Below are 71807 nucleotides of genomic sequence, written 5' to 3' on the forward strand. Positions count from 1 at the left end.
CACTCTGGTTAGGTTGGCATCGAAAAAAACGCTCTCGGGTGCTTTAGAGTGCCGAGTTTATTACTGCGCATTAAGAAATGACCACCTCCAACGTTTGGTTTATGTTTTATAAGCATTTTTAATTTTATTGCTTAAATCGCATTTTCTCGGCGAGCTGAGCGCTTTTTCTGAATTGTGCCGCTCCCGTCACTCTGGTTAGGTTGGCATCGAAAAAAACGCTCTCGGGTGCTTTAGAGTGCCGAGTTATTCACTGCGCATGAAGAAATGACCGCCTCCAACGTTTGGTTTATGTTTAATAAGCATTTTTAATTTTATTGCTTAAATCGCATTTTCTCGGCGAGCTGAGCACTTTTTCTGAATTGTGCCGCTCCCGTCACTCTGGTTAGGTTGGCATCGAAAAAAACGCTCTCGGGTGCTTTAGAGTGCCGAGTTTATTACTGCGCATTAAGAAATGACCACCTCCAACGTTCTGTTTATGTTTTATAAGCATTTTTAATTTTATTGCTTAAATCGCATTTTCTCGGCGAGCTGAGCGCTTTTTCTGAATTGTGCCGCTCCCGTCACTCTGGTTAGGTTGGCATCGAAAAAAACGCTCTCGGGTGCTTTAGAGTGCCGAGTTATTCACTGCGCATGAAGAAATGACCACCTCCAACGTTTGGTTTATGTTTTATAAGCATTTTTAATTTTATTGCTTAAATCGCATTTTCTCGGCGAGCTGAGCACTTTTTCTGAATTGTGCCGCTCCCGTCACTCTGGTTAGGTTGGCATCGAAAAAAACGCTCTCGGGTGCTTTAGAGTGCCGAGTTTATTACTGCGCATTAAGAAATGACCACCTCCAACGTTTGGTTTATGTTTTATAAGCATTTTTAATTTTATTGCTTAAATCGCATTTTCTCGGCGAGCTGAGCACTTTTTCTGAATTGTGCCGCTCCCGTCACTCTGGTTAGGTTGGCATCGAAAAAAACGCTCTCGGGTGCTTTAGAGTGCCGAGTTATTCACTGCGCATGAAGAAATGACCACCTCCAACGTTTGGTTTATGTTTTATAAGCATTTTTAATTTTATTGCTTAAATCGCATTTTCTCGGCGAGCTGAGCGCTTTTTCTGAATTGTGCCGCTCCCGTAACTCTGGTTAGGTTGGCATCGAAAAAAACGCTCTCGGGTGCTTTAGAGTGCCGAGTTTATTACTGCGCATTAAGAAATGACCACCTCCAACGTTTGGTTTATGTTTTATAAGCATTTTTAATTTTATTGCTTAAATCGCATTTTCTCGGCGAGCTGAGCACTTTTTCTGAATTGTGCCGCTCCCGTCACTCTGGTTAGGTTGGCATCGAAAAAAACGCTCTCGGGTGCTTTAGAGTGCCGAGTTTATTACTGCGCATTAAGAAATGACCACCTCCAACGTTTGGTTTATGTTTTATAAGCATTTTTAATTTTATTGCTTAAATCGCATTTTCTCGGCGAGCTGAGCACTTTTTCTGAATTGTGCCGCTCCCGTCACTCTGGTTAGGTTGGCATCGAAAAAAACGCTATCGGGTGCTTTAGAGTGCCGAGTTATTCACTGCGCATGAAGAAATGACCACCTCCAACGTTTGGTTTATGTTTAATAAGCATTTTTAATTTTATTGCTTAAATCGCATTTTCTCGGCGAGCTGAGCACTTTTTCTGAATTGTGCCACTCCCGTCACTCTGGTTAGGTTGGCATCGAAAAAAACGCTCTCGGGTGCTTTAGAGTGCCGAGTTTATTACTGCGCATTAAGAAATGACCACCTCCAACGTTTGGTTTATGTTTTATAAGCATTTTTAATTTTATTGCTTAAATCGCATTTTCTCGGCGAGCTGAGCACTTTTTCTGAATTGTGCCGCTCCCGTCACTCTGGTTAGGTTGGCATCGAAAAAAACGCTCTCGGGTGCTTTAGAGTGCCGAGTTTATTACTGCGCATTAAGAAATGACCACCTCCAACGTTTGGTTTATGTTTTATAAGCATTTTTAATTTTATTGCTTAAATCGCATTTTCTCGGCGAGCTGAGCACTTTTTCTGAATTGTGCCGCTCCCGTCACTTGGCATCGAAAAAAACGCTCTCGGGTGCTTTAGAGTGCCGAGTTATTCACTGCGCATGAAGAAATGACCACCTCCAACGTTTGGTTTATGTTTTATAAGCATTTTTAATTTTATTGCTTAAATCGCATTTTCTCGGCGAGCTGAGCGCTTTTTCTGAATTGTGCCGCTCCCGTCACTCTGGTTAGGTTGGCATCGAAAAAAACGCTCTCGGGTGCTTTAGAGTGCCGAGTTATTCACTGCGCATGAAGAAATGACCACCTCCAACGTTTGGTTTATGTTTAATAAGCATTTTTAATTTTATTGCTTAAATCGCATTTTCTCGGCGAGCTGAGCACTTTTTCTGAATTGTGCCGCTCCCGTCACTCTGGTTAGGTTGGCATCGAAAAAAACGCTCTCGGGTGCTTTAGAGTGCCGAGTTTATTACTGCGCATTAAGAAATGACCACCTCCAACGTTTGGTTTATGTTTAATAAGCATTTTTAATTTTATTGCTTAAATCGCATTTTCTCGGCGAGCTGAGCGCATTTTCTGAATTGTGCCGCTCCCGTCACTCTGGTTAGGTTGGCATCGAAAAAAACGCTCTCGGGTGCTTTAGAGTGCCGAGTTATTCACTGCGCATGAAGAAATGACCACCTCCAACGTTTGGTTTATGTTTAATAAGCATTTTTAATTTTATTGCTAAAATCGCATTTTCTCGGCGAGCTGAGCGCTTTTTCTGAATTGTGCCGCTCCCGTAACTCTGGTTAGGTTGGCATCGAAAAAAACGCTCTCGGGTGCTTTAGAGTGCCGAGTTTATCACTGCGCATGAAGAAATGACCACTTCCAACGTTTGGTTTATGTTTTATAAGCATTTTTAATTTTATTGCTTAAATCGCATTTTCTCGGCGAGCTGAGCACTTTTTCTGAATTGTGCCGCTCCCGTCACTCTGGTTAGGTTGGCATCGAAAAAAACGCTCTCGGGTGCTTTAGAGTGCCGAGTTTATTACTGCGCATGAAGAAATGACCACCTCCAACGTTTGGTTTATGTTTTATAAGCATTTTTAATTTTATTGCTTAAATCGCATTTTCTCGGCGAGCTGAGCACTTTTTCTGAATTGTGCCGCTCCCGTCACTCTGGTTAGGTTGGCATCGAAAAAAACGCTCTCGGGTGCTTTAGAGTGCCGAGTTTATCACTGCGCATGAAGAAATGACCACCTCCAACGTTTGGTTTATGTTTTATAAGCATTTTTAATTTTATTGCTTAAATCGCATTTTCTCGGCGAGCTGAGCGCTTTTTCTGAATTGTGCCGCTCCCGTCACTCTGGTTAGGTTGGCATCGAAAAAAACGCTCTCGGGTGCTTTAGAGTGCCGAGTTATTCACTGCGCATGAAGAAATGACCACCTCCAATGTTTGGTTTATGTTTAATAAGCATTTTTAATTTTATTGCTTAAATCGCATTTTCTCGGCGAGCTGAGCGCTTTTTCTGAATTGTGCCGCTCCCGTCACTCTGGTTAGGTTGGCATCGAAAAAAACGCTCTCGGGTGCTTTAGAGTGCCGAGTTATTCACTGCGCATGAAGAAATGACCACCTCCAACGTTTGGTTTATGTTTAATAAGCATTTTTAATTTTATTGCTTAAATCGCATTTTCTCGGCGAGCTGAGCACTTATTCTGAATTGTGCCGCTCCCGTCACTCTGGTTAGGTTGGCATCGAAAAAAACGCTCTCGGGTACTTTAGAGTAACGAGTTTATTACTGCGCATTAAGAAATGACCACCTCCAACGTTTGGTTTATGTTTTATAAGCATTTTTAATTTTATTGCTTAAATCGCATTTTCTCGGCGAGCTGAGCACTTTTTCTGAATTGTGCCGCTCCCGTCACTCTGGTTAGGTTGGCATCGAAAAAAACGCTCTCGGGTGCTTTAGAGTGCCGAGTTTATCACTGCGCATGAAGAAATGACCACCTCCAACGTTTGGTTTATGTTTTATAAGCATTTTTAATTTTATTGCTTAAATCGCATTTTCTCGGCGAGCTGAGCGCTTTTTCTGAATTGTGCCGCTCCCGTCACTCTGGTTAGGTTGGCATCGAAGAAAACGCTCTCGGGTGCTTTAGAGTGCCGAGTTTATCACTGCGCATGAAGAAATGACCACCTCCAACGTTTGGTTTATGTTTTATAAGCATTTTTAATTTTATTGCTTAAATCGCATTTTCTCGGCGAGCTGAGCGCTTTTTCTGAATTGTGCCGCTCCCGTAACTCTGGTTAGGTTGGCATCGAAAAAAACGCTCTCGGGTGCTTTAGAGTGCCGAGTTTATCACTGCGCATGAAGAAATGACCACTTCCAACGTTTGGTTTATGTTTTATAAGCATTTTTAATTTTATTGCTTAAATCGCATTTTCTCGGCGAGCTGAGCACTTTTTCTGAATTGTGCCGCTCCCGTCACTCTGGTTAGGTTGGCATCGAAAAAAACGCTCTCGGGTGCTCTAGAGTGCCGAGTTTATTACTGCGCATTAAGAAATGACCACCTCCAACGTTTGGTTTATGTTTTATAAGCATTTTTAATTTTATTGCTTAAATCGCATTTTCTCGGCGAGCTGAGCACTTTTTCTGAATTGTGCCGCTCCCGTCACTCTGGTTAGGTTGGCATCGAAAAAAACGCTCTCGGGTGCTTTAGAGTGCCGAGTTTATTACTGCGCATGAAGAAATGACCACCTCCAATGTTTGGTTTATGTTTAATAAGCATTTTTAATTTTATTGCTTAAATCGCATTTTCTCGGCGAGCTGAGCGCTTTTTCTGAATTGTGCCGCTCCCGTTACTCTGGTTAGGTTGGCATCGAAAAAAACGCTCTCGGGTGCTTTAGAGTGCCGAGTTATTCACTGCGCATGAAGAAATGACCACCTCCAACGTTTGGTTTATGTTTAATAAGCATTTTTAATTTTATTGCTTAAATCGCATTTTCTCGGCGAGCTGAGCACTTTTTCTGAATTGTGCCGCTCCCGTCACTCTGGTTAGGTTGGCATCGAAAAAAACGCTCTCGGGTGCTTTAGAGTGCCGAGTTTATTACTGCGCATTAGGAAATGACCACCTCCAACGTTTGGTTTATGTTTTATAAGCATTTTTATTTTTATTGCTTAAATCGCATTTTCTCGGCGAGCTTAGCGCTTTTTCTGAATTGTGCCGCTCCCGTCACTCTGGTTAGGTTGGCATCGAAAAAAACGCTCTCGGGTGCTTTAGAGTGCCGAGTTTATTACTGCGCATTAAGAAATGACCACCTCCAACGTTTGGTTTATGTTTTATAAGGATTTTTAATTTTATTGCTTAAATCGCATTTTCTCGGCGAGCTGAGCACTTTTTCTGAATTGTGCCGCTCCCGTCACTCTGGTTAGGTTGGCATCGAAAAAAACGCTCTCGGGTGCTTTAGAGTGCCGAGTTTATTACTGCGCATTGAGAAATGACCACCTCCAACGTTTGGTTTATGTTTTATAAGCATTTTTAATTTTATTGCTTAAATCGCATTTTCTCGGCGAGCTGAGCACTTTTTCTGAATTGTGCCGCTCCCGTCACTCTGGTTAGGTTGGCATCGAAAAAAACGCTCTCGGGTGCTTTAGAGTGCCGAGTTTATTACTGCGCATTAAGAAATGACCACCTCCAACGTTTGGTTTATGTTTTATGAGCATTTTTAATTTTATTGCTTAAATCGCATTTTCTCGGCGAGCTGAGCGCTTTTTCTGAATTGTGCCGCTCCCGTCACTCTGGTTAGGTTGGCATCGAAAAAAACGCTCTCGGGTGCTTTAGAGTGCCGAGTTTATCACTGCGCATGAAGAAATGACCACCTCCAACGTTTGGTTTATGTTTTATAAGCATTTTTAATTTTATTGCTTAAATCGCATTTTCTCGGCGAGCTGAGCGCTTTTTCTGAATTGTGCCTGTCCCGTCACTCTGGTTAGGTTGGCATCGAAAAAAACGCTCTCGGGTGCTTTAGAGTGCCGAGTTATTCACTGCGCATGAAGAAATGACCACCTCCAACGTTTGGTTTATGTTTAATAAGCATTTTTAATTTTATTGCTTAAATCGCATTTTCTCGGCGAGCTGAGCGCTTTTTCTGAATTGTGCCTGTCCCGTCACTCTGGTTAGGTTGGCATCGAAAAAAACGCTCTCGGGTGCTTTAGAGTGCCGAGTTATTCACTGCGCATGAAGAAATGACCACCTCCAACGTTTGGTTTGTTTAATAAGTTTTTTTAATTTTATTGCTTAAATCGCATTTTCTCGGCGAGCTGAGCGCTTTTTCTGAATTGTGCCGCTCCCGTCACTCTGGTTAGGTTGGCATCGAAAAAAACGCTCTCGGGTGCTTTAGAGTGCCGAGTTTATTACTGCGCATTAAGAAATGACCACCTCCAACGTTTGGTTTATGTTTTATAAGCATTTTTAATTTTATTTCTTAAATCGCATTTTCTCGGCGAGCTGAGCGCTTTTTCTGAATTGTGCCGCTCCCGTCACTCTGGTTAGGTTGGCATCGAAAAAAACGCTCTCGGGTGCTTTAGAGTGCCGAGTTTATTACTGCGCATTAAGAAATGACCACCTCCAACGTTTGGTTTATGTTTTATAAGCATTTTTAATTTTATTGCTTAAATCGCATTTTCTCGGCGAGCTGAGCACTTTTTCTGAATTGTGCCGCTCCCGTCACTCTGGTTAGGTTGGCATCGAAAAAAACGCTCTCGGGTGCTTTAGAGTGCCGAGTTTATTACTGCGCATTAAGAAATGACCACCTCCAACGTTTGGTTTATGTTTTATAAGCATTTTTAATTTTATTGCTTAAATCGCATTTTCTCGGCGAGCTGAGCACTTTTTCTGAATTGTGCCGCTCCCGTCACTCTGGTTAGGTTGGCATCGAAAAAAACGCTCTCGGGTGCTTTAGAGTGCCGAGTTATTCACTGCGCATGAAGAAATGACCACCTCCAACGTTTGGTTTATGTTTTATAAGCATTTTTAATTTTATTGCTTAAATCGCATTTTCTCGGCGAGCTGAGCGCTTTTTCTGAATTGTGCCGCTCCCGTCACTCTGGTTAGGTTGGCATCGAAAAAAACGCTCTCGGGTGCTTTAGAGTGCCGAGTTATTCACTGCGCATGAAGAAATGACCACCTCCAATGTTTGGTTTATGTTTAATAAGCATTTTTAATTGTATTGCTTAAATCGCATTTTCTCGGCGAGCTGAGCGCTTTTTCTGAATTGTGCCGCTCCCGTCACTCTGGTTAGGTTGGCATCGAAAAAAACGCTCTCGGGTGCTTTAGAGTGCCGAGTTATTCACTGCGCATGAAGTAATGACCACCTCCAACGTTTGGTTTATGTTTAATAAGCATTTTTAATTTTATTGCTTAAATCGCATTTTCTCGGCGAGCTGAGCACTTTTTCTGAATTGTGCCGCTCCCGTCACTCTGGTTAGGTTGGCATCGAAAAAAACGCTCTCGGGTGCTTTAGAGTGCCGAGTTTATTACTGCGCATTAGGAAATGACCACCTCCAACGTTTGGTTTATGTTTTATAAGCATTTTTAATTTTATTGCTTAAATCGCATTTTCTCGGCGAGCTGAGCGCTTTTTCTGAATTGTGCCGCTCCCGTCACTCTGGTTAGGTTGGCATCGAAAAAAACGCTCTCGGGTGCTTTAGAGTGCCGAGTTTATTACTGCGCATTAAGAAATGACCACCTCCAACGTTTGGTCTATGTTTTATAAGCATTTTTAATTTTATTGCTTAAATCGCATTTTCTCGGCGAGCTGAGCACTTTTTCTGAATTGTGCCGCTCCCGTCACTCTGGTTAGGTTGGCATCGAAAAAAACGCTCTCGGGTGCTTTAGAGTGCCGAGTTTATTACTGCGCATTAAGAAATGACCACCTCCAACGTTTGGTTTATGTTTTATAAGCATTTTTAATTTTATTGCTTAAATCGCATTTTCTCGGCGAGCTGAGCACTTTTTCTGAATTGTGCCGCTCCCGTCACTCTGGTTAGGTTGGCATCGAAAAAAACGCTCTCGGGTGCTTTAGAGTGCCGAGTTTATTACTGCGCATTAAGAAATGACCACCTCCAACGTTTGGTTTATGTTTTATAAGCATTTTTAATTTTATTGCTTAAATCGCATTTTCTCGGCGAGCTGAGCACTTTTTCTGAATAGTGCCGCTCCCGTCACTCTGGTTAGGTTGGCATCGAAAAAAACGCTATCGGGTGCTTTAGAGTGCCGAGTTATTCACTGCGCATGAAGAAATGACCACCTCCAACGTTTGGTTTATGTTTAATAAGCATTTTTAATTTTATTGCTTGAATCGCATTTTCTCGGCGAGCTGAGCACTTTTTCTGAATTGTGCCGCTCCCGTCACTCTGGTTAGGTTGGCATCGAAAAAAACGCTCTCGGGTGCTTTAGAGTGCCGAGTTTATCACTGCGCATGAAGAAATGACCACCTCCAACGTTTGGTTTATGTTTTATAAGCATTTTTAATTTTATTGCTTAAATCGCATTTTCTCGGCGAGCTGAGCGCTTTTTCTGAATTGTGCCGCTCCCGTCACTCTGGTTAGGTTGGCATCGAAAAAAACGCTCTCGGGTGCTTTAGAGTGCCGAGTTTATCACTGCGCATGAAGAAATGACCACCTCCAACGTTTGGTTTATGTTTTATAAGCATTTTTAATTTTATTGCTTAAATCGCATTTTCTCGGCGAGCTGAGCGCTTTTTCTGAATTGTGCCGCTCCCGTCACTCTGGTTAGGTTGGCATCGAAAAAAACGCTCTCGGGTGCTCTAGAGTGCCGAGTTTATTACTGCGCATTAAGAAATGACCACCTCCAACGTTTGGTTTATGTTTTATAAGCATTTTTAATTTTATTGCTTAAATCGCATTTTCTCGGCGAGCTGAGCACTTTTTCTGAATTGTGCCGCTCCCGTCACTCTGGTTAGGTTGGCATCGAAAAAAACGCTCTCGGGTGCTTTAGAGTGCCGAGTTATTCACTGCGCATGAAGAAATGACCACCTCCAACGTTTGGTTTATGTTTTATAAGCATTTTTAATTTTATTGCTTAAATCGCATTTTCTCGGCGAGCTGAGCACTTTTTCTGAATTGTGCCGCTCCCGTCACTCTGGTTAGGTTGGCATCGAAAAAAACGCTCTCGGGTGCTTTAGAGTGCCGAGTTTATCACTGCGCATGAAGAAATGACCACCTCCAACGTTTGGTTTATGTTTTATAAGCATTTTTAATTTTATTGCTTTAATCGCATTTTCTCGGCGAGCTGAGCGCTTTTTCTGAATTGTGCCGCTCCCGTCACTCTGGTTAGGTTGGCATCGAAAAAAACGCTCTCGGGTGCTTTAGAGTGCCGAGTTATTCACTGCGCATGAAGAAATGACCACCTCCAACGTTTGGTTTATGTTTAATAAGCATTTTTAATTTTATTGCTTAAATCGCATTTTCTCGGCGAGCTGAGCGCTTTTTCTGAATTGTGCCGCTCCCGTCACTCTGGTTAGGTTGGCATCGAAAAAAACGCTCTCGGGTGCTTTAGAGTGCCGAGTTATTCACTGCGCATGAAGAAATGACCACCTCCACCGTTTGGTTTATGTTTAATAAGCATTTTTAATTTTATTGCTTAAATCGCATTTTCTCGGCGAGCTGAGCACTTTTTCTGAATTGTGCCGCTCCCGTCACTCTGGTTAGGTTGGCATCGAAAAAAACGCTCTCGGGTGCTTTAGAGTGCCGAGTTTATTACTGCGCATTAAGAAATGACCACCTCCAACGTTTGGTTTATGTTTTATAAGCATTTTTAATTTTATTGCTTAAATCGCATTTTCTCGGCGAGCTGAGCACTTTTTCTGAATTGTGCCGCTCCCGTCACTCTGGTTAGGTTGGCATCGAAAAAAACGCTCTCGGGTGCTTTAGAGTGCCGAGTTATTCACTGCGCACGAAGAAATGACCACCTCCAACGTTTGGTTTATGTTTTATAAGCATTTTTAATTTTATTGCTTAAATCGCATTTTCTCGGCGAGCTGAGCGCTTTTTCTGAATTGTGCCGCTCCCGTCACTCTGGTTAGGTTGGCATCGAAAAAAACGCTCTCGGGTGCTTTAGAGTGCCGAGTTTATTACTGCGCATTAAGAAATGACCACCTCCAACGTTTGGTTTATGTTTAATAAGCATTTTTAATTTTATTGCTTAAATCGCATTTTCTCGGCGAGCTGAGCACTTTTTCTGAATTGTGCCGCTCCCGTCACTCTGGTTAGGTTGGCATCGAAAAAAACGCTCTCGGGTGCTTTAGAGTGCCGAGTTTATTACTGTGCATTAAGAAATGACCACCTCCAACGTTTGGTTTATGTTTTATAAGCACTTTTAATTTTATTGCTTAAATCGCATTTTCTCGGCGAGCTGAGCACTTTTTCTGAATTGTGCCGCTCCCGTCACTCTGGTTAGGTTGGCATCGAAAAAAACGCTATCGGGTGCTTTAGAGTGCCGAGTTATTCACTGCGCATGAAGAAATGACCACCTCCAACGTTTGGTTTATGTTTAATAAGCATTTTTAATTTTATTGCTTAAATCGCATTTTCTCGGCGAGCTGAGCACTTTTTCTGAATTGTGCCGCTCCCGTCACTCTGGTTAGGTTGGCATCGAAAAAAACGCTCTCGGGTGCTTTAGAGTGCCGAGTTTATTACTGCGCATTAAGAAATGACCACCTCCAACGTTTGGTTTATGTTTTATAAGCATTTTTAATTTTATTGCTTAAATCGCATTTTCTCGGCGAGCTGAGCACTTTTTCTGAATTGTGCCGCTCCCGTCACTCTGGTTAGGTTGGCATCGAAAAAAACGCTCTCGGGTGCTTTAGAGTGCCGAGTTTATTACTGCGCATTAAGAAATGACCACCTCCAACGTTTGGTTTATGTTTTATAAGCATTTTTAATTTTATTGCTTAAATCGCATTTTCTCGGCGAGCTGAGCGCTTTTTCTGAATTGTGCCGCTCCCGTCACTCTGGTTAGGTTGGCATCGAAAAAAACGCTCTCGGGTGCTTTAGAGTGCCGAGTTATTCACTGCGCATGAAGAAATGACCGCCTCCAACGTTTGGTTTATGTTTAATAAGCATTTTTAATTTTATTGCTTAAATCGCATTTTCTCGGCGAGCTGAGCACTTTTTCTGATTTGTGCCGCTCCCGTCACTCTGGTTAGGTTGGCATCGAAAAAAACGCTCTCGGGTGCTTTAGAGTGCCGAGTTTATTACTGCGCATTAAGAAATGACCACCTCCAACGTTCTGTTTATGTTTTATAAGCATTTTTAATTTTATTGCTTAAATCGCATTTTCTCGGCGAGCTGAGCGCTTTTTCTGAATTGTGCCGCTCCCGTCACTCTGGTTAGGTTGGCATCGAAAAAAACGCTCTCGGGTGCTTTAGAGTGCCGAGTTATTCACTGCGCATGAAGAAATGACCACCTCCAACGTTTGGTTTATGTTTTATAAGCATTTTTAATTTTATTGCTTAAATCGCATTTTCTCGGCGAGCTGAGCACTTTTTCTGAATTGTGCCGCTCCCGTCACTCTGGTTAGGTTGGCATCGAAAAAAACGCTCTCGGGTGCTTTAGAGTGCCGAGTTTATTACTGCGCATTAAGAAATGACCACCTCCAACGTTTGGTTTATGTTTTATAAGCATTTTTAATTTTATTGCTTAAATCGCATTTTCTCGGCGAGCTGAGCACTTTTTCTGAATTGTGCCGCTCCCGTCACTCTGGTTAGGTTGGCATCGAAAAAAACGCTCTCGGGTGCTTTAGAGTGCCGAGTTATTCACTGCGCATGAAGAAATGACCACCTCCAACGTTTGGTTTATGTTTTATAAGCATTTTTAATTTTATTGCTTAAATCGCATTTTCTCGGCGAGCTGAGCGCTTTTTCTGAATTGTGCCGCTCCCGTAACTCTGGTTAGGTTGGCATCGAAAAAAACGCTCTCGGGTGCTTTAGAGTGCCGAGTTTATTACTGCGCATTAAGAAATGACCACCTCCAACGTTTGGTTTATGTTTTATAAGCATTTTTAATTTTATTGCTTAAATCGCATTTTCTCGGCGAGCTGAGCACTTTTTCTGAATTGTGCCGCTCCCGTCACTCTGGTTAGGTTGGCATCGAAAAAAACGCTCTCGGGTGCTTTAGAGTGCCGAGTTTATTACTGCGCATTAAGAAATGACCACCTCCAACGTTTGGTTTATGTTTTATAAGCATTTTTAATTTTATTGCTTAAATCGCATTTTCTCGGCGAGCTGAGCACTTTTTCTGAATTGTGCCGCTCCCGTCACTCTGGTTAGGTTGGCATCGAAAAAAACGCTATCGGGTGCTTTAGAGTGCCGAGTTATTCACTGCGCATGAAGAAATGACCACCTCCAACGTTTGGTTTATGTTTAATAAGCATTTTTAATTTTATTGCTTAAATCGCATTTTCTCGGCGAGCTGAGCACTTTTTCTGAATTGTGCCACTCCCGTCACTCTGGTTAGGTTGGCATCGAAAAAAACGCTCTCGGGTGCTTTAGAGTGCCGAGTTTATTACTGCGCATTAAGAAATGACCACCTCCAACGTTTGGTTTATGTTTTATAAGCATTTTTAATTTTATTGCTTAAATCGCATTTTCTCGGCGAGCTGAGCACTTTTTCTGAATTGTGCCGCTCCCGTCACTCTGGTTAGGTTGGCATCGAAAAAAACGCTCTCGGGTGCTTTAGAGTGCCGAGTTTATTACTGCGCATTAAGAAATGACCACCTCCAACGTTTGGTTTATGTTTTATAAGCATTTTTAATTTTATTGCTTAAATCGCATTTTCTCGGCGAGCTGAGCACTTTTTCTGAATTGTGCCGCTCCCGTCACTTGGCATCGAAAAAAACGCTCTCGGGTGCTTTAGAGTGCCGAGTTATTCACTGCGCATGAAGAAATGACCACCTCCAACGTTTGGTTTATGTTTTATAAGCATTTTTAATTTTATTGCTTAAATCGCATTTTCTCGGCGAGCTGAGCGCTTTTTCTGAATTGTGCCGCTCCCGTCACTCTGGTTAGGTTGGCATCGAAAAAAACGCTCTCGGGTGCTTTAGAGTGCCGAGTTATTCACTGCGCATGAAGAAATGACCACCTCCAACGTTTGGTTTATGTTTAATAAGCATTTTTAATTTTATTGCTTAAATCGCATTTTCTCGGCGAGCTGAGCACTTTTTATGAATTGTGCCGCTCCCGTCACTCTGGTTAGGTTGGCATCGAAAAAAACGCTCTCGGGTGCTTTAGAGTGCCGAGTTTATTACTGCGCATTAAGAAATGACCACCTCCAACGTTTGGTTTATGTTTAATAAGCATTTTTAATTTTATTGCTTAAATCGCATTTTCTCGGCGAGCTGAGCGCTTTTTCTGAATTGTGCCGCTCCCGTCACTCTGGTTAGGTTGGCATCGAAAAAAACGCTCTCGGGTGCTTTAGAGTGCCGAGTTATTCACTGCGCATGAAGAAATGACCACCTCCAACGTTTGGTTTATGTTTAATAAGCATTTTTAATTTTATTGCTAAAATCGCATTTTCTCGGCGAGCTGAGCGCTTTTTCTGAATTGTGCCGCTCCCGTAACTCTGGTTAGGTTGGCATCGAAAAAAACGCTCTCGGGTGCTTTAGAGTGCCGAGTTTATCACTGCGCATGAAGAAATGACCACTTCCAACGTTTGGTTTATGTTTTATAAGCATTTTTAATTTTATTGCTTAAATCGCATTTTCTCGGCGAGCTGAGCACTTTTTCTGAATTGTGCCGCTCCCGTCACTCTGGTTAGGTTGGCATCGAAAAAAACGCTCTCGGGTGCTTTAGAGTGCCGAGTTTATTACTGCGCATGAAGAAATGACCAACTCCAACGTTTGGTTTATGTTTTATAAGCATTTTTAATTTTATTGCTTAAATCGCATTTTCTCGGCGAGCTGAGCACTTTTTCTGAATTGTGCCGCTCCCGTCACTCTGGTTAGGTTGGCATCGAAAAAAACGCTCTCGGGTGCTTTAGAGTGCCGAGTTTATCACTGCGCATGAAGAAATGACCACCTCCAACGTTTGGTTTATGTTTTATAAGCATTTTTAATTTTATTGCTTAAATCGCATTTTCTCGGCGAGCTGAGCGCTTTTTCTGAATTGTGCCGCTCCCGTCACTCTGGTTAGGTTGGCATCGAAAAAAACGCTCTCGGGTGCTTTAGAGTGCCGAGTTATTCACTGCGCATGAAGAAATGACCACCTCCAATGTTTGGTTTATGTTTAATAAGCATTTTTAATTTTATTGCTTAAATCGCATTTTCTCGGCGAGCTGAGCGCTTTTTCTGAATTGTGCCGCTCCCGTCACTCTGGTTAGGTTGGCATCGAAAAAAACGCTCTCGGGTGCTTTAGAGTGCCGAGTTATTCACTGCGCATGAAGAAATGACCACCTCCAACGTTTGGTTTATGTTTAATAAGCATTTTTAATTTTATTGCTTAAATCGCATTTTCTCGGCGAGCTGAGCACTTATTCTGAATTGTGCCGCTCCCGTCACTCTGGTTAGGTTGGCATCGAAAAAAACGCTCTCGGGTACTTTAGAGTAACGAGTTTATTACTGCGCATTAAGAAATGACCACCTCCAACGTTTGGTTTATGTTTTATAAGCATTTTTAATTTTATTGCTTAAATCGCATTTTCTCGGCGAGCTGAGCACTTTTTCTGAATTGTGCCGCTCCCGTCACTCTGGTTAGGTTGGCATCGAAAAAAACGCTCTCGGGTGCTTTAGAGTGCCGAGTTTATTACTGCGCATTAAGAAATGACCACCTCCAACGTTTGGTTTATGTTTTATAAGCATTTTTAATTTTATTGCTTAAATCGCATTTTCTCGGCGAGCTGAGCACTTTTTCTGAATTGTGCCGCTCCCGTCACTCTGGTTAGGTTGGCATCGAAAAAAACGCTCTCGGGTGCTTTAGAGTGCCGAGTTTATCACTGCGCATGAAGAAATGACCACCTCCAACGTTTGGTTTATGTTTTATAAGCATTTTTAATTTTATTGCTTAAATCGCATTTTCTCGGCGAGCTGAGCGCTTTTTCTGAATTGTGCCGCTCCCGTCACTCTGGTTAGGTTGGCATCGAAGAAAACGCTCTCGGGTGCTTTAGAGTGCCGAGTTTATCACTGCGCATGAAGAAATGACCACCTCCAACGTTTGGTTTATGTTTTATAAGCATTTTTAATTTTATTGCTTAAATCGCATTTTCTCGGCGAGCTGAGCGCTTTTTCTGAATTGTGCCGCTCCCGTAACTCTGGTTAGGTTGGCATCGAAAAAAACGCTCTCGGGTGCTTTAGAGTGCCGAGTTTATCACTGCGCATGAAGAAATGACCACTTCCAACGTTTGGTTTATGTTTTATAAGCATTTTTAATTTTATTGCTTAAATCGCATTTTCTCGGCGAGCTGAGCACTTTTTCTGAATTGTGCCGCTCCCGTCACTCTGGTTAGGTTGGCATCGAAAAAAACGCTCTCGGGTGCTCTAGAGTGCCGAGTTTATTACTGCGCATTAAGAAATGACCACCTCCAACGTTTGGTTTATGTTTTATAAGCATTTTTAATTTTATTGCTTAAATCGCATTTTCTCGGCGAGCTGAGCACTTTTTCTGAATTGTGCCGCTCCCGTCACTCTGGTTAGGTTGGCATCGAAAAAAACGCTCTCGGGTGCTTTAGAGTGCCGAGTTTATTACTGCGCATGAAGAAATGACCACCTCCAATGTTTGGTTTATGTTTAATAAGCATTTTTAATTTTATTGCTTAAATCGCATTTTCTCGGCGAGCTGAGCGCTTTTTCTGAATTGTGCCGCTCCCGTCACTCTGGTTAGGTTGGCATCGAAAAAAACGCTCTCGGGTGCTTTAGAGTGCCGAGTTATTCACTGCGCATGAAGAAATGACCACCTCCAACGTTTGGTTTATGTTTAATAAGCATTTTTAATTTTATTGCTTAAATCGCATTTTCTCGGCGAGCTGAGCACTTTTTCTGAATTGTGCCGCTCCCGTCACTCTGGTTAGGTTGGCATCGAAAAAAACGCTCTCGGGTGCTTTAGAGTGCCGAGTTTATTACTGCGCATTAGGAAATGACCACCTCCAACGTTTGGTTTATGTTTTATAAGCATTTTTATTTTTATTGCTTAAATCGCATTTTCTCGGCGAGCTTAGCGCTTTTTCTGAATTGTGCCGCTCCCGTCACTCTGGTTAGGTTGGCATCGAAAAAAACGCTCTCGGGTGCTTTAGAGTGCCGAGTTTATTACTGCGCATTAAGAAATGACCACCTCCAACGTTTGGTTTATGTTTTATAAGGATTTTTAATTTTATTGCTTAAATCGCATTTTCTCGGCGAGCTGAGCACTTTTTCTGAATTGTGCCGCTCCCGTCACTCTGGTTAGGTTGGCATCGAAAAAAACGCTCTCGGGTGCTTTAGAGTGCCGAGTTTATTACTGCGCATTGAGAAATGACCACCTCCAACGTTTGGTTTATGTTTTATAAGCATTTTTAATTTTATTGCTTAAATCGCATTTTCTCGGCGAGCTGAGCACTTTTTCTGAATTGTGCCGCTCCCGTCACTCTGGTTAGGTTGGCATCGAAAAAAACGCTCTCGGGTGCTTTAGAGTGCCGAGTTTATTACTGCGCATTAAGAAATGACCACCTCCAACGTTTGGTTTATGTTTTATGAGCATTTTTAATTTTATTGCTTAAATCGCATTTTCTCGGCGAGCTGAGCGCTTTTTCTGAATTGTGCCGCTCCCGTCACTCTGGTTAGGTTGGCATCGAAAAAAACGCTCTCGGGTGCTTTAGAGTGCCGAGTTTATCACTGCGCATGAAGAAATGACCACCTCCAACGTTTGGTTTATGTTTTATAAGCATTTTTAATTTTATTGCTTAAATCGCATTTTCTCGGCGAGCTGAGCGCTTTTTCTGAATTGTGCCGCTCCCGTAACTCTGGTTAGGTTGGCATCGAAAAAAACGCTCTCGGGTGCTTTAGAGTGCCGAGTTTATCACTGCGCATGAAGAAATGACCACTTCCAACGTTTGGTTTATGTTTTATAAGCATTTTTAATTTTATTGCTTAAATCGCATTTTCTCGGCGAGCTGAGCACTTTTTCTGAATTGTGCCGCTCCCGTCACTCTGGTTAGGTTGGCATCGAAAAAAACGCTCTCGGGTGCTCTAGAGTGCCGAGTTTATTACTGCGCATTAAGAAATGACCACCTCCAACGTTTGGTTTATGTTTTATAAGCATTTTTAATTTTATTGCTTAAATCGCATTTTCTCGGCGAGCTGAGCACTTTTTCTGAATTGTGCCGCTCCCGTCACTCTGGTTAGGTTGGCATCGAAAAAAACGCTCTCGGGTGCTTTAGAGTGCCGAGTTATTCACTGCGCATGAAGAAATGACCACCTCCAACGTTTGGTTTATGTTTTATAAGCATTTTTAATTTTATTGCTTAAATCGCATTTTCTCGGCGAGCTGAGCACTTTTTCTGAATTGTGCCGCTCCCGTCACTCTGGTTAGGTTGGCATCGAAAAAAACGCTCTCGGGTGCTTTAGAGTGCCGAGTTTATCACTGCGCATGAAGAAATGACCACCTCCAACGTTTGGTTTATGTTTTATAAGCATTTTTAATTTTATTGCTTAAATCGCATTTTCTCGGCGAGCTGAGCGCTTTTTCTGAATTGTGCCGCTCCCGTCACTCTGGTTAGGTTGGCATCGAAAAAAACGCTCTCGGGTGCTTTAGAGTGCCGAGTTATTCACTGCGCATGAAGAAATGACCACCTCCAATGTTTGGTTTATGTTTAATAAGCATTTTTAATTTTATTGCTTAAATCGCATTTTCTCGGCGAGCTGAGCGCTTTTTCTGAATGGTGCCGCTCCCGTCACTCTGGTTAGGTTGGCATCGAAAAAAACGCTCTCGGGTGCTTTAGAGTGCCGAGTTATTCACTGCGCATGAAGAAATGACCACCTCCAACGTTTGGTTTATGTTTAATAAGCATTTTTAATTTTATTGCTTAAATCGCATTTTCTCGGCGAGCTGAGCACTTTTTCTGAATTGTGCCGCTCCCGTCACTCTGGTTAGGTTGGCATCGAAAAAAACGCTCTCGGGTGCTTTAGAGTGCCGAGTTTATTACTGCGCATTAGGAAATGACCACCTCCAACGTTTGGTTTATGTTTTATAAGCATTTTTAATTTTATTGCTTAAATCGCATTTTCTCGGCGAGCTGAGCGCTTTTTCTGAATTGTGCCGCTCCCGTCACTCTGGTTAGGTTGGCATCGAAAAAAACGCTCTCGGGTGCTTTAGAGTGCCGAGTTTATTACTGCGCATTAAGAAATGACCACCTCCAACGTTTGGTTTATGTTTTATAAGCATTTTTAATTTTATTGCTTAAATCGCATTTTCTCGGCGAGCTGAGCACTTTTTCTGAATTGTGCCGCTCCCGTCACTCTGGTTAGGTTGGCATCGAAAAAAACGCTCTCGGGTGCTTTAGAGTGCCGAGTTTATTACTGCGCATTAGGAAATGACCACCTCCAACGTTTGGTTTATGTTTTATAAGCATTTTTAATTTTATTGCTTAAATCGCATTTTCTCGGCGAGCTGAGCGCTTTTTCTGAATTGTGCCGCTCCCGTCACTCTGGTTAGGTTGGCATCGAAAAAAACGCTCTCGGGTGCTTTAGAGTGCCGAGTTTATTACTGCGCATTAAGAAATGACCACCTCCAACGTTTGGTTTATGTTTTATAAGGATTTTTAATTTTATTGCTTAAATCGCATTTTCTCGGCGAGCTGAGCACTTTTTCTGAATTGTGCCGCTCCCGTCACTCTGGTTAGGTTGGCATCGAAAAAAACGCTCTCGGGTGCTTTAGAGTGCCGAGTTTATTACTGCGCATTGAGAAATGACCACCTCCAACGTTTGGTTTATGTTTTATAAGCATTTTTAATTTTATTGCTTAAATCGCATTTTCTCGGCGAGCTGAGCACTTTTTCTGAATTGTGCCGCTCCCGTCACTCTGGTTAGGTTGGCATCGAAAAAAACGCTCTCGGGTGCTTTAGAGTGCCGAGTTTATACTGCGCATTAAGAAATGACCACCTCCAACGTTTGGTTTATGTTTTATAAGCATTTTTAATTTTATTGCTTAAATCGCATTTTCTCGGCGAGCTGAGCGCTTTTTCTGAATTGTGCCGCTCCCGTCACTCTGGTTAGGTTGGCATCGAAAAAAACGCTCTCGGGTGCTTTAGAGTGCCGAGTTTATCACTGCGCATGAAGAAATGACCACCTCCAACGTTTGGTTTATGTTTTATAAGCATTTTTAATTGTATTGCTTAAATCGCATTTTCTCGGCGAGCTGAGCGCTTTTTCTGAATTGTGCCGCTCCCGTAACTCTGGTTAGGTTGGCATCGAAAAAAACGCTCTCGGGTGCTTTAGAGTGCCGAGTTTATCACTGCGCATGAAGAAATGACCACTTCCAACGTTTGGTTTATGTTTTATAAGCATTTTTAATTTTATTGCTTAAATCGCATTTTCTCGGCGAGCTGAGCACTTTTTCTGAATTGTGCCGCTCCCGTCACTCTGGTTAGGTTGGCATCGAAAAAAACGCTCTCGGGTGCTCTAGAGTGCCGAGTTTATTACTGCGCATTAAGAAATGACCACCTCCAACGTTTGGTTTATGTTTTATAAGCATTTTTAATTTTATTGCTTAAATCGCATTTTCTCGGCGAGCTGAGCACTTTTTCTGAATTGTGCCGCTCCCGTCACTCTGGTTAGGTTGGCATCGAAAAAAACGCTCTCGGGTGCTTTAGAGTGCCGAGTTATTCACTGCGCATGAAGAAATGACCACCTCCAACGTTTGGTTTATGTTTTATAAGCATTTTTAATTTTATTGCTTAAATCGCATTTTCTCGGCGAGCTGAGCACTTTTTCTGAATTGTGCCGCTCCCGTCTGGTTAGGTTGGCATCGAAAAAAACGCTCTCGGGTGCTTTAGAGTGCCGAGTTTATCACTGCGCATGAAGAAATGACCACCTCCAACGTTTGGTTTATGTTTTATAAGCATTTTTAATTTTATTGCTTAAATCGCATTTTCTCGGCGAGCTGAGCGCTTTTTCTGAATTGTGCCGCTCCCGTCACTCTGGTTAGGTTGGCATCGAAAAAAACGCTCTCGGGTGCTTTAGAGTGCCGAGTTATTCACTGCGCATGAAGAAATGACCACCTCCAATGTTTGGTTTATGTTTAATAAGCATTTTTAATTTTATTGCTTAAATCGCATTTTCTCGGCGAGCTGAGCGCTTTTTCTGAATTGTGCCGCTCCCGTCACTCTGGTTAGGTTGGCATCGAAAAAAACGCTCTCGGGTGCTTTAGAGTGCCGAGTTATTCACTGCGCATGAAGAAATGACCACCTCCAACGTTTGGTTTATGTTTAATAAGCATTTTTAATTTTATTGCTTAAATCGCATTTTCTCGGCGAGCTGAGCACTTTTTCTGAATTGTGCCGCTCCCGTCACTCTGGTTAGGTTGGCATCGAAAAAAACGCTCTCGGGTGCTTTAGAGTGCCGAGTTTATTACTGCGCATTAGGAAATGACCACCTCCAACGTTTGGTTTATGTTTTATAAGCATTTTTAATTTTATTGCTTAAATCGCATTTTCTCGGCGAGCTGAGCGCTTTTTCTGAATTGTGCCGCTCCCGTCCCTCTGGTTAGGTTGGCATCGAAAAAAACGCTCTCGGGTGCTTTAGAGTGCCGAGTTTATTACTGCGCATTAAGAAATGACCACCTCCAACGTTTGGTTTATGTTTTATAAGCATTTTTAATTTTATTGCTTAAATCGCATTTTCTCGGCGAGCTGAGCACTTTTTCTGAATTGTGCCGCTCCCGTCACTCTGGTTAGGTTGGCATCGAAAAAAACGCTCTCGGGTGCTTTAGAGTGCCGAGTTTATTACTGCGCATTAAGAAATGACCACCTCCAACGTTTGGTTTATGTTTTATAAGCATTTTTAATTTTATTGCTTAAATCGCATTTTCTCGGCGAGCTGAGCACTTTTTCTGAATTGTGCCGCTCCCGTCACTCTGGTTAGGTTGGCATCGAAAAAAACGCTCTCGGGTGCTTTAGAGTGCCGAGTTTATCACTGCGCATGAAGAAATGACCACTTCCAACGTTTGGTTTATGTTTTATAAGCATTTTTAATTTTATTGCTTAAATCGCATTTTCTCGGCGAGCTGAGCACTTTTTCTGAATTGTGCCGCTCCCGTCACTCTGGTTAGGTTGGCATCGAAAAAAACGCTCTCGGGTGCTCTAGAGTGCCGAGTTTATTACTGCGCATTAAGAAATGACCACCTCCAACGTTTGGTTTATGTTTTATAAGCATTTTTAATTTTATTGCTTAAATCGCATTTTCTCGGCGAGCTGAGCACTTTTTCTGAATTGTGCCGCTCCCGTCACTCTGGTTAGGTTGGCATCGAAAAAAACGCTCTCGGGTGCTTTAGAGTGCCGAGTTTATTACTGCGCATTAAGAAATGACCACCTCCAACGTTTGGTTTATGTTTTATAAGCATTTTTAATTTTATTGCTTAAATCGCATTTTCTCGGCGAGCTGAGCACTTTTTCTGAATTGTGCCGCTCCCGTCACTCTGGTTAGGTTGGCATCGAAAAAAACGCTCTCGGGTGCTTTAGAGTGCCGAGTTATTCACTGCGCATGAAGAAATGACCACCTCCAACGTTTGGTTTATGTTTTATAAGCATTTTTAATTTTATTGCTTAAATCGCATTTTCTCGGCGAGCTGAGCACTTTTTCTGAATTGTGCCGCTCCCGTCACTCTGGTTAGGTTGGCATCGAAAAAAACGCTCTCGGGTGCTTTAGAGTGCCGAGTTTATCACTGCGCATGAAGAAATGACCACCTCCAACGTTTGGTTTATGTTTTATAAGAATTTTTAATTTTATTGCTTAAATCGCATTTTCTCGGCGAGCTGAGCGCTTTTTCTGAATTGTGCCGCTCCCGTCACTCTGGTTAGGTTGGCATCGAAAAAAACGCTCTCGGGTGCTTTAGAGTGCCGAGTTATTCACTGCGCATGAAGAAATGACCACCTCCAATGTTTGGTTTATGTTTAATAAGCATTTTTAATTTTATTGCTTAAATCGCATTTTCTCGGCGAGCTGAGCGCTTTTTCTGAATTGTGCCGCTCCCGTCACTCTGGTTAGGTTGGCATCGAAAAAAACGCTCTCGGGTGCTTTAGAGTGCCGAGTTATTCACTGCGCATGAAGAAATGACCACCTCCAACGTTTGGTTTATGTTTAATAAGCATTTTTAATTTTATTGCTTAAATCGCATTTTCTCGGCGAGCTGAGCACTTTTTCTGAATTGTGCCGCTCCCGTCACTCTGGTTAGGTTGGCATCGAAAAAAACGCTCTCGGGTGCTTTAGAGTGCCGAGTTTATTACTGCGCATTAGGAAATGACCACCTCCGACGTTTGGTTTATGTTTTATAAGCATTTTTAATTTTATTGCTTAAATCGCATTTTCTCGGCGAGCTGAGCGCTTTTTCTGAATTGTGCCGCTCCCGTCACTCTGGTTAGGTTGGCATCGAAAAAAACGCTCTCGGGTGCTTTAGAGTGCCGAGTTTATTACTGCGCATTAAGAAATGACCACCTCCAACGTTTGGTTTATGTTTTATAAGCATTTTTAATTTTATTGCTTAAATCGCATTTTCTCGGCGAGCTGAGCACTTTTTCTGAATTGTGCCGCTCCCGTCACTCTGGTTAGGTTGGCATCGAAAAAAACGCTCTCGGGTGCTTTAGAGTGCCGAGTTTATTACTGCGCATTAAGAAATGACCACCTCCAACGTTTGGTTTATGTTTTATAAGCATTTTTAATTTTATTGCTTAAATCGCATTTTCTCGGCGAGCTGAGCACTTTTTCTGAATTGTGCCGCTCCCGTCACTCTGGTTAGGTTGGCATCGAAAAAAACGCTCTCGGGTGCTTTAGAGTGCCGAGTTTATTACTGCGCATTAAGAAATGACCACCTCCAACGTTTGGTTTATGTTTTAGAAGCATTTTTAATTTTATTGCTTAAATCGCATTTTCTCGGCGAGCTGAGCACTTTTTCTGAATTGTGCCGCTCCCGTCACTCTTATTAGGTTGGCATCGAAAAAAACGCTCTCGGGTGCTTTAGAGTGCCGAGTTATTCACTGCGCATGAAGAAATGACCACCTCCAACGTTTGGTTTATGTTTAATAAGCATTTTTAATTTTATTGCTTGAATCGCATTTTCTCGGCGAGCTGAGCACTTTTTCTGAATTGTGCCGCTCCCGTCACTCTGGTTAGGTTGGCATCGAAAAAAACGCTCTCGGGTGCTTTAGAGTGCCGAGTTTATCACTGCGCATGAAGAAATGACCACCTCCAACGTTTGGTTTATGTTTTATAAGCATTTTTAATTTTATTGCTTAAATCGCATTTTCTCGGCGAGCTGAGCACTTTTTCTGAATTGTGCCGCTCCCGTCACTCTGGTTAGGTTGGCATCGAAAAAAACGCTCTCGGGTGCTTTAGAGTGCCGAGTTATTCACTGCGCATGAAGAAATGACCACCTCCAACGTTTGGTTTATGTTTTATAAGCATTTTTAATTTTATTGCTTAAATCGCATTTTCTCGGCGAGCTGAGCACTTTTTCTGAATTGTGCCGCTCCCGTCACTCTGGTTAGGTTGGCATCGAAAAAAACGCTCTCGGGTGCTTTAGAGTGCCGAGTTTATCACTGCGCATGAAGAAATGACCACCTCCAACGTTTGGTTTATGTTTTATAAGCATTTTTAATTTTATTGCTTAAATCGCATTTTCTCGGCGAGCTGAGCACTTTTTCTGAATTGTGCCGCTCCCGTCACTCTGGTTAGGTTGGCATCGAAAAAAACGCTATCGGGTGCTTTAGAGTGCCGAGTTATTCACTGCGCATGAAGAAATGACCACCTCCAATGTTTGGTTTATGTTTAATAAGCATTTTTAATTTTATTGCTTAAATCGCATTTTCTCGGCGAGCTGAGCGCTTTTTCTGAATTGTGCCGCTCCCGTCACTCTGGTTAGGTTGGCATCGAAAAAAACGCTCTCGGGTGCTTTAGAGTGCCGAGTTATTCACTGCGCATGAAGAAATGACCACCTCCAACGTTTGGTTTATGTTTAATAAGCATTTTTAATTTTATTGCTTAAATCGCATTTTCTCGGCGAGCTGAGCGCTTTTTCTGAATTGTGCCGTTCCCGTAACTCTGGTTAGGTTGGCATCGAAAAAAACGCTCTCGGGTGCTTTAGAGTGCCGAGTTTATCACTGCGCATGAAGAAATGACCACCTCCAACGTTTGGTTTATGTTTTATAAGCATTTTTAATTTTATTGCTTAAATCGCATTTTCTCGGCGAGCTGAGCGCTTTTTCTGAATTGTGCCGCTCCCGTCACTCTGGTTAGGTTGGCATCGAAAAAAACGCTCTCGGGTGCTTTAGAGTGCCGAGTTATTCACTGCGCATGAAGAAATGACCACCTCCAACGTTTGGTTTATGTTTAATAAGCATTTTTAATTTTATTGCTTAAATCGCATTTTCTCGGCGAGCTGAGCACTTTTTCTGAATTGTGCCGCTCCCGTCACTCTGGTTAGGTTGGCATCGAAAAAAACGCTCTCGGGTGCTTTAGAGTGCCGAGTTTATTACTGCGCATTAAGAAATGACCACCTCCAACGTTTGGTTTATGTTTTATAAGCATTTTTAATTTTATTGCTTAAATCGCATTTTCTCGGCGAGCTGAGCGCTTTTTCTGAATTGTGCCGCTCCCGTCACTCTGGTTAGGTTGGCATCGAAAAAAACGCTATCGGGTGCTTTAGAGTGCCGAGTTATTCACTGCGCATGAAGAAATGACCACCTCCAACGTTTGGTTTATGTTTAATAAGCATTTTTAATTTTATTGCTTAAATCGCATTTTCTCGGCGAGCTGAGCACTTTTTCTGAATTGTGCCGCTCCCGTCACTCTGGTTAGGTTGGCATCGAAAAAAACGCTCTCGGGTGCTTTAGAGTGCCGAGTTTATTACTGCGCATTAAGAAATGACCACCTCCAACGTTTGGTTTATGTTTTATAAGCATTTTTAATTTTATTGCTTAAATCGCATTTTCTCGGCGAGCTGAGCACTTTTTCTGAATTGTGCCGCTCCCGTCACTCTGGTTAGGTTGGCATCGAAAAAAACGCTCTCGGGTGCTTTAGAGTGCCGAGTTTATTACTGTGCATTAAGAAATGACCACCTCCAACGTTTGGTTTATGTTTTATAAGCATTTTTAATTTTATTGCTTAAATCGCATTTTCTCGGCGAGCTGAGCACTTTTTCTGAATTGTGCCGCTCCCGTCACTTGGCATCGAAAAAAACGCTCTCGGGTGCTTTAGAGTGCCGAGTTATTCACTGCGCATGAAGAAATGACCACCTCCAACGTTTGGTTTATGTTTTATAAGCATTTTTAATTTTATTGCTTAAATCGCATTTTCTCGGCGAGCTGAGCGCTTTTTCTGAATTGTGCCGCTCCCGTCACTCTGGTTAGGTTGGCATCGAAAAAAACGCTCTCGGGTGCTTTAGAGTGCCGAGTTTATTACTGCGCATTAAGAAATGACCACCTCCAACGTTTGGTTTATGTTTTATAAGCATTTTTAATTTTATTGCCTAAATCGCATTTTCTCGGCGAGCTGAGCACTTTTTCTGAATTGTGCCGCTCCCGTCACTCTGGTTAGGTTGGCATCGAAAAAAACGCTCTCGGGTGCTTTAGAGTGCCGAGTTTATTACTGCGCATTAAGAAATGACCACCTCCAACGTTTGGTTTATGTTTTATAAGCATTTTTAATTTTATTGCTTGAATCGCATTTTCTCGGCGAGCTGAGCACTTTTTCTGAATTGTGCCGCTCCCGTCACTCTGGTTAGGTTGGCATCGAAAAAAACGCTCTCGGGTGCTTTAGAGTGCCGAGTTATTACTGCGCATTAAGAAATGACCACCTCCAACGTTTGGTTTATGTTTTATAAGCATTTTTAATTTTATTGCTTAAATCGCATTTTCTCGGCGAGCTGAGCACTTTTTCTGAATTGTGCCGCTCCCGTCACTCTGGTTAGGTTGGCATCGAAAAAAACGCTATCGGGTGCTTTAGAGTGCCGAGTTATTCACTGCGCATGAAGAAATGACCACCTCCAACGTTTGGTTTATGTTTAATAAGCATTTTTAATTTTATTGCTTAAATCGCATTTTCTCGGCGAGCTGAGCACTTTTTCTGAATTGTGCCGCTCCCGTCACTCTGGTTAGGTTGGCATCGAAAAAAACGCTCTCGGGTGCTTTAGAGTGCCGAGTTTATTACTGCGCATTAAGAAATGACCACCTCCAACGTTTGGTTTATGTTTTATAAGCATTTTTAATTTTATTGCTTAAATCGCATTTTCTCGGCAAGCTGAGCACTTTTTCTGAATTGTGCCGCTCCCGTCACTTGGCATCGAAAAAAACGCTCTCGGGTGCTTTAGAGTGCCGAGTTATTCACTGCGCATGAAGAAATGACCACCTCCAACGTTTGGTTTATGTTTTATAAGCATTTTTAATTTTATTGCTTAAATCGCATTTTCTCGGCGAGCTGAGCGCTTTTTCTGAATTGTGCCGCTCCCGTCACTCTGGTTAGGTTGGCATCGAAAAAAACGCTCTCGGGTGCTTTAGAGTGCCGAGTTTATTACTGCGCATTAAGAAATGACCACCTCCAACGTTTGGTTTATGTTTTATAAGCATTTTTAATTTTATTGCCTAAATCGCATTTTCTCGGCGAGCTGAGCACTTTTTCTGAATTGTGCCGCTCCCGTCACTCTGGTTAGGTTGGCATCGAAAAAAAACGCTCTCGGGTGCTTTAGAGTGCCGAGTTTATTACTGCGCACGTAGAAATGACCACCTCCAACGTTTGGTTTATGTTTTATAAGCATTTTTAATTTTATTGCTTAAATCGCATTTTCTCGGCGAGCTGAGCGCTTTTTCTGAATTGTGCCGCTCCCGTCACTCTGGTTAGGTTGGCATCGAAAAAAACGCTCTCGGGTGCTTTAGAGTGCCGAGTTTATTACTGCGCATTAAGAAATGACCACCTCCAACGTTTGGTTTATGTTTTATAAGCATTTTTAATTTTATTGCTTAAATCGAATTTTCTCGGCGAGCTGAGCACTTTTTCTGAATTGTGCCGCTCCCGTCACTCTGGTTAGGTTGGCATCGAAAAAAACGCTCTCGGGTGCTTTAGAGTGCCGAGTTTATTACTGCGCATTAAGAAATGACCACCTCCAACGTTTGGTTTATGTTTTATAAGCATTTTTAATTTTATTGCTTAAATCGCATTTTCTCGGCGAGCTGAGCACTTTTTCTGAATTGTGCCGCTCCCGTCACTCTGGTTAGGTTGGCATCGAAAAAAACGCTATCGGGTGCTTTAGAGTGCCGAGTTATTCACTGCGCATGAAGAAATGACCACCTCCAACGTTTGGTTTATGTTTAATAAGCATTTTTAATTTTATTGCTTAAATCGCATTTTCTCGGCGAGCTGAGCACTTTTTCTGAATTGTGCCGCTCCCGTCACTCTGGTTAGGTTGGCATCGAAAAAAACGCTCTCGGGTGCTTTAGAGTGCCGAGTTTATTACTGCGCATTAAGAAATGACCACCTCCAACGTTTGGTTTATGTTTTATAAGCATTTTTAATTTTATTGCTTAAATCGCATTTTCTCGGCGAGCTGAGCACTTTTTCTGAATTGTGCCGCTCCCGTCACTCTGGTTACACTGTAAAAAAAAAACCGTTGTTTTTACGGTAAAAAACTGGCAGCTGTGGTTGCCAGAACTTTACCGTAATAAATATGGTGTAACATTTTTTTACATTACGGTAAAAGGATATTAGGACAGTTGATTTCACGTTTAAGATTGCCATTCAATTCAATATTTTACCGTATAAAAAAAAGGTTTTTCCAACAAAAGAAAAGCTGTTTTGCCATATATTTGACAAGAAAATACCGTATGAATGCCGCATAAATTAAATATTTTGCCATTAATTATTACACTATTTTACTGTAAAAGTAAAACTGTAATTTCCACGGTAAAAAACTGGCAGCTGTGGTTGCCAAAATTCTACCGTAATAAATACGGTAGAGCTTTTTCTGCTATTACGGTAAAAGGATTTTGTACTGTTGATTTGACAGGTAATATTGGTATTTTATTTCATATTTTACCGTATAAATAAATATTTTTTCCATCAAAATAAACAGTTTTGTTTTAAAATTGACATGTAAATACCTTATTAAATAAGGATTTTGCTAGGAAATGTTACAGTATTTTACTGTTCAATTAACAGTATCTAATATAAAATACTACGTTATTCTGTACAAATTCCCTGGAAATATCATATAAATAAAGGTTTTCCATTAAATATGACTGTGTTTCACCGTATACTTAAAGTGAAAAGAATATTTTGGTGTCCAAAATTTTACCGTAATAAATACGGTAGAGCTTTTTCTGCTATTACGGTAAAAGGATTATGTACTGTTGATTTTACAGGTAATTTTTGTATTTTATTTCATATTTTACCATATAAATAAATATTTTTTCCATCAAAAGAAACCTAGTTTTGATTTGTAATTGACATAAAAATACTATATAATATAAAAGATTTTGCCTAAAAGTATTTTAGTGTTTTACTGTACAATTAACAGTATTAAATATAAAATACTACTTAATTCTGTATAAATTCCCTTGAAATATCATATAAATAAAGGTTTTCCTTTATATATATATATATACCGTTTTTCCCATGTATAATGCGCCCCCATGTATAATACGCACCCTAAAAATGGCTGGAAAAAAGCCTGTACCCATGTATAATACGCACCCAAATTTTGACTCTGTAAACGTAAAATTATTTCAGAAAAAAGATCATCTTTGGGAACAACCGGATGTTATTCTGCCGGTCAGTATCACTGCGCATGCGCTAGTAAACTCGATAGCAAAGAAATGTTTCAGATTTGTGTAGGGTACATTGTGACAGCAAACAAGCAGATGATCTAGCAAGCGTCTGATACGAGAGCATTGTGTTCGTATGGAGCGTGTTTGAAGTGAACAGCAGAGAACAAAGCGCATCCGTAATGGCGGCCTCCGTATCATATCCGGATTTAAAAAAATAATAATAAAAAATGTTTGTACCCATGTATAATGCGCACCCCAGAAAAAACTGCCAGCTGTGGTTTCCAGAATTTTACTGTGATAAATACAGTGGAAATTTTTCAGTATTTAGATTTTATTAATGTTGATTTAACTTTTAATGATTAACATTATCCCACATTTTTTCCATCAAAAGAAAGACATTCACCCGAGAGCCAAGAGCAGTCACCCCGTCGCCCTCCTCTCTCTGCCGCTGGAAGGGCGGTGTGCGGTACATCTCGCGGGGCCCTTGTCCGCGGCGCATCGTGTATTGTTGGTTGCTGCTTTGTGTTGCGGGGTGGTGTCCTATGCCGTATGGAAGGCGGGCCGGTGGAGGGGATCGGGTACGGCGGCTGTACTCCAAAAGAAATCTGAAAATGGACAAGAAAATAATATAAACCAGGATTTGCAGGTATTCTCATTAGATCAGATTATTACAGTTATCTCATTCCTCTCGTTCCTCCTTCTTGGGGCCACGATTCGATTCAAAATCGATTTTTGATTCAAAAAGATTTTTTATTAAAACGATTCGATTTTATTCTTAAAGATTTCTTATTGGGTTTCTGATCATGATCTACTCTCATCTGCTTTGGTATACAGAATGACAAGTGCAGACATAAAAGTGTCTTTTTCACATTTATTAAGTTAAATTCTTAGGGAAGTGCCTTTATCAACGACATTGTGTGGTCCTCAATTAGGTAGCTAGCTATAAAATACGTTTGAACAAAAATAAAGGACTTCTGCATAATACAAAGCCTGGTGTGCCTGTTTTTTAAACAATTTTTTTTTAATTTAAAAAATCAATTAAAAAATCGTTAAACAAAGATCTTATGTGCATCGATTTTTCCCCCACCCTTACTGAATACATATAATACATTTATTAATAATACATAATAAATTAGTTATTGCCCATTACTCACAGGACTTTTGTTGCATGTGCAGGGTCATGGTGAATGTAGTAGTCGTTGGCTCTCTTCAGTCCATACTTTGCATGCCCCTCTCTCATCTATGAGTGTTGTCAGTCTCTCTCTCTCTCACTCTCATTCTAGGGAATACAGTAAGTTTAAACATAATTATATTATATTTTACCAAGAGCATATCAAGCATTTTATAGTGAGTTCTAGAGGTGAGATCTATTTTATAATCAAACGAAACATCCTATTGAAGAAATGCCCCACCACTGTCAGTCTACAGCAGCAGTGTGTAAGGAAAAACTTACCATAAACGTTGTGACTGAATGCAGAAACAGGTCCACGTTGAAGGAGGACCATGTTGACAATAATATCACCACTCAATTTCAGGACCTTTGGAGGTGTTTGGCTTGGCCTATTGGAAGGAGATCAATAGTTTGAGGTTTGAGACTGATGTATATCTGATCTAATGTATATATTCCAAATAAGTTGCCAACTTACCAGCTCAGTTCCTTAACATTCCACTCCACCCCTCCATACAGTTGAATAACTGAACATTTTAGGTGGTTTTTTTAGGGAGGGATAACAGGTCAAAAAGTATTCCATACAGAAATGGTATATATAATGTAATAATTAGGAACCCGAAGATTATCTTACTCATAAATATGTAATAAACATTGTCCAGTCACCAATTCAAGTTTAAAGTATATAAAACGTTAGAACATTGCGATATGATTAGATATGAAGGACATGACAAATGTAACCATTTTTGACCAGTTGAAAAGGGATAAAAAATTATTCACTTTAACATGCCTAATTAGACACCAAGACTTTGGGAAACACCAGATAAATATTGGGATTTGGTTTAAAAAACAACTGGATAAATCTATACAAATTTTTGTTTTTGGCGACTGGATGGGGAGCACTTCTCTCATGTGAATTGCTTAGAAATTCCCTTATTGTTAACCACCCATCCTCTAAATGCTCAAGGTCTCTTGTTTGTGGTTGTATGTCATTCCCCCACCTTCCTGTCAGTCTTAGGCTGTCTCTCTCAAATGAAGGTTAAAAGCCCAAAAAATATCTTGATAGAAAATGGCCATAGCTGTTTTTATAGCATCAACATTTAGCTAAACTTTATTTACCCCTTTCCTGGCAACCATACCCACTTCTGTATAACAAAAAGCCTCAACAGCATATGACAAGTTTTTTTTAGTTTTTTTTGTACATATTTATTGACAAAACTCCATACAACAGCTTGAGTATTGACTCAATAGATTGAGTCAGGCTGTATTATGTGTAACTCCGCAAACAGTCAGCAGCTGTGTTACAGTGAACTGTAAATTGCATTTAATAATCCACTGGCAGACAAATAATCAACTATGACTCTCTGAAAGAGTGACTCACATAAACGTGATTTACATGGGACTACAATATTTTCAACACTTATTCTACTCAATAAACCTGAACGACCAATTGGCCACAAAAAACATGTTCTTCTTACATTTTGAAATATAGGAAAGTTATTCCACTTCTGTGAAGTTGTAAACAGCATTGGTTTGAAATTGTACAAACTATAGAATTCACAAAACAATTACCTTAAAGACTGTAAACGAAAAAAAGTGCCATCTAAGACATTTCTGGATTAATTAGCACAAATCCACTGATCGCTCTCAGTGAAGCTAAACACGTACCTTTAGAAACCACCAGACATTTTCCAACAAAAAGTTAACACTGGATTTCAATTTACCTTGTGGTACAATTTTAAAAACAAAATAGGTACAGTGTACCATAACATATTGTATACTTGAACGTCCAGTATACCTGAACATACATTAACCACTCATACCTTAACCACTTGTCCCTAAAGGGTTAATAGGGTGTGTGTGTCTATCTCCACTCATGGTCTGCGAGGTCTGCAATCAGAGTGAGGACTCTAGGATTGACTGAGAGTACTTTCTTTTTTTTATTCCACTCGACCTTGGTGCCTCTCTCAGGATTTATTGAGAAGAAACACCTTCATAAGAAAAAAAAACAAAGAAGTAACAATTAATGGGTGAAATCAAAGAAATTATTGCTCTAGCAGAAATAAACTGTACCTTTGGAGAAACTCTAGTGTTGATCGTAGTTCCACTGGGTAGTGTATGTTGAAGCAATAGAAACTCCCAAACAGCAGGCAAACGGCAGAGGTGAAGGAAGTGATGTGGTCGTTGACAACCTTTTGGTCAATGCTCAACATGAATGTGTCAGCAGAAAAGCAACAGGACCCTGAAAATATTAACAACATAAAAAAACAAAATGAAAAAATAAAAAAAATCAGTTATAAGGACTTAAATGTCAGATATTGACTAAAATACAATGGTGCTTATTACATTAAAACAACAACAACATTTTAATAGCGTACTGAAAACTGAGTTAATTTAAACTATGCTATTGCATTGAATTCTCCTATGAGCTGGTCTTGGTGCCAGGTGAAGTAATAAGATATACAAGTGTGTGTGGATGGATGGATGGATGGATGGATGGATGGATGGATGGATGGATGGATGGATGGATGGATGGATGGATGGATGGATGGATGGATGGATGGATGGATGGATGGATGGATGGATGGATGGATGGATGGATGGATGGATGGATAGATAGATAGATAGATAGATAGATAGATAGATAGATAGATAGATAGATAGATAGATAGATAGATAGATAGATAGATAGATAGATAGATAGATAGATAGATAGATAGATAGATAGATAGATAGATAGATGGATGGATGGATGGATGGATGGATGGATGGATGGATGGATGGATGGATGGATGGATGGATGGATGGATGGATGGATGGATGGATGGATGGATGGATGGATGGATGGATGGATGGATGGATGGATGGATGGATGGATGGATGGATGGATGGATGGATGGATGGATGGATGGATGGATGGATGGATGGATGGATGGATGGATGGATGGATGGATGGATGGATGGATGGATGGATGGATGGATGGATGGATGGATGGATAGATAGATAGATAGATAGATAGATAGATAGATAGATAGATAGATAGATAGATAGATAGATAGATAGATAGATAGATAGATAGATAGATAGATAGATAGATAGATAGATAGATAGATAGATAGATAGATAGATAGATAGATAGATAGATAGATAGATAGATAGATAGATAGATAGATAGATAGATAGATAGATAGATAGATAGATAGATAGATAGATAGATAGATAGATAGATAGATAGATAGATAGATAGATAGATAGATAGATAGATAGATAGATAGATAGATAGATAGATAGATAGATAGATAGATAGATAGATAGATAGATAGATAGATAGATAGATAGATAGATAGAATAGTATAATTTGATGTCAGTATACATATAGATTTAGCTGCAGGGTTTGGTTAGACATTTAATTTTTGTTTACTTACCACACACAATTATGCAGGGTGTTGCTGGCAACTTCTCTATCTGAACCTCTTGGGCCAGGCATGTCTCCTCAACGTATTGGAGCAGGTTCTCCTCCTTCTCACCAAAGTGAGCCAGTAAAAGAAGTACCATCTTTACAAGGTCTTGTGAGCAACCATCCAAATGGCCTAGCTCAGTCTGAAACTTGAGAAGAGCATCCAGGACTTGTTTGCGTTTTTGTGCATCAACATTCTTGAAGAAGTTTAAGAGGCGTCTTCCTTTTTTCTCCACATTGCCAAGGAAAGTATCCATTAGACTCAGACCAGTAAGTTCTTGGAAGTGTGCTACCATACCAGCTTCCTTGAACAAAAAGGGCCACTCTTGGCTGAGTTTCTGAATGCTTGTCCCCTTGTTGATGTCTTTACGCTGTGTGTAATAGGTGGACTGTATTAACTTTTTCACATTGTCTGCATTGAAGTCCATCTCTTCAAACATCTCCTTCATCTTGGTTTTTTTTTCTTGCTGACTCTCCATAGTCTCAGAGAGTGGCAAATATTTCGGCTCCCAGTTTATACAGCCATATGTGTCTTGAACTCTGGCTTTTTGTTCAGCTGGAATTTCTTCAGTATCAGACTCATCTGGTGCAACCTTGCGTTTTCTTATTTTTGGTGTGTTGGGTCGTTTCACATTTTCAACTCGTGCTTGGAGTTGCTTTACCAGTGAATGATATCCAGGTCCAATGACATCACCCTCTATGACATCTTGGAGGGCTTCTGGATACTTGGCCACCATTCTTTTGCCTATCTCTGTAGTGTTGTGTTTGGTTGGATTATTACACATCTTCATGATCTCAGAAACCACTATCCTTACCATCTCTCGCCGCAGCCGCGGACTAGGTCTCACCTTCCTTTCTAAACTCTGCACTAACTCTTCAGGGAGCTTCTGCCATGGTATCTGGAATGTCTCTACCCAGTTTGCCACAAAAGTGGAACAGTTACCTGAGGGGGATGAGGTGATTGAGGAGGAGGATGGTGAGGGAGAGACTGAAGGTGGAGAGGAACAGACGGACAGTGGAGAGGAAAATGCTGCAGTTGTAGTGCTTGAGTCTGTAACAGAAGAACAGGAGAAACATTAAACCTTGAAGGATGTCGTGCTTCTCTGTTGAATATTTTATGTATTGTTAATATGGCTGCAACTAACATTTTTCATTGTCAATTAATCTATTCTTTGTTTGGTCCATAAAATGTTAGAAAATAGTAAACAATGTTGATCACTGTTCAAGGCCTCAAGTGTCTTGTTTGTCCATAATATTAGAAAATGTTGTAAAATATGAGTTTTCATATTAAGTTTTTTTTTACCTTTTTTAAAAATTTGACTCAAAACAATGATTAAAATAATTGTTACTTAATTTAATAATTAACTGATTACTTGTTAACTGTTAAATAACTGGATAATGCGTGCTATGCTGTTATGGCAATGTAGAAATTTTGTCAAATTATGTTAAATTTAAAAAACACTTACTGTTCTGGGCCCAAGCAGCAACAAGTCTTCTGGCTTGGACTGGCTTCAACACTGGCAGCAAGTCTCCTTCTGTAATGTACTGCAGATCATCTATGGTCTCAGCACCAAATCCCTTCAATGTATCTTCCACTGAACTAAGAACTGCTTGAGGAAGGTCTGGAAGCACGGCAGCAATTGCACTACTTATCGTCTGTATCTCTGATTCAGCCATATCTATCAGATACACAAACACAAAGAAGTTGGCCTTTAGTCTACTGACATCAGAGCATCTACTCTGACAATACACTGTGCTTCAGTGGCACTATCTGGTATCCATTTTTGATGTAAGATGATAATGGCCACATGTCAATCAGTTCATTAATGTGTAGGCACTGCAATCTTCCACTGTCATTTTTCACTGAGTACATGTGGTAGTGTGGCAGGAATTCTGCTGAATACACTCTCATCAGCAAATGAAGTGCAGAATCATCTTTAACTACAAGGAGGAGGAGTTCACCAAACTCCATTGAGTCATCATTCCTAGTGACAACGAATTGCCCCTTTTTGTATATTATCCCATTATACTGCACATCTACAGGAATCTTTGTATTAATTTCAGTGAAGCCAAATTGTAAGACTGCATCTTTAACTTGTTCACTGTATAGCTCAGAGTAGAAGGGTACGCCTTCTTTCATAAGCAAGGCTTGAGGACTCACTGACCCAGCTGAAAGATAGGCCTGAAACAGCTGATGTCTTTCTGAAAGAGTGAGACACAGGTTTTTAAAGTTTTTCAAATGCCTTGCACATCTTTTAAAGTAACTATGCTTACTTTCAAAGCGCATAGTCCATAGTCTCATCAGTGGGCCAAATTTTAAAATCAGTCCTGGGTAGTGGCGCAAATAATGATGCTTTGGTCTCAAGTTGGTATCTGGAAACAGTGCCTTCCTGGAATCCAAATATTCCTGAATTAGAGCATCCAGGTAAAGAACCTGTGGCTCAGAAATCTTTTGAGCGCAAATCAAGTCAACTATGTCCTTTAGTTGCAGAGTTAATTGCCACACATCATCTTGTGCGTCTTCCACTCTGTCTCCAATGATTAAAGGTAACAGTCGTAAAAAGTTCCAGTTTTGTACAGCATGACCAGAAAGTCGCAGTGTTTTAGGACTGACCTCACATGGCTTGGAGGAAGCATCTACAGCTCCATATTTGAACTGATTAATGCGTCTGTTCAAAATAGTGTATGTGAACCATCTCTTTTTTTTAACAAAGTACCTCAGGTAAAGTGCTAAATCATAAGATAGGACACCCTCAAAGATGTCGTGACCAAGACAGGGGGGCAAACCAGGCAGACAAACATCAAAGTGTTTTAAGGTATTAAATTCTGACCTGAACTTTATTCCATGAACATCCGCCACGCCTTCAGCTTGTAACTGATCCACTGCTGACTTGTAGCTTTCAGGGGTTCTTTCTGGTCCGCAAGAAATTGGGTCATCCCCCTGAAATTGAATTCGAGAAATGAGGCAGTATCTGCAGAAATATTGTGAAGAACTGAAATTTTCAGTAAAGCCACCAATGCAATGCGAGCCCAAGTTGTCTCCAGCAATGCAGTAGAGAGTCCCTTTAACAACATTTTCATCTGCCATTGCAATCCCATTCTCCTCCAGTAGTTTCAAGTCAGCCAGTAGCTCTGAAAAAACCTTGCCATGGCCAAATTCTTTAAAGTCCTTTTCTCTACACAGCAAAACCAGCTGCATGTGATCAACATTTGATCGAACATGTGGAGGCAAATTTAATAGTGAGAAGTACACAGCCAAAATTTTGTGCTTCTTTTTTGCAGAACCCAAAGGGTTAACGACCTCAAATGCATCCTGGTATAGTATCAGCTTAAGGCAAGATGCATTTTTCTGAAAAAAGGTATTTGATTTAAACACCTTACCATCATGGCAGTCACAGAGAACATCTGGTTTTGAAACAGAATTATCGTAAGGAGCTGCTGACATGAGCCCTGATTGTAACATATTCTTCAGTGTGTTTAACACAGGAATGTAGTAAGCAAATCTTTCTGTTCTGTTCTCATCTCTCCCTAGAAACACCTTTTTGGGCTCAACATATTTAAACATTTCTTTGAAACACTGTGCTCTAGAGTATGCTGTCCTCATTGGCCCTGTGTGGCACGCTGAAAACAAGTCAGAGTCCTTCACTGTATCACAGATTTTTACAATCTCTTCATCTGATACTGACAAATCTTTCAGAAGCAAGTTTAATCTGTTCAGTGTATATGTGTGTCCCATCTCATGTATGTTTTGAATCTCTTCAACGATGGTCTGAATAGTAGATGCTGGAATAAGAAGCTGGCCCTGAAGTTTTATGTAAAATAAACACACATTTCTGAGGTACAAGTCACTGAAATTAGACGAGTCCCCAAAAGTGTTTTCAGCAGCCTCTGATACACTGGCAGTTTCGTGCACGGTAGGGATGTTTTGCTCATTTGAAGAAGGACTTTCCGAGTTTGTATCTCTGAATTGGCCACAAATGACATGTGCTGAACAATGTCGGTGTTTTCTGGACATATGAGAAGTAAATGAAGACTTCACAGTAAAAAGTGAGGTTTTGCATCCTCTCACTGGGCAGTTTATGGGGTGTCCCTTTGCTATGTGCTCCTTAAGGTGAGCAAGCAACTCCCTGACTCCGTCACACTGGCGCTCACAAAGTGCAACCGTGCACTTCAATGTAGCTTTAGCCATAGCATGATCCGGAGCAGTCAACGAGACTGCACTATGGTGGCGATAGAAGTGCGATTTTAATGCTGCATATCTAGAAAATACCTGCTTACAGTCAATTTCCACACACTTGAAAATACAACGGGGCTCATTGCGATGCAGTTTACAATGCAAAACATATGCTTTAAGAGACTGAACAGATTCTCCACAAACACAACAAGAATACATCTTACACGTCAAACAGGGAAATATCAACCATAAAACCTAACCTAAAAACCATATAAAACATCAACCTTACCGTAGTAAGATGCTGAAAATGAGCAAAATCCAAAATGAGAGTAGAGAAAGTTTCGACGTTGTGGTGCTGCTGCCGTAACCGTTCGTTGCTTCGTCCACTGGTAGCGGAGCCAAGTGCAAGGCGCTGATTGGACGCCTCGTCAAGATTCAAACAATCAGTTTGAATTCTGGCGCCCTTTCTTTCTTTTTAAAAATAAACAAAAACTCTGTAGGCCTATTTTATTTTGCTAAGTCCTTTTCACCTTTGGTGGTTATTGAACAGGTTTACTGCAAAATAATAAAAAAAAGGGAAAAAAAGAAAATCAAGTGCAAGTTTTTTCGATCTTTTTTTTTTAAACGACTTTTCACAATAATGGACCATCTATAAATGCAAACTTCAAGCCTACAACCTGTTTATTTCATATCGAATATCATTTATATATATATATAACCAGATTAATTGGTGATTATGCAAATTATTCAAGATATTTGTAACTCTAAATACATTTAAAAGTGTAAAGGCTCAAATTATTCTAACTTTCTGTCTCTCTCTCTCAATTTGTTTTTCTCAGCAAATTTTAAAGATTCTGCAAATAACTGCACAAGACAGTTGTGGCTACATACACGCACAAGCATGTGCTGTCGCCCTCTCCGTGTCCACACTGCCACACTGGTAGGATAGAGTCTGCCGGAGCTTTGACACGACAGATCGTAGAACTTTCCGTGTGGTACCTGTGTTCTAATGTTAGCTAATATAGTAGCTCAAAGAGGCTTGAATAGTCAATTTTGGATAGGAACCCTCCTAACTAATTGAAATTACCGCAATTCCTTGCAGCAGCAACAAAATAATTACGCACCGTTCGGTCATTCACAACCAGACATAAGAAAGAAAATAATGTATTTAAACAGTCTGATGTAGACTGCAGCAGAGAGAGTAGCGATTATCAACATATAGCCTACGTGTTGATGTGATGTAAAAACTTTTATCATGAAGTGCGTTCTGTTGTTGACTGCCAGCTAGAGTAAAAACTGTTTTTCTGACATCCAGCGTCCTGCAGATCATCATGAAGTTAGCGTTGAAGATTATTAATATATTTTTGCCAAAAACAGTAGAAGAAATGGACGGAGCCATCACGTAGAAATCAATGGAGGCAATTGAAGCCAATTTGAACCACTTCCGTTAGTCAACTAACCCTTCTGCACAGGTTCAGGTGCATTGTTGCCAACTCCTCAGTTAGGAAAGTCGCTATTGGCTGCCCTGAAAGTCGCCAGATGACGTCACCTAATTTGTAGTTCGTAGTTTGTGCGGATGCGCTAATTCGTTTGTAGTTTTGAGGCTTTACCCACAAACTATGACGTCATTTTCAAATTGCAAACAGCCGGCCGCCGCTGTTTAAAATAAAGAGGTAAAGGACAGCTGTGCTTGCAGGCAACACTGTCTGCGGCTGCACCAGCGGCTCATGAAGTGAGGAAACACCAAAATGAACTCCCTGAAAAAAAGTCGCTAGGTTTGTTGCTTGTCGCTTCTTGGAAAAAAGTCGCTAGAGGGGTCAGAAAAGTCGGCAAGTTGGCAACACTGCTCAGGGGACATAGATGTGATGAAGGAACGTAGTCTGACCGAGCATGTGACCGAGTCTGAGCCAATGGTTTGACCGAGTCTGACTCACGTAAGTCCTGTGCGTATGCTCATTACATAAATTAAGTCACGTTAGCATTGATTTCAGAAAAACGTTTATTAGTCAGCCGAAATGAATGGAATTCAATGGAAGGCTAGGTGGAGCTGGTCCAGTAGTTGGCCTCAGATCCCCCCATGCTGGCTTGAACCTCCGAAAGTTCGCATGCCCCCTTGATTTTAGCCATGACTTACTTACGCGGTCACATGGGTTTTATCCAAACGAACTAGGCTGGCCGGCCGATCCGGATTGTCGCCACAGGGGTCCGAAGACTCTTTGCGGTCAGACGAGGTTTTATCAACCGGGCCCAAGCCCAGAATCTAGGTGACGCAAGTGAAAAGCGCTCAAGTACAGTTTAGCTGGTGGCGCTAATGCTAATATCAGTGACCACTATGTACTTACGTTCCTGGTCATGTTTAGTTTGCTAACTTTACCCGCCCACAGCATGGATCATGCACTTTCGGTCAACCTGTTGATTCTTTCAGCAACAATTGATTTCTTTGCAATTAACGGAGAGTCAAGGTTTACAGGAGAGTAGGTCATGCCAGAAAGAGACGTGTGCGGTACTGTGTTTTATTATAAACACTTTGTAGTTTTACCACAGATCAAGTCTATAACATTCACTGTCGCATCATGACGTAGTCTAGTGCATGCAGTCGGATTCTCTGAACGCTGTGGTCGTCTTCTCCCCACTTCCTATGATTCCCCTTTAACATCTTTCCTTGACCTTGTGATGTTTTCCATCAAAATGGAGGAAGAGGTTAGGAAAGACTAAAAAGCATTGTTTGACTAATCTACCACATCCTATCATCTGGTGGCATGTCTCGAGCATCTGAATCTTATGCAGGCTTAAAGGTACGGCGGAGGCTGATTTACTTCCGGGTGGATCATCAAGACGATTGGTCCTCAATTGTCAATCATTCTGGAGAATTTTACTAATACTGTCGTACGTGCTCTTTCCAGTTTTCGCTTTCTGTGCATGCATACTTTCAAAAAGTATCTTTGAAGTGTCTGAGAAGAAGAGAAAGGCCTCAGAAAGGCGTTGTTTACTTGTGTGTCTATCGTGTAATATGTCTTGTCACCGTGGGATAGGGAAAACGTAATTTCGATGTCTTTGTGTGTCTCGGCATGTGAAGATGTTGACAATAAAGCAGACTCTGACTTTGAAAAAGAGAGAAACAAGACCAGAGTTGCGCATGCCCATTTTTTATAAAAGTGCACCGTAAAAAATGGCTGTGAAATCTACAGTTAATTACTATATATATATATATATATATATATATATATATATATATATATATATATATATATATATTATATGATATATATATGATATATATATATATATATCATATGATATATATATATCATAATGAAATCAATAATTATCATATAAATATCATATAAAAATGATGACTTTAATAATCATTATGTCATAATGACTTACCATGGCATTATTTTTATTCCATTTTTTCCGTTTTCTTTTTCACTGGCGGGTATGGGGTGACATGGGCTGACATGAATTCATCCAATGAGGATCGAGTGTGTTCAACGGTCCTGCTTTGAATGGCCAATCACGTCAAAGTGAACGGGACAAATCGCAATCACAGCGCTTGCATCTCTGGCTCCGACAACAACTTTTCTCATAAGACCTTGTCTTGTATTGTGTGTTTTTTTGTTGTCTTTCTATGTGTTTGCGTCGTCTGTGTTCATTTGTTTCACTTTGGCTGCGAAAACGGCACCGAGAGAGCGCTGTTTTTCGATCGCGAGAGAGAGGGCAGACAGAGCTAGCTACTGGTAACGTTAACTGTTAGCTAGCTTGTGATAGCAGTAACTTTAACTGACCAGATTCTCTTTTTTTTAAACTTACTGAAGCCACAAAATGGTATATGACACATGTAGTACTTGCTGCGACAGTACGATGGTCGTTACTGTGTCGTTATTTTATATTTTTATGCTGCGCAAGAGAAGAGTATTTTCCCGCCTTTCTGTTTTTCAACACCTTCTCCGCCTCCGTATGCGTTTTCCTTCCGGAGGCAGCACCACCAAGCACACGTCGCGACGTCCAGAAACTCGGTAAGTAGGACTACTATCACTATAAGTAATAAAATCAAATAGTAATACACAAGTAGTAATCAGTTTGCTTGCCATCAGTTACTATATATGCTCCTTTTATCTGTTTTATGTACAGCTTGTAAGATATGTATGCTCCCTGCCCTGTTTTTACAGTCATTCATGTGAACCAGATCATTTATAAAATGGACTGCTGTGAAATATGATTTTTGTTATGTCTGACTTTAAGGAGAGACAATCCTGACTGCAAAAAAATGGATGCTGTCGATCGAGGGGAGGGTCATAATCCCACCTGCTGCTCACGTGGCTGACTTCACCACTGCCTTGGCTGGCCACTCTCTTCGCCTGTTACTATGTTTTCAACCTAGAGTATCAGGGGGAAACCTGCACAACTTTGGAGTTTATTCAGAGGTATTAACCGATAAAATTATATACCTAACTTTATTCCCACTGGCATTTCTATATCTCTCTGATAATTGCAATTGTCTCAACCTCTAACTCATTTCATATGTTTTTGGTTAGGATTAATCCTGACTCCACCAAGTGCAGTGCCAAGGAGCAGATGAGCCGGAAGACTGGGAGAGTGGTGAGGAGGAAGACTTGATACATGAACCCCCATGTGATCTCCTTCATCATGGAGTTCATGAAGGCTTCACTTCATGGAGGCTAACTGACTAGATACAGGTGAGGTTCAGATAACGGTCACAACTAATTTGCATATCAGCTGTTTCAATGCAGAGATTTATTTTCTCTCCGATTTAACTTGCGACATATTCAAATCGATTTTTAATTCCCATGGGCTCACCACCTGTGGGAGGGGCCAAAGGGGTCGGGTGCATTGCAAGCTGGGCGGCGGCCAAAGGCAGGGACCTTGGCGGTCTGATCCCCGGCTGCAGAAGCTGGCTCTTGGGACATGGAATGTCACCTCTCTGGCTGGAAAGGAACCCGAGCTGGTGTGCGAGGCAGAAAAGTTCCGACTAGATATAGTCGGACTTGCCTCCACGCACAGTTTGGGTTCCGGTACAAGCCCTCTCGAGAGGGGCTGGACTCTCTTCCACTCTGGAGTTGCCCACGGTGAGAGGCGTCGAGCAGGTGTGGGTATACTTATTGCCCCCTGGCTGGGCGCCTGCACATTGGGGTTCACCCCGGTGAACGAGAGGGTAGCCTCCCTCCGCCTTCGGGTGGGGGGACGGGTCCTGACTGTTGTTTGTGTCTATGCACCAAACGGCAGTTCAGAGTACCCACCCTTTTTGGAGTCCCTGGAGGAGGTGCTGGAGAGCGCTCCTTCTGGGGACTCCATCGTTCTACTGGGTGACTTCAAAGCTCACGTGGGCAATGACAGTGAGACCTGGAAGGGCGTGATTGGGAGGAACGGCCCCCCCGATCTGAACCCGAGCGGTGTTCTATTATTGGACTTCTGTGCTCGACACGGATTTTCTATAATGAACACCATGTTTAAAACTAAGGGTGTCCATGTGTGCACTTGGCACCAGGACACCCTAGGCCGCAGTTCGATAATCGACTTTGTAGTCGTGTCATCGGATTTGCGGCCGCATGTTTTGGACACTCGGGCGAAGAGAGGGGCGGAGCTGTCAACTGATCACCACCTGGTGGTGGGTTGGCTCCGATGGTGGGGGAAGATGCCGGTCCGACCTGGCAGACCCAAACGTTCTGTGAGGGTCTGCTGGGAACGTCTGGCGGAATCCCCTGTCAGGAAGAGCTTCAATTCCCACCTCCGGCAGAACTTTTCCCACGTCCCGGGGGAGGCGGGGGACATTGAGTCCGAGTGGACCTTGTTCCGCGCCTCCATTGTTGAGGCGGCCGAGCGGAGCTGTGGCCGTAAGGTCATTGGTGCCTGTCGTGGCGGCAATCCCCGAACTCGCTGGTGGACACCGGCGGTAAGGGATGCCGTCAAGCTGAAGAAGGAGTCCTATCGGGCCGTTTTGGCCTGTGGGACTCCCGAGGCAGCTGACAGGTACCGGATGGCCAAGCGGAACGCGGCTTCGGCGGTTGCTGAGGCAAAAACCCGGGCGTGGGAGGAGTTTGGCGAGGCCATGGAAAATGACTTCCGGACGGCTTCGAGGAAATTCTGGTCCACCATCCGGCGTCTCAGGAGGGGGAAGCAGTGCAACGTCAACACTGTTTACAGTGGAGATGGCGTGCTGCTGACCTCGACTCGGGACGTCGTGTGTCGGTGGGGAGAATACTTCGAAGACCTCCTCAATTCCACCGACACGCCTTCCATTGTGGAGGCAGGGCCTGGGGACTCAGAGGCGGACTCTCCAATCTCTGGGGTTGAAGTCACTGAGGTAGTTAAAAAACTCCTCGGTGGCAAGGCCCAGGGGGTGGATGAGATCCGCCCGGATTTCTTAAGGGCTCTGGATGCTGTGGGGCTGTCATGGCTGACACGTCTCTACAGCATCGCGTGAACATCGGGGACAGTGCCTCTGGATTGGCAGACTGGGGTGGTGGTTCCCCTCTTTAAGAAGGGGGACCGGAGGGTGTGTTCCATTTACAGGGGAATTACACTCCTCAGCCTCCCTGGTAAGGTCTATTCAGGGGTGCTGGAGAGGAGGGTCCGTCGGGAGGTCGAACCTCGGATTCAGGAGGAACAGTGTGGCTTTCGTCCTGGCCGTGGAACAGTGGACCAGCTCTTCACCCTCAGCAGGATCCTCGAGGGTGCATGGGAGTTCGCCCAACCAGTCCACATGTGTTTTGTGGACTTGGAGAAGGCGTTCGACCGTGTCCCTAGGGAGGTCCTGTGGGGGGTGCTTCGGGAGTACGGGGTACCGAGCCAACTGATAAGGGCGGTTCGGTCCGTGTATCACCGATGCCAGAGTTTGGTCCGCATTTCCGGCAGTAAGTCGGATTCGTTCCCAGTGAGGGTTGGACTCCGCCAAGGCTGCCCTTTGTCACCGATTCTGTTTATAATTTTTATGGACAGAATTTCTAGGCGCAGCCGAGGCGTTGAGGGTGTCCGGTTTGGGGACCTCAGCATCGCGTATCTGCTTTTTGCAGACGACGTGGTGCTGTTGGCTTCTTCAGGCTGTGAGCTCCATCTCTCACTGGAGCGGTTTGCAGCCGAGTGCGAAGCGGTTGGGATGAGGGTCAGCACCTCCAAATCCGAGTCCATGGTCCTCGATCGGAAAAGGGTGGAATGCCCTCTCCGGATCGGGGATGAGATCCTGCCCCAAGTGGAGGAGTTTAAGTATCTTGGGGTCTTGTTCACGAGTGAGGGGAGGATGGAGCGCGAGATCGACAGGCGGATCGGTGCAGCGTCGGCAGTAATGCGGACTCTGTACCGGTCCGTCGTGGTAAAGAGAGAGCTGAGCCAAAAGGCAAAGCTCTCAATTTACCGGTTGATTTACGCTCCTACCCTCACCTATGGTCATGAGCTATGGGTCGTGACCGAAAGAACGAGATCCCGGATACGAGCGGCCGAAATGAGTTTTCTCCGCAGGATGTCCGGGCTCTCCCTTATAGAGATAGGGTGAGAAGTTCGGTCATCCGGGAGAGACTCGGAGTAGAGTCGCTACTCCTCCACGTTGATAGGAGCCAGATGAGGTGGCTCGGGCATCTCATCAGGATGCCTCCTGGACGCCTCCCTGGGGAGGTGTTCCGGGCATGTCCCACCGGTAGGAGACCCCGGGGACGACCCAGGACGCGCTGGAGAGATTATGTCTCTCAGCTGGCCTGGGAACGCCTTGGGATCCCCCGGGATGAGTTAGAGGAAGTGGCTGGGGAGAGGGAAGTCTGGGAGTCCCTCCTGAAGCTGCTGCCCCCGCGACCCGACCCCGGATAAGCGGAAGAAGATGGATGGATGGATGGATGGATGGATGGATGGATGGATGGATGGATTTTTAATCATCTCATGAGTAATCGTTACATCCCTACTAATAATATAACTCCAACCTTGCTAATTGCATGAGTGTTCCTGCAGCCAGTGACACACTTCCTATCAGGAACAAGTATCTTGACATGACAACGACATCACCATCATAATTCTTAATGTATTTTCTTCTTTAATTTCAGGGCTCCTGTTTTGTCCAAGCCCAAGGAAGTTTTGTCTAAAAGGTTTGGTAATGTGCTTTATGTTCCTGTTCACAAAAAAATAAATAACCCTGTTAACAAATTTCTTGTTGTCTGTAGTTAATTGAAATATTTTAGAATATGGGTCATTCTATTAATGATTAATATTAAATCACTGATTCAGCATTTAAATTGTACAGTGAGAAACTCAATTTACAATGATTACCTGGTACCTACTCTTACTGCATTGCCATATACAATACAGTTCATTTGTTTGTACAGTAAATAAACCAGTTATGTAAAGGCAACTGAAAGCGCGGTATTTCATTGATATTTATTCTGCAGTTAAGCAACTAATACTGTAAATGCAACTAAAATCACAGTTTTTAATTTTTTTAGTATAGTTAAAACATCTAACTAAATAAAACTGAAATCACAGTATTTAAATGTTATTTTGTATACAGTTAAACAACTAATACTGTAAACGCAACTGGAATCACAGTATTTAATTGTTATTTAGCATACAGTTAAAACATCTAATACTATAATTACAACTGAAATCACAGTATTTAATACCGTTAATGGAGAGGGCGATTCTTTCCTGAATTTCAAGAAAATCTTCCGCCTTACCTTTCATGTTAGGCATAATTAATAGATTGGTGTCAGTTCAGATGGCCCCAGGCATTATTCACCCCGCCTTAGGTCACCTCCGCTGGGTGAAAAGAGCAAGAATTCCAAATCTGAGAGAAATTAAAAAACGGATATTTCTGATGCATGTCCTGAGTTTTGTTGATATACAGCATAAGTCGAATCTTAGCTCAATATACATCATGAATAGACAAATAATTTGTATTTTCAAAGCTTTTAATCAATCAGACCTTATGGGTCAGTGAACCCAATTTCATAGAATAGTGCAAACATTGTGTTGGGAAAAAAAGGTGTTCAAAATAAACATCTTCTATAACACCACACCGCTTCTGATTTGTGAAACCTTGACTCTATTTGTGAAAATGTAAATCTGAGTTGGCTTCTCCATCGCAAGAGCAATTCCACATGGTTTTTGGTATCCAGACCACATTAGTCAAGATCCTGATCAAAAACTACAATACTTAAACTCAATTCAAATCTCAATTTAAATATTCTAGACTGCATGAAGATTAATTAAAACACAGTTTCTGAAAAATAATTTTATGACATTTTTGCAAATTAGGTTCACTTATGACATCTTTGGGATCCAGACCACATTTCACGAGAGAAAAAGAGAGAAAAATAAATAGATAAATAAATGCAAGAATTACAGTGATGGCTCATAAATGTAATACGGAATATTATTGTTAAATATATGGTGTTTAATACTTTTAACAGTGAGAAAAAGTACTCTTTACCAAAAATAAACGCAAGAATTACATTGATTGCTCGTATATGTGCATTACGGTATATTACTGTTAAATTTATGGTGTTTTATACTTTTAACAGTGAGAAAAAGTATTTTGTACATAGAATAAATGCAAAAATTTCATTGATTGCTCGTATACGGTGTGGGACGTGTTCTGTGAGGACTACGGGGACGACATCGACGGTCTCACCAGCTGTGTCACGGACTACATTAACTTTTGTGTAGACTCCACCATACCCACCAAAACAGTCAGAGTTTTTGCAAACAGCAAACCTTGGATCACCCCTGAGATCAAAGACCTGCTCAGGGACAAAAGGAGGGTCTTTAAATCGGGAGACAGGGACCTACTGAAAACGGTGCAGAGGGACTTGAGGAAGAAGATCAGGGAGGGGAAGAGCAACTACAGGAGGAGGATGGAAGACCAACTGCAGCGGGACAACGTCAGCGGGGTCTGGAGGAGCCTGAACACCATCTCAGGACGTAGCAACTCCAGACCTGCGCTGGACAGGGATCAGGAGTGGGTGAATGACCTGAACCGGTTCTTCAACCGTTTTGAACAAACATCCACTCCTCCCCCCACCCCGACTGGAGCCTCTTCTACTCCGAGGACTCTCACCTCAACCCCGCCCCCTGCTACACCCCCTCCAAGACCCCCCAGCCCATTCTCAACTCCACCGAACCCACCAAGCATCCCCCCCAAAGGAGCTGGTGGTGGACTTCCGCCGGCGCAAAGTCTCCCCCTCGTCGATGAACATCCAGGGAACGGACATAGAGATTGTGGACTCTTACAAGTTCCTGGGTGTTCACCTGAACAATAAACTGGACTGGGGCCCTATACAAGAAGGGCCAAAGCAGACTCCACCTGCTGCGCAGACTGAGGTCCTTCGGAGTGAGGGACGGCCTCCTGAGGACCTTCTATGACTCTGTAGTGGCGTCCGCCATTTTTTATGGGGTGGTCTGCTGGAGCAGCGGCATCACTGCAGCGGAGAGGAAGAGGCTGGACAAGGTGGTGAAGAAAGTCGACGCTGTCCTGGGCTGCAGTCTGGACCGGGTGGAGGCGGTGGGGGAGAGGAGGATGGTGGCTAAGCTGTCCTCCATCATGGACAATGTCTTCCACCCCCTTCATGAGACTGTCAGAGCCCTGGAGAGCTCCATCAGTGACCGGCTTCGTCACCCACGATGCACCACCGAGAGGCATCGCAGGTCCTTCCTCCCTGCTGCCATCAGACTGTACAACCAGGCCGATCACCGTAGCTAACGGACAAAATAACGTGCAATAACCATATGTGCAATCACACTATGTGCAATATCTGTCTACCTCACACTCTTTTACCTGCTTTCTTTGCACTGTTTTTTGCACTATTTTTTTTTATCTAATATTTTTTTTATCTCCACTGCATATTGTGTATTGTGTATTTTGTATACACTGTCCATATTTTTTTAATTATATATACCTTCTACTTCTTTAAAATCTTTTACCCCCTTCCCCGCATGCGTGTGTGTGTGTATATGTTAATGTGTACTGCTGCTAACATAGGAGTTTCCCCATTGAGGGAATAATAAAGGATTATCTTATCTTATCTTATATGTATATCACGGTAAATTATTTTTAAATGTATGGTGTTTTATCCTTTTAACAGTGAGAAAAAGTATTTTGTACATAGAATAAATGCAAGAATTACATTGATTGCTCCAATATGTATATTACGGTATATTATTGTTAAATTTTTGGTGTTTAATACTTTTAACAGTGAGAAAAAGTATTCTGTTCATAGAATAAATGCAAAGATGACTGTGATGGCTCGTATATGTATATTACGGTATATATTTTTTGATTTTATGGTGTTTATTACTTTTAACAGTGAGAAAAAGTATTCTTTACAAAAAACAAATACAAGAATTACAGTAATGGCTCGTATATGTATATTACGGTATATTATTGTCAAATTAATGGTGTTTAATACTTTTAACAGTGAGAAAAAGTATTTTGTACATAGAATAAATGCAAAAATTACTGTGGTGGCTCGTATATGTATAATACGGTATATTTTTGTTAGCGATACAATGTTTAGTACGTTTAACAGTGAGAAAAAGTATTTTGTACATAGAATAAATGCAAAAATTACTGTTGTGGCTCGTATATGTATAATACGGTATATTTTTGTTAGAAATACAATGTTTAGTACGTTTAACAGTGAGAAAAAGTATTTCGTACATAGAATAAATGCAAAAATTACTGTGGTGGCTCGTATATGTATAAAACGGTATATTATTGTTAGAGATACAATGTTTAGTACGTTTAACAGTGAAAAAAAGTTTCTTTCACAAAATATTTATGCAAAAATTACAGTGAGGGCTTGTATATATATTACGGTATATCTTTGATAGAAATACGGTGTTTGATACATTTAACAGTGAGTAAATAGATATTTTACAAAAAATAAATATAAAAATTACAGTGATGGCTTGTATATATATTACGGTATATTTTTGTTACAAACACGGTGTTAGTGTATTTTACAGTGGAGCAATGTATTTTCCCCCCCAAAAAACTGTCAAAAATACTGTTTTAACTGATGTATACATTTACATTGTTTCACTGTTACTTAAACTGAATTAAACCATTTACCGTTTTGCGGTCTTTTACTGTCACGGTTTAGCAGTTTTTCACCGTAAAATCTACTGACATTTTTTACAGTGTAGGTTGGCATCGAAAAAAACCCTCTCGGGTGCTTTAGAGTGCCGAGTTTATTACTGCGCATTAAGAAATGACCACCTCCAACGTTTGGTTTATGTTTTATAAGCATTTTTAATTTTATTGCTTAAATCGCATTTTCTCGGCGAGCTGAGCGCTTTTTCTGAATTGTGCCGCTCCCGTCACTCTGTTGGCATCGAAAAAAACGCTCTCGGGTGCTTTAGAGTGCCGAGTTATTCACTGCGCATGAAGAAATGACCACCTCCAACGTTTGGTTTATGTTTAATAAGCATTTTTAATTTTATTGCTTAAATCGCATTTTCTCGGCGAGCTGAGCACTTTTTCTGAATTGTGCCGCTCCCGTCACTCTGGTTAGGTTGGCATCGAAAAAAACGCTCTCGGGTGCTTTAGAGTGCCGAGTTTATTACTGCGCATTAAGAAATGACCACCTCCAACGTTTGGTTTATGTTTAATAAGCATTTTTAATTTTATTGCTTAAATCGCATTTTCTCGGCGAGCTGAGCGCTTTTTCTGAATTGTGCCGCTCCCGTCACTCTGGTTAGGTTGGCATCGAAAAAAACGCTCTCGGGTGCTTTAGAGTGCCGAGTTATTCACTGCGCATGAAGAAATGACCACCTCCAACGTTTGGTTTATGTTTAATAAGCATTTTTAATTTTATTGCTTAAATCGCATTTTCTCGGCGAGCTGAGCACTTTTTCTGAATTGTGCCGCTCCCGTCACTCTGGTTAGGTTGGCATCGAAAAAAACGCTCTCGGGTGCTTTAGAGTGCCGAGTTTATTACTGCGCATTAGGAAATGACCACCTCCAACGTTTGGTTTATGTTTTATAAGCATTTTTAATTTTATTGCTTAAATCGCATTTTCTCGGCGAGCTGAGCGCTTTTTCTGAATTGTGCCGCTCCCGTCACTCTGGTTAGGTTGGCATCGAAAAAAACGCTCTCGGGTGCTTTAGAGTGCCGAGTTTATCACTGCGCATGAAGAAATGACCACTTCCAACGTTTGGTTTATGTTTTATAAGCATTTTTAATTTTATTGCTTAAATCGCATTTTCTCGGCGAGCTGAGCACTTTTTCTGAATTGTGCCGCTCCCGTCACTCTGGTTAGGTTGGCATCGAAAAAAACGCTCTCGGGTGCTTTAGAGTGCCGAGTTTATTACTGCGCATGAAGAAATGACCACCTACAACGTTTGGTTTATGTTTTATAAGCATTTTTAATTGTATTGCTTAAATCGCATTTTCTCGGCGAGCTGAGCACTTTTTCTGAATTGTGCCGCTCCCGTCACTCTGGTTAGGTTGGCATCGAAAAAAACGCTCTCGGGTGCTTTAGAGTGCCGAGTTTATCACTGCGCATGAAGAAATGACCACCTCCAACGTTTGGTTTATGTTTTATAAGCATTTTTAATTTTATTGCTTAAATCGCATTTTCTCGGCGAGCTGAGCGCTTTTTCTGAATTGTGCCGCTCCCGTCACTCTGGTTAGGTTGGCATCGAAAAAAACGCTCTCGGGTGCTTTAGAGTGCCGAGTTATTCACTGCGCATGAAGAAATGACCACCTCCAATGTTTGGTTTATGTTTAATAAGCATTTTTAATTTTATTGCTTAAATCGCATTTTCTCGGCGAGCTGAGCGCTTTTTCTGAATTGTGCCGCTCCCGTCACTCTGGTTAGGTTGGCATCGAAAAAAACGCTCTCGGGTGCTTTAGAGTGCCGAGTTATTCACTGCGCATGAAGAAATGACCACCTCCAACGTTTGGTTTATGTTTAATAAGCATTTTTAATTTTATTGCTTAAATCGCATTTTCTCGGCGAGCTGAGCACTTATTCTGAATTGTGCCGCTCCCGTCACTCTGGTTAGGTTGGCATCGAAAAAAACGCTCTCGGGTGCTTTAGAGTAACGAGTTTATTACTGCGCATTAAGAAATGACCACCTCCAACGTTTGGTTTATGTTTTATAAGCATTTTTAATTTTATTGCTTAAATCGCATTTTCTCGGCGAGCTGAGCACTTTTTCTGAATTGTGCCGCTCCCGTCACTCTGGTTAGGTTGGCATCGAAAAAAACGCTCTCGGGTGCTTTAGAGTGCCGAGTTTATTACTGCGCATTAAGAAATGACCACCTCCAACGTTTGGTTTATGTTTTATAAGCATTTTTAATTTTATTGCTTAAATCGCATTTTCTCGGCGAGCTGAGCACTTTTTCTGAATTGTGCCGCTCCCGTCACTCTGGTTAGGTTGGCATCGAAAAAAACGCTCTCGGGTGCTTTAGAGTGCCGAGTTTATTACTGCGCATTAAGAAATGACCACCTCCAACGTTTGGTTTATGTTTTATAAGCATTTTTAATTTTATTGCTTAAATCGCATTTTTTGGCGAGCTGAGCACTTTTTCTGAATTGTGCCGCTCCCGTCACTCTGGTTAGGTTGGCATCGAAAAAAACGCTCTCGGGTGCTTTAGAGTGCCGAGTTATTCACTGCGCATGAAGAAATGACCACCTCCAACGTTTGGTTTATGTTTTATAAGCATTTTTAATTTTATTGCTTAAATCGCATTTTCTCGGCGAGCTGAGCACTTTTTCTGAATTGTGCCGCTCCCGTCACTCTGGTTAGGTTGGCATCGAAAAAAACGCTCTCGGGTGCTTTAGAGTGCCGAGTTTATCACTGCGCATGAAGAAATGACCACCTCCAACGTTTGGTTTATGTTTTATAAGCATTTTTAATTTTATTGCTTAAATCGCATTTTCTCGGCGAGCTGAGCGCTTTTTCTGAATTGTGCCGCTCCCGTCACTCTGGTTAGGTTGGCATCGAAGAAAACGCTCTCGGGTGCTTTAGAGTGCCGAGTTTATCACCGCGCATGAAGAAATGACCACCTCCAACGTTTGGTTTATGTTTTATAAGCATTTTTAATTTTATTGCTTAAATCGCATTTTCTCGGCGAGCTGAGCGCTTTTTCTGAATTGTGCCGCTCCCGTAACTCTGGTTAGGTTGGCATCGAAAAAAACGCTCTCGGGTGCTTTAGAGTGCCGAGTTTATCACTGCGCATGAAGAAATGACCACTTCCAACGTTTGGTTTATGTTTTATAAGCATTTTTAATTTTATTGCTTAAATCGCATTTTCTCGGCGAGCTGAGCACTTTTTCTGAATTGTGCCGCTCCCGTCACTCTGGTTAGGTTGGCATCGAAAAAAACGCTCTCGGGTGCTCTAGAGTGCCGAGTTTATTACTGCGCATTAAGAAATGACCACCTCCAACGTTTGGTTTATGTTTTATAAGCATTTTTAATTTTATTGCTTAAATCGCATTTTCTCGGCGAGCTGAGCACTTTTTCTGAATTGTGCCGCTCCCGTCACTCTGGTTAGGTTGGCATCGAAAAAAACGCTCTCGGGTGCTTTAGAGTGCCGAGTTTATTACTGCGCATGAAGAAATGACCACCTCCAATGTTTGGTTTATGTTTAATAAGCATTTTTAATTTTATTGCTTAAATCGCATTTTCTCGGCGAGCTGAGCGCTTTTTCTGAATTGTGCCGCTCCCGTCACTCTGGTTAGGTTGGCATCGAAAAAAACGCTCTCGGGTGCTTTAGAGTGCCGAGTTATTCACTGCGCATGAAGAAATGACCACCTCCAACGTTTGGTTTATGTTTAATAAGCATTTTTAATTTTATTGCTTAAATCGCATTTTCTCGGCGAGCTGAGCACTTTTTCTGAATTGTGCCGCTCCCGTCACTCTGGTTAGGTTGGCATCGAAAAAAACGCTCTCGGGTGCTTTAGAGTGCCGAGTTTATTACTGCGCATTAGGAAATGACCACCTCCAACGTTTGGTTTATGTTTTATAAGCATTTTTAATTTTATTGCTTAAATCGCATTTTCTCGGCGAGCTTAGCGCTTTTTCTGAATTGTGCCGCTCCCGTCACTCTGGTTAGGTTGGCATCGAAAAAAACGCTCTCGGGTGCTTTAGAGTGCCGAGTTTATTACTGCGCATTAAGAAATGACCACCTCCAACGTTTGGTTTATGTTTTATAAGGATTTTTAATTTTATTGCTTAAATCGCATTTTCTCGGCGAGCTGAGCACTTTTTCTGAATTGTGCCGCTCCCGTCACTCTGGTTAGGTTGGCATCGAAAAAAACGCTCTCGGGTGCTTTAGAGTGCCGAGTTTATTACTGCGCATTGAGAAATGACCACCTCCAACGTTTGGTTTATGTTTTATAAGCATTTTTAATTTTATTGCTTAAATCGCATTTTCTCGGCGAGCTGAGCACTTTTTCTGAATTGTGCCGCTCCCGTCACTCTGGTTAGGTTGGCATCGAAAAAAACGCTCTCGGGTGCTTTAGAGTGCCGAGTTTATTACTGCGCATTAAGAAATGACCACCTCCAACGTTTGGTTTATGTTTTATAAGCATTTTTAATTTTATTGCTTAAATCGCATTTTCTCGGCGAGCTGAGCGCTTTTTCTGAATTGTGCCGCTCCCGTCACTCCGGTTAGGTTGGCATCGAAAAAAACGCTCTCGGGTGCTTTAGAGTGCCGAGTTTATCACTGCGCATGAAGAAATGACCACCTCCAACGTTTGGTTTATGTTTTATAAGCATTTTTAATTTTATTGCTTAAATCGCATTTTCTCGGCGAGCTGAGCGCTTTTTCTGAATTGTGCCGCTCCCGTAACTCTGGTTAGGTTGGCATCGAAAAAAACGCTCTCGGGTGCTTTAGAGTGCCGAGTTTATCACTGCGCATGAAGAAATGACCACTTCCAACGTTTGGTTTATGTTTTATAAGCATTTTTAATTTTATTGCTTAAATCGCATTTTCTCGGCGAGCTGAGCACTTTTTCTGAATTGTGCCGCTCCCGTCACTCTGGTTAGGTTGGCATCGAAAAAAACGCTCTCGGGTGCTCTAGAGTGCCGAGTTTATTACTGCGCATTAAGAAATGACCACCTCCAACGTTTGGTTTATGTTTTATAAGCATTTTTAATTTTATTGCTTAAATCGCATTTTCTCGGCGAGCTGAGCACTTTTTCTGAATTGTGCCGCTCCCGTCACTCTGGTTAGGTTGGCATCGAAAAAAACGCTCTCGGGTGCTTTAGAGTGCCGAGTTTATTACTGCGCATTAAGAAATGACCACCTCCAACGTTTGGTTTATGTTTTAGAAGCATTTTTAATTTTATTGCTTAAATCGCATTTTCTCGGCGAGCTGAGCACTTTTTCTGAATTGTGCCGCTCCCGTCACTCTGGTTAGGTTGGCATCGAAAAAAACGCTATCGGGTGCTTTAGAGTGCCGAGTTATTCACTGCGCATGAAGAAATGACCACCTCCAACGTTTGGTTTATGTTTAATAAGCATTTTTAATTTTATTGCTTGAATCGCATTTTCTCGGCGAGCTGAGCACTTTTTCTGAATTGTGCCGCTCCCGTCACTCTGGTTAGGTTGGCATCGAAAAAAACGCTCTCGGGTGCTTTAGAGTGCCGAGTTTATCACTGCGCATGAAGAAATGACCACCTCCAACGTTTGGTTTATGTTTTATAAGCATTTTTAATTTTATTGCTTAAATCGCATTTTCTCGGCGAGCTGAGCACTTTTTCTGAATTGTGCCGCTCCCGTCACTCTGGTTAGGTTGGCATCGAAAAAAACGCTCTCGGGTGCTTTAGAGTGCCGAGTTTATCACTGCGCATGAAGAAATGACCACCTCCAACGTTTGGTTTATGTTTTATAAGCATTTTTAATTTTATTGCTTAAATCGCATTTTCTCGGCGAGCTGAGCGCTTTTTCTGAATTGTGCCGCTCCCGTCACTCTGGTTAGGTTGGCATCGAAAAAAACGCTCTCGGGTGCTTTAGAGTGCCGAGTTATTCACTGCGCATGAAGAAATGACCACCTCCAATGTTTGGTTTATGTTTAATAAGCATTTTTAATTTTATTGCTTAAATCGCATTTTCTCGGCGAGCTGAGCGCTTTTTCTGAATTGTGCCGCTCCCGTCACTCTGGTTAGGTTGGCATCGAAAAAAACGCTCTCGGGTGCTTTAGAGTGCCGAGTTATTCACTGCGCATGAAGAAATGACCACCTCCAACGTTTGGTTTATGTTTAATAAGCATTTTTAATTTTATTGCTTAAATCGCATTTTCTCGGCGAGCTGAGCACTTTTTCTGAATTGTGCCGCTCCCGTCACTCTGGTTAGGTTGGCATCGAAAAAAACGCTCTCGGGTGCTTTAGAGTGCCGAGTTTATTACTGCGCATTAGGAAATGACCACCTCCAACGTTTGGTTTATGTTTTATAAGCATTTTTAATTGTATTGCTTAAATCGCATTTTCTCGGCGAGCTGAGCGCTTTTTCTGAATTGTGCCGCTCCCGTCACTCTGGTTAGGTTGGCATCGAAAAAAACGCTCTCGGGTGCTTTAGAGTGCCGAGTTTATTATTACGCATTAAGAAATGACCACCTCCAACGTTTGGTTTATGTTTTATAAGCATTTTTAATTTTATTGCTTAAATCGCATTTTCTCGGCGAGCTGAGCACTTTTTCTGAATTGTGCCGCTCCCGTCACTCTGGTTAGGTTGGCATCGAAAAAAACGCTCTCGGGTGCTTTAGAGTGCCGAGTTTATTACTGCGCATTAAGAAATGACCACCTCCAACGTTTGGTTTATGTTTTATAAGCATTTTTAATTTTATTGCTTAAATCGCATTTTCTCGGCGAGCTGAGCACTTTTTCTGAATTGTGCCGCTCCCGTCACTCTGGTTAGGTTGGCATCGAAAAAAACGCTCTCGGGTGCTTTAGAGTGCCGAGTTTATTACTGCGCATTAAGAAATGACCACCTCCAACGTTTGGTTTATGTTTTATAAGCATTTTTAATTTTATTGCTTAAATCGCATTTTCTCGGCGAGCTGAGCGCTTTTTCTGAATTGTGCCGCTCCCGTCACTCTGGTTAGGTTGGCATCGAAAAAAACGCTCTCGGGTGCTTTAGAGTGCCGAGTTATTCACTGCGCATGAAGAAATGACCACCTCCAACGTTTGGTTTATGTTTAATAAGCATTTTTAATTTTATTGCTTAAATCGCATTTTCTCGGCGAGCTGAGCACTTTTTCTGAATTGTGCCGCTCCCGTCACTCTGGTTAGGTTGGCATCGAAAAAAACGCTCTCGGGTGCTTTAGAGTGCCGAGTTTATTACTGCGCATTAAGAAATGACCACCTCCAACGTTTGGTTTATGTTTTATAAGCATTTTTAATTTTATTGCTTAAATCGCATTTTCTCGGCGAGCTGAGCGCTTTTTCTGAATTGTGCCGCTCCCGTCACTCTGGTTAGGTTGGCATCGAAAAAAACGCTCTCGGGTGCTTTAGAGTGCCGAGTTATTCACTGCGCATGAAGAAATGACCACCTCCAACGTTTGGTTTATGTTTAATAAGCATTTTTAATTTTATTGCTTAAATCGCATTTTCTCGGCGAGCTGAGCACTTTTTCTGAATTGTGCCGCTCCCGTCACTCTGGTTAGGTTGGCATCGAAAAAAAACGCTCTCGGGTGCTTTAGAGTGCCGAGTTTATTACTGCGCATTAAGAAATGACCACCTCCAACGTTTGGTTTATGTTTTATAAGCATTTTTAATTTTATTGCTTAAATCGCATTTTCTCGGCGAGCTGAGCACTTTTTCTGAATTGTGCCGCTCCCGTCACTCTGGTTAGGTTGGCATCGAAAAAAACGCTCTCGGGTGCTTTAGAGTGCCGAGTTTATCACTGCGCATGAAGAAATGACCACCTCCAACGTTTGGTTTATGTTTAATAAGCATTTTTAATTTTATTGCTTAAATCGCATTTTCTCGGCGAGCTGAGCACTTTTTCTGAATTGTGCCGCTCCCGTCACTCTGGTTAGGTTGGCATCGAAAAAAACGCTCTCGGGTGCTTTAGAGTGCCGACTTTATCACTGCGCATGAAGAAATGACCACCTCCAACGTTTGGTTTATGTTTTATAAGCATTTTTAATTTTATTGCTTAAATCGCATTTTCTCGGCGAGCTGAGCACTTTTTCTGAATTGTGCCGCTCCCGTCACTCTGGTTAGGTTGGCATCGAAAAAAACGCTCACGGGTGCTTTAGAGTGCCGAGTTTATTACTGCGCATTAAGAAATGACCACCTCCGACGTTTGGTTTATGTTTTATAAGCATTTTTAATTTTATTGCTTAAATCCCATTTTCTCGGCGAGCTGAGCACTTTTTCTGAATTGTGCCGCTCCCGTCACTCTGGTTAGGTCGGCATCGAAAAAAACGCTCTCGGGTGCTTTAGAGTGCCGAGTTATTCACTGCGCACGAAGAAATGACCACCTCCAACGTTTGGTTTATGTTTTATAAGCATTTTTAATTTTATTGCTTAAATCGCATTTTCTCGGCGAGCTGAGCGCTTTTTCTGAATTGTGCCGCTCCCGTCACTCTGGTTAGGTTGGCATCGAAAAAAAACGCTCTCGGGTGCTTTAGAGTGCCGAGTTTATTACTGCGCATTAAGAAATGACCACCTCCAACGTTTGGTTTATGTTTTATAAGCATTTTTAATTTTATTGCTTAAATCGCATTTTCTCGGCGAGCTGAGCACTTTTTCTGAATTGTGCCGCTCCCGTCACTCTGGTTAGGTTGGCATCGAAAAAAACGCTCTCGGGTGCTTTAGAGTGCCGAGTTTATTACTGCGCATTAAGAAATGACCACCTCCAACGTTTGGTTTATGTTTTATAAGCATTTTTAATTTTATTGCTTAAATCGCATTTTCTCGGCGAGCTGAGCACTTTTTCTGAATTGTGCCGCTCCCGTCACTCTGGTTAGGTTGGCATCGAAAAAAACGCTCTCGGGTGCTTTAGAGTGCCGAGTTATTCACTGCGCATGAAGAAATGACCACCTCCAACGTTTGGTTTATGTTTTATAAGCATTTTTAATTTTATTGCTTAAATCGCATTTTCTCGGCGAGCTGAGCGCTTTTTCTGAATTGTGCCGCTCCCGTCACTCTGGTTAGGTTGGCATCGAAAAAAACGCTCTCGGGTGCTTTAGAGTGCCGAGTTTATTACTGCGCATTAAGAAATGACCACCTCCAACGTTTGGTTTATGTTTTATAAGCATTTTTAATTTTATTGCTTAAATCGCATTTTCTCGGCGAGCTGAGCACTTTTTCTGAATTGTGCCGCTCCCGTCACTCTGGTTAGGTTGGCATCGAAAAAAACGCTCTCGGGTGCTTTAGAGTGCCGAGTTTATTACTGCGCATTAAGAAATGACCACCTCCAACGTTTGGTTTATGTTTTATAAGCATTTTTAATTTTATTGCTTAAATCGCATTTTCTCGGCGAGCTGAGCACTTTTTCTGAATTGTGCCGCTCCCGTCACTTGGCATCGAAAAAAACGCTCTCGGGTGCTTTAGAGTGCCGAGTTATTCACTGCGCATGAAGAAATGACCACCTCCAACGTTTGGTTTATGTTTTATAAGCATTTTTAATTTTATTGCTTAAATCGCATTTTCTCGGCGAGCTGAGCGCTTTTTCTGAATTGTGCCGCTCCCGTCACTCTGGTTAGGTTGGCATCGAAAAAAACGCTCTCGGGTGCTTTAGAGTGCCGAGTTTATTACTGCGCATTAAGAAATGACCACCTCCAACGTTTGGTTTATGTTTTATAAGCATTTTTAATTTTATTGCCTAAATCGCATTTTCTCGGCGAGCTGAGCACTTTTTCTGAATTGTGCCGCTCCCGTCACTCTGGTTAGGTTGGCATCGAAAAAAACGCTCTCGGGTGCTTTAGAGTGCCGAGTTTATTACTGCGCATTAAGAAATGACCACCTCCATCCAACGTTTGGTTTATGTTTTATAAGCATTTTTAATTTTATTGCTTAAATCGCATTTTCTCGGTGAGCTGAGCACTTTTTCTGAATTGTGCCGCTCCCGTCACTCTGGTTAGGTTGGCATCGAAAAAAACGCTATCGGGTGCTTTAGAGTGCCGAGTTTATTACTGCGCATTAAGAAATGACCACCTCCAACGTTTGGTTTATGTTTTATAAGCATTTTTAATTTTATTGCTTAAATCGCATTTTCTCGGCGAGCTGAGCACTTTTTCTGAATTGTGCCGCTCCCGTCACTCTGGTTAGGTTGGCATCGAAAAAAACGCTCTCGGGTGCTTTAGAGTGCCGAGTTTATCACTGCGCATGAAGAAATGACCACCTCCAACGTTTGGTTTATGTTTTATAAGCATTTTTAATTTTATTGCTTAAATCGCATTTTCTCGGCGAGCTGAGCGCTTTTTCTGAATTGTGCCGCTCCCGTCACTCTGGTTAGGTTGGCATCGAAAAAAACGCTCTCGGGTGCTTTAGAGTGCCGAGTTATTCACTGCGCATGAAGAAATGACCACCTCCAACGTTTGGTTTATGTTTAATAAGCATTTTTAATTTTATTGCTTAAATCGCATTTTCTCGGCGAGCTGAGCGCTTTTTCTGAATTGTGCCGCTCCCGTCACTCTGGTTAGGTTGGCATCGAAAAAAACGCTCTCGGGTGCTTTAGAGTGCCGAGTTATTCACTGCGCATGAAGAAATGACCACCTCCACCGTTTGGTTTATGTTTAATAAGCATTTTTAATTTTATTGCTTAAATCGCATTTTCTCGGCGAGCTGAGCACTTTTTCTGAATTGTGCCGCTCCCGTCACTCTGGTTAGGTTGGCATCGAAAAAAACGCTCTCGGGTGCTTTAGAGTGCCGAGTTTATTACTGCGCATTAAGAAATGACCACCTCCAACGTTTGGTTTATGTTTTATAAGCATTTTTAATTTTATTGCTTAAATCGCATTTTCTCGGCGAGCTGAGCACTTTTTCTGAATTGTGCCGCTCCCGTCACTCTGGTTAGGTTGGCATCGAAAAAAACGCTCTCGGGTGCTTTAGAGTGCCGAGTTATTCACTGCGCACGAAGAAATGACCACCTCCAACGTTTGGTTTATGTTTTATAAGCATTTTTAATTTTATTGCTTAAATCGCATTTTCTCGGCGAGCTGAGCGCTTTTTCTGAGTTGTGCCGCTCCCGTTACTCTGGTTAGGTTGGCATCGAAAAAAACGCTCTCGGGTGCTTTAGAGTGCCGAGTTTATTACTGCGCATTAAGAAATGACCACCTCCAACGTTTGGTTTATGTTTTATAAGCATTTTTAATTTTATTGCTTAAATCGCATTTTCTCGGCGAGCTGAGCACTTTTTCTGAATTGTGCCGCTCCCGTCACTCTGGTTAGGTTGGCATCGAAAAAAACGCTCTCGGGTGCTTTAGAGTGCCGAGTTTATTACTGCGCATTAAGAAATGACCACCTCCAACGTTTGGTTTATGTTTTATAAGCATTTTTAATTTTATTGCTTAAATCGCATTTTCTCGGCGAGCTGAGCACTTTTTCTGAATTGTGCCGCTCCCGTCACTCTGGTTAGGTTGGCATCGAAAAAAACGCTATCGGGTGCTTTAGAGTGCCGAGTTATTCACTGCGCATGAAGAAATGACCACCTCCAACGTTTGGTTTATGTTTAATAAGCATTTTTAATTTTATTGCTTAAATCGCATTTTCTCGGCGAGATGAGCACTTTTTCTGAATTGTGCCGCTCCCGTCACTCTGGTTAGGTTGGCATCGAAAAAAACGCTCTCGGGTGCTTTAGAGTGCCGAGTTTATTACTGCGCATTAAGAAATGACCACCTCCAACGTTTGGTTTATGTTTTATAAGCATTTTTAATTTTATTGCTTAAATCGCATTTTCTCGGCGAGCTGAGCACTTTTTCTGAATTGTGCCGCTCCCGTCACTCTGGTTAGGTTGGCATCGAAAAAAACGCTCTCGGGTGCTTTAGAGTGCCGAGTTTATTACTGCGCATTAAGAAATGACCACCTCCAACGTTTGGTTTATGTTTTATAAGCATTTTTAATTTTATTGCTTAAATCGCATTTTCTCGGCGAGCTGAGCACTTTTTCTGAATTGTGCCGCTCCCGTCACTCTGGTTAGGTTGGCATCGAAAAAAACGCTCTCGGGTGCTTTAGAGTGCCGAGTTTATTACTGCGCATTAAGAAATGACCACCTCCAACGTTTGGTTTATGTTTTATAAGCATTTTTAATTTTATTGCTTAAATCGCATTTTCTCGGCGAGCTGAGCGCTTTTTCTGAATTGTGCCGCTCCCGTCACTCTGGTTAGGTTGGCATCGAAAAAAACGCTCTCGGGTGCTTTAGAGTGCCGAGTTATTCACTGCGCATGAAGAAATGACCACCTCCAACGTTTGGTTTATGTTTAATAAGCATTTTTAATTTTATTGCTTAAATCGCATTTTCTCGGCGAGCTGAGCACTTTTTCTGAATTGTGCCGCTCCCGTCACTCTGGTTAGGTTGGCATCGAAAAAAACGCTCTCGGGTGCTTTAGAGTGCCGAGTTTATTACTGCGCATTAAGAAATGACCACCTCCAACGTTTGGTTTGTTTTATAAGCATTTTTAATTTTATTGCTTAAATCGCATTTTCTCGGCGAGCTGAGCACTTTTTCTGAATTGTGCCGCTCCCGTCACTCTGGTTAGGTTGGCATCGAAAAAAACGCTCTCGGGTGCTTTAGAGTGCCGAGTTTATCACTGCGCATGAAGAAATGACCACCTCCAACGTTTGGTTTATGTTTAATAAGCATTTTTAATTTTATTGCTTAAATCGCATTTTCTCGGCGAGCTGAGCACTTTTTCTGAATTGTGCCGCTCCCGTCACTCTGGTTAGGTTGGCATCGAAAAAAACGCTCTCGGGTGCTTTAGAGTGCCGACTTTATCACTGCGCATGAAGAAATGACCACCTCCAACGTTTGGTTTATGTTTTATAAGCATTTTTAATTTTATTGCTTAAATCGCATTTTCTCGGCGAGCTGAGCACTTTTTCTGAATTGTGCCGCTCCCGTCACTCTGGTTAGGTTGGCATCGAAAAAAACGCTCACGGGTGCTTTAGAGTGCCGAGTTTATTACTGCGCATTAAGAAATGACCACCTCCAACGTTTGGTTTATGTTTTATAAGCATTTTTAATTTTATTGCTTAAATCGTATTTTCTCGGCGAGCTGAGCACTTTTTCTGAATTGTGCCGCTCCCGTCACTCTGGTTAGGTTGGCATCGAAAAAAACGCTCTCGGGTGCTTTAGAGTGCCGAGTTATTCACTGCGCATGAAGAAATGACCACCTCCAACGTTTGGTTTATGTTTTATAAGCATTTTTAATTTTATTGCTTAAATCGCATTTTCTCGGCGAGCTGAGCGCTTTTTCTGAATTGTGCCGCTCCCGTAACTCTGGTTAGGTTGGCATCGAAAAATACGCTCTCGGGTGCTTTAGAGTGCCGAGTTTATTACTGCGCATTAAGAAATGACCACCTCCAACGTTTGGTTTATGTTTTATAAGCATTTTTAATTTTATTGCTTAAATCGCATTTTCTCGGCGAGCTGAGCACTTTTTCTGAATTGTGCCGCTCCCGTCACTCTGGTTAGGTTGGCATCGAAAAAAACGCTCTCGGGTGCTTTAGAGTGCCGAGTTTATTACTGCGCATTAAGAAATGACCACCTCCAACGTTTGGTTTATGTTTTATAAGCATTTTTAATTTTATTGCTTAAATCGCATTTTCTCGGCGAGCTGAGCACTTTTTCTGAATTGTGCCGCTCCCGTCACTCTGGTTAGGTTGGCATCGAAAAAAACGCTATCGGGTGCTTTAGAGTGCCGAGTTATTCACTGCGCATGAAGAAATGACCACCTCCAACGTTTGGTTTATGTTTAATAAGCATTTTTAATTTTATTGCTTAAATCGCATTTTCTCGGCGAGCTGAGCACTTTTTCTGAATTGTGCCGCTCCCGTCACTCTGGTTAGGTTGGCATCGAAAAAAACGCTCTCGGGTGCTTTAGAGTGCCGAGTTTAAGAAATGACCACCTCCAACGTTTGGTTTATGTTTTATAAGCATTTTTAATTTTATTGCTTAAATCGCATTTTCTCGGCGAGCCGAGCACTTTTTCTGAATTGTGCCGCTCCCGTCACTCTGGTTAGGTTGGCATCGAAAAAAACGCTCTCGGGTGCTTTAGAGTGCCGAGTTTATTACTGCGCATTAAGAAATGACCACCTCCAACGTTTGGTTTATGTTTTATAAGCATTTTTAATTTTATTGCTTAAATCGCATTTTCTCGGCGAGCTGAGCACTTTTTCTGAATTGTGCCGCTCCCGTCACTTGGCATCGAAAAAAACGCTCTCGGGTGCTTTAGAGTGCCGAGTTATTCACTGCGCATGAAGAAATGACCACCTCCAACGTTTGGTTTATGTTTTATAAGCATTTTTAATTTTATTGCTTAAATCGCATTTTCTCGGCGAGCTGAGCGCTTTTTCTGAATTGTGCCGCTCCCGTCACTCTGGTTAGGTTGGCATCGAAAAAAACGCTCTCGGGTGCTTTAGAGTGCCGAGTTTATTACTGCGCATTAAGAAATGACCACCTCCAACGTTTGGTTTATGTTTTATAAGCATTTTTAATTTTATTGCCTAAATCGCATTTTCTCGGCGAGCTGAGCACTTTTTCTGAATTGTGCCGCTCCCGTCACTCTGGTTAGGTTGGCATCGAAAAAACCGCTCTCGGGTGCTTTAGAGTGCCGAGTTTATTACTGCGCATAAAGAAATGACCACCTCCAACGTTTGGTTTATGTTTTATAAGCATTTTTAATTTTATTGCTTAAATCGCATTTTCTCGGCGAGCTGAGCACTTTTTCTGAATTGTGCCGCTCCCGTCACTCTGGTTAGGTTGGCATCGAAAAAAACGCTCTCGGGTGCTTTAGAGTGCCGAGTTATTCACTGCGCACGAAGAAATGACCACCTCCAACGTTTGGTTTATGTTTTATAAGCATTTTTAATTTTATTGCTTAAATCGCATTTTCTCGGCGAGCTGAGCGCTTTTTCTGAATTGTGCCGCTCCCGTAACTCTGGTTAGGTTGGCATCGAAAAAAACGCTCTCGGGTGCTTTAGAGTGCCGAGTTTATTACTGCGCATTAAGAAATGACCACCTCCAACGTTTGGTTTATGTTTTATAAGCATTTTTAATTTTATTGCTTAAATCGCATTTTCTCGGCGAGCTGAGCACTTTTTCTGAATTGTGCCGCTCCCGTCACTCTGGTTAGGTTGGCATCGAAAAAAACGCTCTCGGGTGCTTTAGAGTGCCGAGTTATTCACTGCGCATGAAGAAATGACCACCTCCAACGTTTGGTTTATGTTTTATAAGCATTTTTAATTTTATTGCTTAAATCGCATTTTCTCGGCGAGCTGAGCGCTTTTTCTGAATTGTGCCGCTCCCGTAACTCTGGTTAGGTTGGCATCGAAAAATACGCTCTCGGGTGCTTTAGAGTGCCGAGTTTATTACTGCGCATTAAGAAATGACCACCTCCAACGTTTGGTTTATGTTTTATAAGCATTTTTAATTTTATTGCTTAAATCGCATTTTCTCGGCGAGCTGAGCACTTTTTCTGAATTGTGCCGCTCCCGTCACTCTGGTTAGGTTGGCATCGAAAAAAACGCTCTCGGGTGCTTTAGAGTGCCGAGTTTATTACTGCGCATTAAGAAATGACCACCTCCAACGTTTGGTTTATGTTTTATAAGCATTTTTAATTTTATTGCTTAAATCGCATTTTCTCGGCGAGCCGAGCACTTTTTCTGAATTGTGCCGCTCCCGTCACTCTGGTTAGGTTGGCATCGAAAAAAACGCTCTCGGGTGCTTTAGAGTGCCGAGTTTATTACTGCGCATTAAGAAATGACCACCTCCAACGTTTGGTTTATGTTTTATAAGCATTTTTAATTTTATTGCTTAAATCGCATTTTCTCGGCGAGCTGAGCACTTTTTCTGAATTGTGCCGCTCCCGTCACTTGGCATCGAAAAAAACGCTCTCGGGTGCTTTAGAGTGCCGAGTTATTCACTGCGCATGAAGAAATGACCACCTCCAACGTTTGGTTTATGTTTTATAAGCATTTTTAATTTTATTGCTTAAATCGCATTTTCTCGGCGAGCTGAGCGCTTTTTCTGAATTGTGCCGCTCCCGTCACTCTGGTTAGGTTGGCATCGAAAAAAACGCTCTCGGGTGCTTTAGAGTGCCGAGTTTATTACTGCGCATTAAGAAATGACCACCTCCAACGTTTGGTTTATGTTTTATAAGCATTTTTAATTTTATTGCCTAAATCGCATTTTCTCGGCGAGCTGAGCACTTTTTCTGAATTGTGCCGCTCCCGTCACTCTGGTTAGGTTGGCATCGAAAAAACCGCTCTCGGGTGCTTTAGAGTGCCGAGTTTATTACTGCGCATAAAGAAATGACCACCTCCAACGTTTGGTTTATGTTTTATAAGCATTTTTAATTTTATTGCTTAAATCGCATTTTCTCGGCGAGCTGAGCACTTTTTCTGAATTGTGCCGCTCCCGTCACTCTGGTTAGGTTGGCATCGAAAAAAACGCTCTCGGGTGCTTTAGAGTGCCGAGTTATTCACTGCGCACGAAGAAATGACCACCTCCAACGTTTGGTTTATGTTTTATAAGCATTTTTAATTTTATTGCTTAAATCGCATTTTCTCGGCGAGCTGAGCGCTTTTTCTGAATTGTGCCGCTCCCGTCACTCTGGTTAGGTTGGCATCGAAAAAAACGCTCTCGGGTGCTTTAGAGTGCCGAGTTTATTACTGCGCATTAAGAAATGACCACCTCCAACGTTTGGTTTATGTTTTATAAGCATTTTTAATTTTATTGCTTAAATCGCATTTTCTCGGCGAGCTGAGCACTTTTTCTGAATTGTGCCGCTCCCGTCACTCTGGTTAGGTTGGCATCGAAAAAAACGCTCTCGGGTGCTTTAGAGTGCCGAGTTATTCACTGCGCATGAAGAAATGACCACCTCCAACGTTTGGTTTATGTTTTATAAGCATTTTTAATTTTATTGCTTAAATCGCATTTTCTCGGCGAGCTGAGCGCTTTTTCTGAATTGTGCCGCTCCCGTAACTCTGGTTAGGTTGGCATCGAAAAATACGCTCTCGGGTGCTTTAGAGTGCCGAGTTTATTACTGCGCATTAAGAAATGACCACCTCCAACGTTTGGTTTATGTTTTATAAGCATTTTTAATTTTATTGCTTAAATCGCATTTTCTCGGCGAGCTGAGCACTTTTTCTGAATTGTGCCGCTCCCGTCACTCTGGTTAGGTTGGCATCGAAAAAAACGCTCTCGGGTGCTTTAGAGTGCCGAGTTTATTACTGCGCATTAAGAAATGACCACCTCCAACGTTTGGTTTATGTTTTATAAGCATTTTTAATTTTATTGCTTAAATCGCATTTTCTCGGCGAGCTGAGCACTTTTTCTGAATTGTGCCGCTCCCGTCACTCTGGTTAGGTTGGCATCGAAAAAAAACGCTATCGGGTGCTTTAGAGTGCCGAGTTATTCACTGCGCATGAAGAAATGACCACCTCCAACGTTTGGTTTATGTTTAATAAGCATTTTTAATTTTATTGCTTAAATCGCATTTTCTCGGCGAGCTGAGCACTTTTTCTGAATTGTGCCGCTCCCGTCACTCTGGTTAGGTTGGCATCGAAAAAAACGCTCTCGGGTGCTTTAGAGTGCCGAGTTTATTACTGCGCATTAAGAAATGACCACCTCCAACGTTTGGTTTATGTTTTATAAGCATTTTTAATTTTATTGCTTAAATCGCATTTTCTCGGCGAGCCGAGCACTTTTTCTGAATTGTGCCGCTCCCGTCACTCTGGTTAGGTTGGCATCGAAAAAAACGCTCTCGGGTGCTTTAGAGTGCCGAGTTTATTACTGCGCATTAAGAAATGACCACCTCCAACGTTTGGTTTATGTTTTATAAGCATTTTTAATTTTATTGCTTAAATCGCATTTTCTCGGCGAGCTGAGCACTTTTTCTGAATTGTGCCGCTCCCGTCACTTGGCATCGAAAAAAACGCTCTCGGGTGCTTTAGAGTGCCGAGTTATTCACTGCGCATGAAGAAATGACCACCTCCAACGTTTGGTTTATGTTTTATAAGCATTTTTAATTTTATTGCTTAAATCGCATTTTCTCGGCGAGCTGAGCGCTTTTTCTGAATTGTGCCGCTCCCGTCACTCTGGTTAGGTTGGCATCGAAAAAAACGCTCTCGGGTGCTTTAGAGTGCCGAGTTTATTACTGCGCATTAAGAAATGACCACCTCCAACGTTTGGTTCATGTTTTATAAGCATTTTTAATTTTATTGCCTAAATCGCATTTTCTCGGCGAGCTGAGCACTTTTTCTGAATTGTGCCGCTCCCGTCACTCTGGTTAGGTTGGCATCGAAAAAAACGCTCTCGGGTGCTTTAGAGTGCCGAGTTTATTACTGCGCATTAAGAAATGACCACCTCCAACGTTTGGTTTATTTTTTATAAGCATTTTTAATTTTATTGCTTAAATCGCATTTTCTCGGCGAGCTGAGCACTTTTTCTGAATTGTGCCGCTCCCGTCACTCTGGTTAGGTTGGCATCGAAAAAAACGCTATCGGGTGCTTTAGAGTGCCGAGTTATTCACTGCGCATGAAGAAATGACCACCTCCAACGTTTGGTTTATGTTTAATAAGCATTTTTAATTTTATTGCTTAAATCGCATTTTCTCGGCGAGCTGAGCACTTTTTCTGAATTGTGCCGCTCCCGTCACTCTGGTTAGGTTGGCATCGAAAAAAACGCTCTCGGGTGCTTTAGAGTGCCGAGTTTATTACTGCGCATTAAGAAATGACCACCTCCAACGTTTGGTTTATGTTTTATAAGCATTTTTAATTTTATTGCTTAAATCGCATTTTCTCGGCGAGCTGAGCACTTTTTCTGAATTGTGCCGCTCCCGTCACTCTGGTTAGGTTGGCATCGAAAAAAACGCTCTCGGGTGCTTTAGAGTGCCGAGTTTATTACTGCGCATTAAGAAATGACCACCTCCAACGTTTGGTTTATGTTTTATAAGCATTTTTAATTTTATTGCTTAAATCGCATTTTCTCGGCGAGCTGAGCGCTTTTTCTGAATTGTGCCGCTCCCGTCACTCTGGTTAGGTTGGCATCGAAAAAAACGCTCTCGGGTGCTTTAGAGTGCCGACTTTATCACTGCGCATGAAGAAATGACCACCTCCAACGTTTGGTTTATGTTTTATAAGCATTTTTAATTTTATTGCTTAAATCGCATTTTCTCGGCGAGCTGAGCACTTTTTCTGAATTGTGCCGCTCCCGTCACTCTGGTTAGGTTGGCATCGAAAAAAACGCTCACGGGTGCTTTAGAGTGCCGAGTTTATTACTGCGCATTAAGAAATGACCACCTCCAACGTTTGGTTTATGTTTTATAAGCATTTTTAATTTTATTGCTTAAATTGCATTTTCTCGGCGAGCTGAGCACTTTTTCTGAATTGTGCCGCTCCCGTCACTCTGGTTAGGTTGGCATCGAAAAAAACGCTCTCGGGTGCTTTAGAGTGCCGAGTTATTCACTGCGCATGAAGAAATAACCACCTCCAACGTTTGGTTTATGTTTTATAAGCATTTTTAATTTTATTGCTTAAATCGCATTTTCTCGGCGAGCTGAGCGCTTTTTCTGAATTGTGCCGCTCCCGTAACTCTGGTTAGGTTGGCATCGAAAAAAACGCTCTCGGGTGCTTTAGAGTGCCGAGTTTATTACTGCGCATTAAGAAATGACCACCTCCAACGTTTGGTTTATGTTTTATAAGCATTTTTAATTTTATTGCTTAAATCGCATTTTCTCGGCGAGCTGAGCACTTTTTCTGAATTGTGCCGCTCCCGTCACTCTGGTTAGGTTGGCATCGAAAAAAACGCTCTCGGGTGCTTTAGAGTGCCGAGTTTATTACTGCGCATTAAGAAATGACCACCTCCAACGTTTGGTTTATGTTTTATAAGCATTTTTAATTTTATTGCTTAAATCGCATTTTCTCGGCGAGCTGAGCACTTTTTCTGAATTGTGCCGCTCCCGTCACTCTGGTTAGGTTGGCATCGAAAAAAACGCTATCGGGTGCTTTAGAGTGCCGAGTTATTCACTGCGCATGAAGAAATGACCACCTCCAACGTTTGGTTTATGTTTAATAAGCATTTTTAATTTTATTGCTTAAATCGCATTTTCTCGGCGAGCTGAGCACTTTTTCTGAATTGTGCCGCTCCCGTCACTCTGGTTAGGTTGGCATCGAAAAAAACGCTCTCGGGTGCTTTAGAGTGCCGAGTTTATTACTGCGCATTAAGAAATGACCACCTCCAACGTTTGGTTTATGTTTTATAAGCATTTTTAATTTTATTGCTTAAATCGCATTTTCTCGGCGAGCTGAGCACTTTTTCTGAATTGTGCCGCTCCCGTCACTCTGGTTAGGTTGGCATCGAAAAAAACGCTCTCGGGTGCTTTAGAGTGCCGAGTTTATTACTGCGCATTAAGAAATGACCACCTCCAACGTTTGGTTTATGTTTTATAACCATTTTTAATTTTATTGCTTAAATCGCATTTTCTCGGCGAGCTGAGCACTTTTTCTGAATTGTGCCGCTCCCGTCACTTGGCATCGAAAAAAACGCTCTCGGGTGCTTTAGAGTGCCGAGTTATTCACTGCGCATGAAGAAATGACCACCTCCAACGTTTGGTTTATGTTTTATAAGCATTTTTAATTTTATTGCTTAAATCGCATTTTCTCGGCGAGCTGAGCGCTTTTTCTGAATTGTGCCGCTCCCGTCACTCTGGTTAGGTTGGCATCGAAAAAAACGCTCTCGGGTGCTTTAGAGTGCCGAGTTTATTACTGCGCATTAAGAAATGACCACCTCCAACGTTTGGTTTATGTTTTATCAGCATTTTTAATTTTATTGCCTAAATCGCATTTTCTCGGCGAGCTGAGCACTTTTTCTGAATTGTGCCGCTCCCGTCACTCTGGTTAGGTTGGCATCGAAAAAAACGCTCTCGGGTGCTTTAGAGTGCCGAGTTTATCACTGCGCATGAAGAAATGACCACCTCCAACGTTTGGTTTATGTTTTATAAGCATTTTTAATTTTATTGCTTAAATCGCATTTTCTCGGCGAGCTGAGCACTTTTTCTGAATTGTGCCGCTCCCGTCACTCTGGTTAGGTTGGCATCGAAAAAAACGCTCTCGGGTGCTTTAGAGTGCCGAGTTTATCACTGCGCATGAAGAAATGACCACCTCCAACGTTTGGTTTATGTTTAAGAAGCATTTTTAATTTTATTGCTTAAATCGCATTTTCTCGGCGAGCTGAGCACTTTTTCTGAATTGTGCCGCTCCCGTCACTCTGGTTAGGTTGGCATCGAAAAAAACGCTCTCGGGTGCTTTAGAGTGCCGACTTTATCACTGCGCATGAAGAAATGACCACCTCCAACGTTTGGTTTATGTTTTATAAGCATTTTTAATTTTATTGCTTAAATCGCATTTTCTCGGCGAGCTGAGCACTTTTTCTGAATTGTGCCGCTCCCGTCACTCTGGTTAGGTTGGCATCGAAAAAAACGCTCACGGGTGCTTTAGAGTGCCGAGTTTATTACTGCGCATTAAGAAATGACCACCTCCAACGTTTGGTTTATGTTTTATAAGCATTTTTAATTTTATTGCTTAAATCGCATTTTCTCGGCGAGCTGAGCACTTTTTCTGAATTGTGCCGCTCCCGTCACTCTGGTTAGGTTGGCATCGAAAAAAACGCTCTCGGGTGCTTTAGAGTGCCGAGTTTATCACTGCGCATGAAGAAATGACCACCTCCAACGTTTGGTTTATGTTTTATAAGCATTTTTAATTTTATTGCTTAAATCGCATTTTCTCGGCGAGCTGAGCGCTTTTTCTGAATTGTGCCGCTCCCGTCACTCTGGTTAGGTTGGCATCGAAAAAAACGCTCTCGGGTGCTTTAGAGTGCCGAGTTTATC

At 41.9% G+C, this 71807-nt stretch overlaps 1 protein-coding gene and 1 long non-coding RNA gene across 2 annotated transcripts; both read right to left on the minus strand.

Moving 5' to 3' along the window:
• Positions 1–29197: 29197 nt before the first annotated feature.
• LOC133148297 (uncharacterized) lies at positions 29198–31280 on the minus strand. Its single transcript, XR_009712503.1, has 3 exons — positions 30456–31280; positions 30157–30281; positions 29198–29607 (listed from the first exon to the last, which is right to left on the minus strand). It is a non-coding gene; the product is annotated as an uncharacterized LOC133148297 (long non-coding RNA).
• Positions 31281–33573: 2293 nt separating this feature from the next.
• Positions 33574–38434, minus strand: LOC133148299 (uncharacterized). The gene is made up of 4 exons (XM_061271394.1): positions 38092–38434; positions 36460–36569; positions 35095–35307; positions 33574–34679 (listed from the first exon to the last, which is right to left on the minus strand). The coding sequence occupies exons 3-4, from the start codon at positions 35303–35305 to the stop codon at positions 33589–33591; spliced, it is 1302 nt and encodes a 433-aa protein (XP_061127378.1). The 5' UTR covers positions 35306–35307; positions 36460–36569; positions 38092–38434; the 3' UTR covers positions 33574–33588.
• Between the last annotated feature and the right edge of the window lie 33373 nt (positions 38435–71807).

This window comes from Syngnathus typhle, unplaced genomic scaffold (genome assembly GCF_033458585.1).
Source record: "Syngnathus typhle isolate RoL2023-S1 ecotype Sweden unplaced genomic scaffold, RoL_Styp_1.0 HiC_scaffold_43, whole genome shotgun sequence".
Taxonomy (NCBI): domain Eukaryota; kingdom Metazoa; phylum Chordata; class Actinopteri; order Syngnathiformes; family Syngnathidae; genus Syngnathus; species Syngnathus typhle.

Coding starts and splice junctions, on each gene's coding strand:
- LOC133148299 (XM_061271394.1), bottom strand. CDS start 35,305: ATGGCTGAATCAGAGATACAGACGATAAGTAGTGCAATTGCTGCCGTG. Junction 34,680..35,094: donor TGCTGCTTGGGCCCAGAACA/GTAAGTGTTTTT, acceptor CTTCTGTTACAG/ACTCAAGCACTACAACTGCA.